Source organism: Rutilus rutilus (genome assembly GCF_951802725.1).
Source record: "Rutilus rutilus genome assembly, chromosome: 3".
Lineage (NCBI taxonomy): Eukaryota > Metazoa > Chordata > Actinopteri > Cypriniformes > Leuciscidae > Rutilus > Rutilus rutilus.
The window spans coordinates 48,442,253-48,514,341 of NC_140211.1; the positions used below are offsets into that span (position 1 = coordinate 48,442,253).

At 38.5% G+C, this 72,089-nt stretch overlaps 1 protein-coding gene and 1 long non-coding RNA gene across 2 annotated transcripts; one reads left to right on the top strand and one right to left on the bottom strand.

The window, feature by feature from the left end:
• Window positions 1–383: 383 nt before the first annotated feature.
• Window positions 384–35,437, bottom strand: LOC311287472 (uncharacterized protein). Its single transcript, XM_084404338.1, has 14 exons — window positions 35,346–35,437; window positions 31,807–32,447; window positions 31,279–31,374; window positions 26,253–26,486; window positions 25,274–25,421; window positions 25,138–25,164; window positions 14,294–14,833; window positions 12,254–12,328; window positions 8,999–9,651; window positions 8,105–8,200; window positions 7,113–7,346; window positions 6,456–6,603; window positions 1,413–1,439; window positions 384–1,289 (listed from the first exon to the last, which is right to left on the bottom strand). Exons 1-14 carry the CDS (start codon window positions 35,350–35,352, stop codon window positions 736–738), a joined length of 3,480 nt encoding a protein of 1,159 aa, XP_084260464.1. The 5' UTR covers window positions 35,353–35,437; the 3' UTR covers window positions 384–735.
• Window positions 35,438–70,275: 34,838 nt separating this feature from the next.
• On the top strand, window positions 70,276–70,867 carry LOC311288504. The gene is made up of 3 exons (XR_014626941.1): window positions 70,276–70,400; window positions 70,662–70,703; window positions 70,779–70,867. It is a non-coding gene; the product is annotated as an uncharacterized lncRNA (long non-coding RNA).
• The last annotated feature ends 1,222 nt before the right edge of the window (window positions 70,868–72,089 follow it).

Consider the following 72,089-nt stretch of genomic DNA (forward strand, 5'->3'; position numbering starts at 1 on the left):
ACCCCTTTGCCACCTTATAAATAATTTTCTAGATCCGCCCCTGCCAAGGTTGGTCATATTAGTTTAGCAGTCTATATTGCCTGTCCCCTAAACAGGAAAAACTAATTGGTGTAAAAACAATTTTCACTCATAAATTACAATTTCAAGTAACACACTGAATTAAGTATGAATGTTTTTTTTAAGTAGAAAAAAATTCAATAGTATTTACTGCTTCGAAATATTTTTTTGCAATGTGTTTTTAATTTGAATGAAGTCCATGTAAACAGTAAAAATGTAAACAAATTTCCCAAAAGGCTGGCCAAAAGTTATATCAAAAATGTATATTTTAATTAAGATGCTTTTAATATTGTACACCATTTTCCAATAACACACTAACAAAAAATAATGGTGAAGCTTGCAGTGGTATTTTAATAGTTTGATATGTGAAAATAAGTCTAATAAATACACTTACACTGATTTACATGTTTATTTCAACATTCAGTTATTCAATCATACACATAATGCATAAGTAAAAATGTGTAAACATGGATTATACTTATTAATTTGTTTTGTATGCTTTGGTTCTTTGTCATAATTGGCCATGCAATAAAACTGATTACTTTTTTGTAGAAATATCCATATAACAGTCAGGAAATAAAGGCAAAGAAAGCAGTTCTCAAACAGACATAGTAACAGGATAGAAACAGCAGTACTGCACGTCATGTCACCAGACCAAGTCATTGTGGAGCTTATGTTTCAGCACTGTTTAGTATGAGACGTCTCTTGCATGGGACAGATCATCATAGTGTCAGAGGCCTTATCGCAGCAGTAGAGGTAGAAGAACGGGAAGAGTTTCTCTTTAAACGAATCCACAAAGGTGTAGATGTGACTTTTGTTTTGTACATCATAGAATGACAACTGTCCTTCTTCGTAGTCCACATATACACCCACTCTCTTCAGCTTGGGCTCGATGGAAAGCAGGAGGGGTGGAGAGGAAGAAGCACGATATTCTCGTCCTTTTCTCATAGCTAAAGCCCAATAACCGTGAGCCGTACTCACCGAAATCCTCCCTTTTCGGTTAACAGATGCCCGGGCGACACCTAGGTACCAGTCGTCCTTCTCGCCCACCTGAACTTCCCAGTAACGTCGTCCGGAGGACAATCCTTCACGGCCGAGTGCAATAACCACCGTATCAAAGCGCTCTGGTGTATCGGGCAGGTCCTGCCATGCTCCGAGATGACGCATCTGACGCCTGTCCTCGGATAGCTGCAGCCACGGGTTAGCCGTGTCCGGATCAAAGGTTACATCCACTTCACGGGGACATACAACAGAGACATGAGTAGATTATCAAACAGACCAGGCAGAGATAAACCCACTTGAATGCAAAGTGGTCTAGTGATATATGACCGATTAAATGAACAAGGAAACATTACCTGAGTACTTCTGAACTCTCCTCAGCTCTGTTTAAGATGACAAAAATAAATAAATTAATAAATAAATAAAGTAATTGTTTTATAGGTTGGAGTGTACTTGAGAGGTTTTGATCATTATTTTACTTTATTAGAACTCCAGAAAAACCTTTTATGTCATGTCATATATTTGCACAATTACAATATATTTAATGATGAAGTTGCAATTTGATACATTGAAAATATGTTTAAAATATACATACATTAAATATAACATTGAATAATAATCTGTTTGTGCATTTGTTTGTTAGTCAACACATAAAAAGTGTACTTTAAAGCACAACAAAAGATTATTAACACTTTCAGCTTATCCTGTAGCCTACTACGTTTACCACACCTCTAATTGTTAGAGAAAACAATCTAAATTGTTCAGATGATGTATTTCAAGACATTTGTAATTTCTTATAGCAGACTAATGCAGTTATTAGAGAGAGAGAGAGAGAGAGAGAGAGAGAGAGAGAGAGAGAGAGAGAGAGAGAGAGATGAATCTACCTGAATCTGTGTGTCTCTCAAAAGTGTTCGGCAGCAGCATCTCTACTTATAGCGAAACTTGTAGCTTTTAAATTGCTAAACTATTTTACTGATAAAATCGTCAGAGTAGCGCTTACAATATGTTTCTGTGCGAGTGTGTGTCCCTGCTGTATGTGTGTGCGTTTGAGTGAGAGAGAGAGCGGGAGAAAGAGAGTATGCTTTCCGTATATAATAAAACGTAATTTTGTCGCAAAAAACATGGAAATAATTTGTCGTTTTTAACCTATTGTTTACTATAGTTACTTGCTTGGTCAGTGTCGTTTTGGGTTTTTGTTCTTTTGCTATTTTGTTGTTGTTGGCTATAAGTACCTTTGAAATATCTGAAATCATTTGGCGAGGTATAAACTCTAGTGTGTGTGTGCATGCTTGCGTGCATGTTTGTATTTATCCTTAGTCCAAGTAATCCATGTATCTTTTTTGAAACACAACATTAATCAGAAGTTAAACCTGCCTCTTGGTAGGTTAAATTTAAGCCTCAATTTAGTCCTGAAAAAGCTCTGATCTTCCTCCAAGAGATATTAAACTCTAGACTAGACTAAGTCTAGGATTATTTAAAACCATGACAGAGAAAACAGATTCCCTATTGATGGGGATATATGGGCATATACAGTATTACCTCATTCATGTTCGACGTTACGTCCGAACTGAACTGACGAATTGGGATCTTGCCCAAGATCCCAATCACCCTCGAGTGTAAACTAAACTAGCCAATACACATTGGCAAGCGAGATTTGCAAGGAAGCGCGCTTGCATCGTACATTCAACTTTCACAGCCAAGCGTTTCGTCGATTCTGCTCTGCAATCACTGGTACGAGTGTTCTACGAACCTGGAAGAAGCTCTCCAGAGAATGCTGGTGTGACACACCGCTGCAGCGGTGGCCGCCATTTAAAGGGACATTGCACTCTAAAAGAGCATTTTCTCAGCATTCATTGCTGTTGAACTAAAAGAGTTTCTGTGCACACTAGACTTTCAATAATCTATAGAGCTTGTTTTCCCTAAAAGAGCAAGCAAGGGTGTGACATTGTTGTTGTTTTTTTAAAGATGTCATTCCACCCGTGTTTCTGGATGTGGTCGTTTCCTGGCTCCGTCTGACAGTCACGATCGCTGCCTCACATGTCTGGGCTTAAAGCACGCTGAGGTGCTTTTGTGGACGAGTCATGTACCCATTGCGGGAAGATGACCATCGCCGTGTTGCAAGACTCGAGTACCTCAAATGAGGTGAAGTCCCCTCTGCTATGCTCCGATCTAGTTATTCTGCCTAGCAGAGGGCTACTTCGGTGTATACACAGGGTGACCAGAGGATCACAGTGGAGCTCTCCCAGCGAGTACATCTCCGTAGGCCCCCCACTCCTCAAGCTGTGGAGCTTCTGGGTGAGATTGCTGTGAGGGCTCCGGAGGAGGATCAGACGTCGATCGCTGCATCAGCTCCCGTTTAAAATATTGACACAGAGACACATTTTTGGATGCATTCAACCCCAAGATTGTTTTTTTTTTACCTGAAGGATGCATCCTTTCATGTCTCGATTCTCCCTCAACACAGATCGTTCCTGTGCTTTGCGTTCGAGGATCGAGCATATCAGTTCAAAGTCCTCCCCTTCGGGCTGTCCCTGTTGCCTCGTGTCTTCACGAAAGTCGTGGAGGCGGCCCTTGTTCCTATGAGAGAACACAGCGTTCAAATTTTCGTCTATCTCCACAACTGGCTCCTACTGGCCCACTCGCTAGAGCAGTTGTGCAAACACAGGGACCTGGTGCTCCAGCACCTCAGCCATCTGGGGCTTTGGGTCAACTGGGAAAAGAGCAAACTCTCCCCTTGCAGAGAATCTCTTTTCTCTGTGTGCAGTTGGACTCGGTCAGAGGACTCTCAGAGGAACATGTTCACTTGGTGTTGAACTGCTTGAATTCGGCCCCATTGAAACTTTTTCAGAGGCTCCTGGAACATATATCATCCGCAGCTGCAGGCACGCCACTCGGGTTGCTTCATATGAGACTGCTTCAGCTCTGGCTTCACAACCGAGTCCCTAGATGGGTATGGCAACGCGGCACGCACCGGGTGGCAATCTCCCTAGCCTGTCGCCAAACCTTCAGCCCGTGGTCAGACCTTGCATTTCTATGGGCATGAGTTACCCTATAACAAGTGTCCAGGGATGTTGTTGTCTCAACAGATGCCTCCACCACCAGCTGGGGTGCCATGTGCTATGGGCATGCAGCATCGGGCTCCTGGACAGGACCTCGGCTGCACTGGCATATCCACTGCCATGAGTTGCTAGCAGTATGGCTTGCTGGGAGATCACCACCATCTATCACTTCGGCGAGAGCAACCTCTACGACAGTGTTTCTCAACCCTGTCCTGGATGACCCCCAACACTGCACATTTTGAAAGTCTCCTCTTTCTGACACACCGATTTCAGGTCCTGGAGTTTCTTCTAATGAGCTGATGAGTTGAATCAGGTGTGTTTGTTTAGGGAGACAAAGAAAATGTGCAGTGTTGGGGGTGCTTCAGGAGCAGGGTTGAAAAACACTGCTCTTCGAGACGCGTAGAAACACACGCCTACGCTTTGAAGAGGAACCTGTTCGTTGAGTGGTCTCAACGCACTTCCTTATATACCTCAAGACACTTTCGCGTTTTATTCTACGACATAAAAGTCAGTCTTAAAAAATAAATACTGACAAATACTGTAATACTGACATAAATATCAGTATTACCCCAAGTGTGATTTTTTTGAAGGTGTTATGTGTCTTTAAAAAGGCAGTTGCTAACAAGTGGCTAAATGGGACTACAGAGGCTGTCAGGGAGATTAAACGTCATCACGGCGAACAGGTCAGCTCAGTCTGCTTTTACAGCCTTGTTATCTTTATAATCATGCTCTAATAAACTATTCTAACTCAAACATTCTGGGAAAATGTGGTAACACTTTATAATAACGTTCAGTTGTAAGTCATTTATAAGTGGTTAGTTAATGATGAACTAATCATTTACAAAACATTCATAAATGATTAGCAAGTGATATACTAACATTTTATGTATGTTTTGTAAATTCCGTTACAAGTCATTTACAAGTGATTAGTAAATGATTAACGAATTATTTACGAAACATGACTATGCGTTCATAAATGCTTAATAAGTGATATGTTAATTATTGTATGTATGTTTTGTAGATTCAGTTATAAGTAATTTACAATTGATTAGTTAATTATTAACTAATCATTTACAAAACATGAATATGCGTTTCATAAATGTTTAATAAAAAAATTTTTATTATTTTTTTTTATGTATGTAGCAATTAGAGGGTGCAGAATGTGTTGTAAATGCCTTGTATACACGTACAGATCATTTGTAACAGGTAAGTAACAGTGTTCAACACAATGATGTGTAAACGCATGAATAAATCATTTACAACACTTTCTGCATCCCCTAATCTAAAGTGTAAACTATTCATCACTTGTAAATGTGTTACACATCATTCGTAGATTAACACTTCAAGAATCAGTAAGGCATAAGATCAACGAATCTTATCTACGAATGATGTGTAACACATTTACAAGTGATGAATAGTTTACACTAGATTAGGGGATGCAGAGAGTGTTGTAAATGATTTATTCATGCGTTTACACATCTATAACAGGTGTTGTACACTGTAGTGTGTACTGCAGTGTAAGTGCTGACTGGTGAGGGTATAGACAGCTGTCTTCTCTGAAACACATGGAGTCTTTAACCACTGTGCACCTGATGTGAGCAAAACATACAAAAAAAGTAACAATTTATTAAACATTCATGAAACGTATATTCATGTTTTGTAAATGATTAGTTAATCATTAACTAATCAAATGTAAATGACTTATAACTGAATCTACAAAACATACATAACATAATGAACATATCACTTATTAATCATTTATAAATGCATAGTCATGTTTCGTAAATTATTAGTTAATCATTTACTAATCACTTGTAAATGACTCGTAACGGAATTTACAAAACATAAAATGTTAGTATATCACTTGCTAATTTATGAATGTTTTGTAAATGATTAGTTCATCATTAACAAACCATTTATAAATGACTTACAAATTAACGTTATTATAAAGTGTTACCACATTGGGTACATCTGGGAAAATTATCTTGATGGACAAAACGTGTAAGTATCATAAACTTTTGTTGATCACAAAGCTTGTTTTTTTGCAATAATCCAAAAGCCTATGGGGAAATCCTATTGGGTTTTTGTCAAGGGAACCAGTGTGATGCTGACTGCTAGTTGGCCTTCAAAGTGACTTCATACCTGCACCACTCTATACAAGTATGCACTACTTCACAAGGGCAGGAAGACCTTTAGGTAGACCTAAGGAAGAGAGTTAATTCTTCATGGTTACAGCCAATCTGCCTTAAAACTGTGCCACTTGTTGAGGTGAATATAAAGTATAGGGGCAGAAGAAGAGTGATGTGTATTAGTAAAATACTGTAACAGTTAAGTTCTTACCCATTTCTACAAGTTTGTCTACTTCTTCTGTAAGTGTATCTTCTAGTTTGAGCACTGCTTTTCTGGTGGTACCAACACACTGATCCGCATGCACATAGGTCTCAGACCAGTCTTTAGTGTTTGGATGAGCCATTAATGATGTAAAGTTCTGGAGGAGAAGACAGTGGACATTTTAAATAAGCTGTGTGGCATACAACAAAGATTAGCAGAAAATTCCCTGTTCACTCGCCGTCCATTTTTGCAATATTCCGGTAGCATCCGGAGCTTCTAATGGCAGCTGCAGTAATGCAATGACTTTACTAATCAGCAATTGGCTCTTTTATTTAGAAGGTGGGACTTATTACACCATATTGGGCACTGCAGTTTCTCCCATTCATAAGTAATATGAGTGTGCCATCTTTGTATATCTAAACTAAACCTTTGAATGTTTGTTGCCATCATTGATCACAAAACACATTGGAGGTCATTTTTAGCACTGTACAAGTATGCAAGTTGCTTATGAGTTTTTAAATAGTCATGGGTCTCTAGATTTGTTTAATCATTCTTAAATTTGAATCAAATAATCCACATCAACAAAACTGACAGTGAAGACTTTTTACATTAGTAAAAATTAAGAACAGATTACATGAAAAAAATGATAGGGTAAAAATGCTTCACCTGCAGGAAGTGAATGTGGTCTTCAGTGTGTGAGAGATACCCTAACTCTGTGTTTCTCAGTTTCAGAACATCTATTTCCTGCTCCAGTTCTTGTATTTGTTTGTTGGCCCAGCTCTCTGTCTTCTTCTGTTTCTCCTCGATGTCCAGCACCAGCTCGGCCTGGACCTTCTGGACTGCTCGGATCAGATCCGAGAATACCTGCATGCTGTCCTCAATTTCTCTCTGAGTGCTGCTCTGTGTTTGGGAGGAGATACACACTAATCAGTTCAAACATAAATAAAAAGAGCAGCATTCAAATATTGGGGGGAATTTGGACATTTCTAATTATTGGGGGGTGTTGTGTATTGATTTGACATCATCGTGAATTGTCCCCCTCATTGTCTATGGTGGTTACGACCCTGCTACACTGACAGCTTTACCTCAAACCATCATATTTATTTGCGCTGAATAGTTGGCTGTAATTTATTATGTAATTTATTATAAGTAATTAATTACTGCGCGTGTGCTATAATGTACTGTATGTGCTATATAGTACGAATATGTGTAGAATGGATGTAATCCGGACGTACTACATTCACCATGTTGTCATAATCAAATGACCTACCAGCGTCAGTTGTCTCTCATCACTGCCATTCACAAATCCTCTCCCGTGGCCTCATGGATAGTAAAGTGCCCATCATATGCACACTTCGGAACCTCTGGGTACTTTTTGCATACTCTTTAATGAGCACTGTGAATTTGCACATACTACTCTTGTCGCATACTGTTTTCACCAACTATATACTAGGGAAGTATACAATTTTGGATGCAGCCAATGTTCCTTGCGGGTAACTTGCAGTTTTAAGCATCAACCACTAGTTGCAAAAGTTGCAAAGTGTACCTTTAAGTCACACCAGCCCGAGGATCTCTGTGGATTAGGCTATAGCATCTGCCCATGTTAACTAATCTGAAACTAATCTGATAGACATACATACACACACACTTAAACTTACTTTGTTCAACTCTATGGAGTGTTTGATATCATCAACTTTCTTCAGTCGTTCCTGAATCATCTGCTGAACTTCAGTTTCAGTTTTCCTCAACAAGGCCTGTCAATCACAATATATTGTGTTAAACTTTTTAAACCTGCTCTGGTATAGCTCTTTTTAGTGACGTAGTCTATCTATATCCTAGTAAATCCTTGTAAAGCACAATTACAAAGTGAAGCATCCTTGGTTCCTGAAGTATTTTTCCAATTCATTTTGGTTATTAAGCCATTTATTTCCATAAAATACTGCAAAATTGTACAATAGAATTAATCTTTTTTTATGTATTTACTTTTTTAGGAAATATTACTGCTTTTGTATACTAATGCTACAAAATCACACATTCGCTAACATTAGCAACCCTGTAGCTTTCTTAATCCTGAAGACATTGGTTAGCTTGTTCAGGTGTGTTTGATTAGGGTTGGAGCTAAACTCTGTAGGATAGTGGCCCTGCAGGACTGAAGTTGGCCATCCATTATTTACATGATCTGATTTCTTTATTCAGCTAGTAACAAGTAATGAGTAAAGCAATGTTTACTTTTTCAAATAAGTAAACTTCTAATCTGTTTTCTGACAATTTATTTTTTACTCGAATACTGCTTTTTCCCCTATGTTGAGAGAAATGTGGGTTTGTGTAGAGGTGTGCCAGCACTGGAATAATTGTAGCATTTATGAGCATGATGGGTATTGCAGTGTTTATCATGCTTATCAGTGACATACAGAGTGTGTAGCTTCCTTTCCAGTCCACTGCAATATTTTTAGTAAATCGAAGCGTTTCACTGTCATGATCCAGTTGTTCGTTATTTATAGTGGACAAAACAATAGAATTGGCCCTTTACCAATGAGAAGTGGCACTTTTACCTTTTTCTCTGTCCACTCTCGTTCGACAGGAACAGTGTAATGTGCCCTGTGGTCCATCTCAGTGCACAGCACACACACAATGGTCTGATCCTTCTTACAGAACAGCTCCAGCAACCTCTCGTGCTTCTTACACATACGGTCCTCAAGGTTCTGCACAGGTTCGATCAGCTTGTGTTTGGTAAAGCGGGCAGTGTGCGTCTTCAGATGCTCCTCACAGTAAGACGTTAAACAAACCAAGCAGGACTTCACCGCCCGTCGCTGAGGCCCAGTGCACACGTCGCAGGACACCTCCTGGGCCCACGGTCCATTAGGAGGAATCAGTTCAGGCATTTCTGTAGGGAGCTCCTCATGGGTCCTGATTCCTGGGTCCAGCTGCATTGTCTTCTGAAAGTCCGCGACTGGATTGGATTTCATTGCCTTAAATTTATCAGCGATTTCCCTCAGCACTGTGTTGATGCTGATGTCGGGCTGCTTGAAGAATGTCTTTTTGCACATCGGACACATAAAGAGGGCACTGGACTTCCAGTAGCTGCCGATGCAGGCCATGCAGAAGTTGTGTCCACAAGGGATGGAGACAGGGTTTGTAAACACATCCAGACAGATGGAACAGTGCACCTGCTCCTCGGCTAACATGCTGGTGGGAGATGCCATTCCTATAGAGACAGAAGGAGAAGCATGTGCCCTCAAAAAAGCTGTAGTCTTCCAACTTTGATCAAAAGAAACTTTAAAATGGATAGAAATAGAGACAACTTCTCTCTAAACTTGTCAATATTGTTTTCCCTGAACCAATAAGCTTTTTGAAGTTTATATACCGTCACTGTCGGGCTGACTACTTTTGAAGGGGAAAAACTGAATTTTTTTAATAATTAAGCGCTGTGTTGTGGCTTTTTATATGATCAGGCACTTGCACATGTTGTTATATTATTAACATTTTATCAGAATCAAGCTTAAATGGAGTTTTTGGACCAGTGATGTAGGAGATATGTTTTGTCCATCATTAGACCGGCCGCATCTGAGAAAGTGTATTGTATTATGTTTTCATCATACAGGTTACAAAGTTAATAGCATCTTAAAGAGTCTTAGATTATTAAAGTCAACATGAAATACCATTCACAGCCCATTTTACTTCCATAATGTAATGTGTTTTATGAGAAAAACATTCTGTAGCAGAATGGATCAGGACCTAAATGCAAATGTCATGCTCTAGAGAGCTAATCTTAACAGATGTGACCCGGGATCACAAAACCAGCCACAAGTCGCACGGGTATATTTGCGGCAATAGCCAACAATACATTGTGCGGGTCAAAATTATGGATTTTTCTTTTATGCCAAAAATCATTAGGATATTAAGTAAATATCATATTCCATGAAGATATATTTTTTAATTTCCTACTGTAAATATATAAAACATTTATTTTTGTGAGTGAATGCAGCATAGTCGCGAACATAAATGGACAACTTTAAAGGTGATTTTTTCAATGTTTCGATTTTTTTGCACCCTCAGTGTAACGATGCAGTTGAAACATAGGAGGAAGCAGGATCCACATGCAGTAGTCTTTTATTAAATAAATTCAAAACTTGACAAATTCAGACTCAGACTAGGGAACATGACTGGGGAACAACCAACATACAACATCAAGAACTCACAAAGACTGAACTAGACACAGTGCTTAAATACATAGGCAAACAAGATAACAAGGGGGCGTGGTTAATCAGAAACACCTGGGAAGACTAATAAACAAGAAAAACTACAAAGGACTACAAAACATGGCAGAGGACAGGAAATGACAAAAAGTCCACACAAGACAAGGGGAACACAAGACAGGAATTATGACACTCAGATTCCAGATTTTCAAATAATTGTATCTTGACCAAATATTGTTCCCTGGAAATCCAGAGTTCTCGCGAGAGCACAAGTTGAATTTGCTCAGCGAGTTACTCTGGTGTCGAGTGATGATGCTCATTAAATATGCCCTTGTATCCGAGCTGCACCAATCACATCGGGTTATCTGATATAGGTGGACCAGAGGCGAGCTAAACAGATGACGACAGCGCTGTGACGTCGAAGTCATTAGTAAACATTGCAAGATGGCTATGGATGTTTGAAACGGCTTTGGCCGCTACAATGAACGAGTTAGACTTGGCTTTTTATCTAAAAGAGGAACAGAAGACGGCGCTCGAATCATTCCTTTGCAAGAAGGGCGTTTTTGCTGTTTTGCCGACCGGTGCCGTCCCTCGAGCTGCCCGATTTTCATTAGTCGATGTCAGACCATTAATCTTTCAGATTTAGGTCTGGATTTCCAGGCTACAAATATTGTACTATCCTAACAAACCATACATCAATGGAAAGCTTATTTATTCAGCTTTCAGATGATGTATAAATCTCAATTTAAAAAAATGTACCCATGTTTTGTGGTCCAGGGTCACATATTTCAATGGAAAACAATTATTTTCATTACTTTTTCATTATTTGCTAAGATTTTAGAAAGGTTGCATTACATATACCCTAAAACTTAGATATGCCTATTAAATCAGATGAAAAGGAAAGTCGTTTCAGAGCATTACAAAGATTGCCATGGAATAGCGTTGATGATGAATGGTGGACATTAAGACCAGGAATGTGTATTATTAAGAAACTCACAGTAATAATCAATTTTGAACTCACATTGACTTTAAACTGTTGAAATGTCATCCTATAAAACTAGAACAAAACTAGCACAAACAGATAAATTACCAGTCTTTTTTAAACTGACTCGGTGGCATTATTGACAGCTATGCTGTGTGCTAAATATACAGAGTCATTTGGATTTGATTAGCAATCCGGCTGTTGGCTTTTGCTCTTAGCAACATGCAGTGGTCTTTGACACAGAAAGACCTCAGGAATTTGTAAAGCCTGGCTATTCATAGAAGATTATCATCACTCCAAAAATACTAGGCTTCCCAGACTCTTGCTTCTGGTCCTATCTCATAAACAACACCTGCATGCAATTTTGGATCTATATCACCATTTTGTCTATAGTTTTTAATAGCTGTTTATCAAACACATTTTTGCAGATCAATTATTATTCATTATTAGTAGTTGGAAGAGTTCCAAGTTGATTTTAGCATGCTTTCATTAGCAAATGTGTCCTTTTCTATACATCTTGGCTATGTATTTGCTGAAATGACATGCAGAACATGCAGTTTCCTCAATCATCTTCATTCATCCAAGCATTTTTGACTTGAAGAGTCACAGTGTTTTTAGAGGAGACTCACCGGCTGTCTGTTGCAGCTGAATGCCACTGACCACAATGACCGCCCTGGACTGGACAGCAGTGACATGCGGCACAGCTGACAGCCCGTTACCCTGAAATATCCCCCCTTACCCCTCCCCCTTAGCCCAGTTTCACTTTTACACCGTAGACTACATGGGATCTCTTCTAGCCTCAGGAAATATTAACCATTCACTGTCCGTAGTTTTTTGTCTTGTTTAGCAATTAGGGTAGAGTGGGTGAAAGGACCCCCCCTTAAGGACTGTGTAATGTTTTTTGTTAAACAAAAGTTGTGTCTAGATGTTTTACAGCATTTACATATAACATTTACCTTTGTGTAAAATATTGTTAGCTGATGCTAACTGGCTAGCTAAAAAGCTAGATGATCCTAACTTGAGGTAATTTTTGAATTAAGTCAAGTCACGTTTATTTATATAGCGCTTTTTACAATACAGATTGTTTCAAAGCAGCTTTACAGAGATAACAGGAAAATAGTGCAAAAAAAAGTTTGTTTCCTGAAGAAAATAGCGTCACAGCAGTCCAGCTTAAGTAAGTTTTGTTTTTAAAAGAAATGTCCCATAAAATTTAAAACACATTAAGTCCAAATATTTTTATTCAACCTCCTAGTTAGATTACAGTTGATGGAATAACAAAAGATGTGTTGTTCAGACCATGGCAACTACAGTAATTATGAAAGTGGGAAGCGATGCCTCCTGGGGGCGTTTTACCCCACAGACTGGGTTTGAAAAAAATTGTCATTCTAAAAATATAATTATACTTTCCTTAAATAACACGTACTCCCTCACTACAGGCCTTACTCTTTTCATCTATAACTGTGATGTTCTGCAAAACAACAAGCTTTAAAACAAGACAAAAGAAATCTGTTTTCTTAGGTAGGTAACCAGTGTACGCTTCATAGTGAATACTTCTACATCACTCTGATTCACATAGTGAATGTATAACTACTATCTATTAGTTAAAGACATGACAAATGAATGTTATTAATTCATTTTATTCAAAAGTTCTGGAAAACTCATAGAAAACTTGTATCCAAACATTATGACACCCCGTTATAAAGATTAACACAGGAAAATACAAGTGATCTGATCTATAAAGTTGATATATTCTCCATTTAGCTTATGTAAATTGTAATATTATCCATCCATTTTAAAGTAAAACAAATCTAGATGTGTAAACATTTCGGATATAATCTGGATTGTAGCAAGTTACTACAATTAATAACTATTCAAAAGTGGAATGGTCACATAGCCATGGAACCAAACATGAACCTAAGAACAGTTTGGGGTAAGTAAGAATTTATTTATTTTTTATGTTTTTTTTTCAATGTTTTTAATGTTTTGAAGTTTCTAATGCTCACCAAGCTGCATTGATTTGAGGAAAAATACAGTAAAAACTTTAATATTGTGAAATAATATTACATTTATAAAAAAATGTATTTTAATATTTTAAAGTGTAATTTATTCCTGTGATGTCAAAGTCAAAACCATTACTCCAGTCTTCAGTGTCACATGAATCTTCAGAAACCATTCTAATATGCTGAATTGTTGCTCAAGAAACATTTCTTATTATCAATGTTGAAACTTTAAATTTTTGTGGAAACTGTTTTTTCAGGATTCACTGATCAATAGAACGTTCAAAATAACAACATTTATTTGAAATAGAAATATTTTGTAATATTTACATTCAGAACTGATATTACAATATTTGGTTTAATTGAATGTGTCCTTGAGAAATAAGACTGTTTACTGACCTGAAACTTTTGAAGTATATTTAGTATTTTTGTTTTTTGTAACTTGTTGTTTTTATGCATCTTTGAAAAGTAACGTACAGTCTTTTTACACAAAATGCATGTGCTCTAAGATCACACTCCTCTGCCTAAATTTACAAAGTGGACTCTTATAAAAAAAAGAAAAAAGTGTATTATTTGTCCAGGAAAGTCTTCATTCTTGTGAAAATAAGCAATGTATTCTGTCCAACCCTGAAACCCATGATAAAGGCCCTGAAGTGAGTATGCTGTCTCAGCTGTGTTTGATGGCGGTGATGACCATTGCTTCTGGGTTCTTTCCGTCCTGGTTGATGCAAGGGCTGAAGATAGGGTAGACACTCTCAGTGAAAGCATCGCTAAACGTGTAGAGATGAGAGCGCATCTTGACGTCATAGAAGGACACCTGGCCAGCTTCATAGTCCAGAAAGATGCCCAACTTCTGAGGCAGAGTGGTGATATGGAGTGGAACTCTGTGTCCAGCAAGGGCTTTCACTTCTCCGTTTTTCAGCCATAAACACCAGAAGCCGCCCTCTGGACTGAGACGGATCTCTCCTTTGCGTCGTGCCGACCCCCGGGCTACTCCTACGGTCCAGGCTGTCTTATGTCCCATGTCTACCTCCCAGTAGTGTCTTCCGGTGGAAAGACCCTCGCGTGCCAGGACAAACAGTGCTGGGCTGAAGCGTCGCGGCGTGTCGGAATGCGTGGAGCTCTTGCGATGCTCTTCATAGTGCACCTGCCTTCCGTCCTCGGAAAGACAAAGATCACGCTGAGCTGTGGCAGGATCCAAGATCACCTCACCTACAGAGAAAACCAAAATCATGTGTATTGAACACAAAAATAGACACACAGAAGTGTTTCAGTTGATTTGATTCAGCTATAGATCCACAAATACATAAATTATCATAAATGACATGTTTTTCAACTCTCATGTTCTTCAAAGTTCTTTAACCCTTCGATGCATACCTCGGGTTTTTAGTGACTCGTGACATCATTCACTACCCTCCTCCTCATTGTTTTTTTTTTAAAATTCTCTCTCTCTCTCTCTCTCTCTCTCTCTCTCTCTCTCTCTCTCTCTCTCTCTATATATATATATATATATATAATTGTTATTATTTTCTCTTTTTTTTGTGTGTGTGTAACAATGTAAGTATATATTTTTTTCTGCACAACAATAATTGAATCTTAGATGATTGAATAATTGCATTTCACCTTTATTCCACAAGGTGGCAATGTCTGATACACAATAATGAAGTGACGTTTCACTCATACTTACCACAGGAAGCAAACAAAAGAACAGGAAAACTTGAAATGGATCAGTGCTAGTACTAAACTGCAGAGCAAGTACTAAACACAATCAAATATTAGTATCACTGTCACTTGTATGGTGGATCTGGTGAAGAAGCTGATCAAAATATTGCTTTTGAAGATTCTGAAAATGATAGTTTTGAGAATATGTTTGAGATCGCAAATTTGAGCCAGATGCCAAATGTACTGGGAAAAGAGCTCTGACGAGGACAGTGATGATGGTATAAAACAACTGTTGAAACTGGACCCTTCCAAGCTCCAAAAGGTAAAAAAAAAGTGCTTTATTTTAATCTTCTGTAATTGTTACTCTAATACCAGAATACTTTTATAATATCACGACAGGCAGAGATCCATCCATGCTAGATATAGATCCGGGTTGCTAAAGACCCGAATATGTAGCAATGAATGGCAACACTTTCAAGGGTTAATTAGTTTTTGCCCAGAAAAATAATAAAATCATTGAATCTTTATTTCTCTTGCCTCTTATTTACATCTGGCCGGAGTATTTCATCAACATCACAGCATAGCCTATATTTTTACATGTCCAAAGATCCATCCTTGTCATTCTCGTGGCTCAACTTCTCCACAGGCCTCTTCCATTGCTTGAAGAAGAGTTACTTGGTTGTAAGGGTTGCGAACGATTATAGGGTAGAATGGGGCTAAAGGCACACCGTGATAAAAGGCACCTTTGATTTTATTTTCCGCTGAACCACTAGATGGCACAAACACTTTCCAAAACATCCACTTTTCAATATGCACGTGGAAATTTGGCTGATCCTTGTTGCGATCACGGCCGTCAAAGTTGATTCTGTGCTATTTTGATCTAATATTTGATGTTTTTTTAAAACGTTGTAGATTTAAGTACCAAATGAGAATCACTAAAATTATTGAATATATTTTGAACAGGACTTTTTAATGATTTTCAGCAAGAATTTTTCAATAACGGAAGAAGTATCTGGGGTAAAAGGTGCCCCTGCTGTTTGGGCTAAAGGCGCAATAATTAACATGATAATAAATAGCTGGCTGACTTGTCCATTTGTTGACATGACATGGTTAGATTCAGATAGTAAATATCATAATGTTATTAATATTAGGAAAGAATACTATTAAGTTGGGTGTCCATCTTAGAGAGAATCACCATATTTATAATTAAACCATCATATTTAAAATGAATCATATCATATAATAAAATATAATTTATTGTTACTACTGTAAATCTATATTAAATTATTATGGGATCTCCTTCAATACTTTCAGAATATTTAGGCTATTTTTTTAAATAATTATATTTCTGTATTTTTAAAATATATATATTTTTATTTTTAAATGAATTTAAATTTTTCGTTTTTTATTTTATTTATCAAAATAAAAGAACTTTTATTTATATAAAATAAAAGTAACTTTTATTTATCAAAATAAACAGAAAATAGTACAAACTTTGCTAAACTGATTGTTTTGAACAAGTATCAACTTAGACATTATTAAAACATTATTTTAGCTAAAATATTTGTAACAATACTTTGTGCCCCATACTGTCACATTTCACTTATACATTCTTCCAGGGTAAATCAAGAAAAAAAGTATTCTAAAAATTATTCTAAGCAGCCGTGTGCACAAGGTTAGTCGTTTGCATCAATAAGCGCTCTAAAGCGATCTTCTTTCGTTCTCGTTCTACGTCAGTGGTTCTCAAAGCATACTGGGGGGGGGGGGGGGTCGCTGCAGTATGGAAGCATATGAGTAGCAATATTCAATTTGAAATTTAATATGCAAAATGACAATGCAATATGTAAAATTACAATGCATTTCTGTATTTAAATTTACATTTTCCATTACATTTGTGCAACGTTTGGTGCAAAATTAAATGAAAATTAAGTGATATAATTTACATTTGCCATTTTATACACTAGTTTTAATATGTAAATTGATACATATTTTAACGCTTTATAAGTTGCAAAATGAAAATGAAAATGTTTAACATCTTCAAGCAAAAACTGTAGCAAAATTATCATACTCACACTCACACTCACACTCACAGTTAAGACACTTGCGATTGCGAAGTGTTCCGCAATGAATGTAGCAAAATTCAATGTGCAATTTGAAAGTGCATTCTGAGCCGATCACGTGCCCGTCCCGCCCTGTCAATCACTGCATCAAGGCAGGGCTCGGCAACAGGTAAACAGGCTATGTTACATATTTTGAGTTGTTTGAAGGAAACATCAACATGGCGGCGGCAGAGATGATACGAGCATTAAATTCACTGACAGAAGAAGTGGAGCGTGAACAGAGAAATGGTAGTATGCTTCCGAAGATTATTACACGTCTGCAGGAGAACCAATATGTTGTTGGAACGTCTGGGAGAATGTTCCTTATCAGGCGTCGACAGCCGTTTGGTTGTAACATTATCCTGCGCTGTGTTTTGGGTGCTCGAGCCCCTGCCCTTTTTCAAAATGAATCAAAAGTGCCCCTCTCAAACAAATATCAATGATAATATTGTGGTCAAAAAAACAAAATGCATTTGATTATAATTCCCATGAAAACGTGTACAAAACTAAAGTAGCCTAAATTCACGTTTATTTTTACATATCTGTCAGTCTGAGGTGTCGTTGCCATAACGCGTTGCTATGGGTTGCGTCATTTGCGTGTATCTTGCTCATCTTGCTTCAGACTTGACTGAAGTGGTGAGTCTCCGTTTTCGAGGGTCTACAACCAAGGGGGTAATGTTTCAGAAAAAACTGAAGCTTCCCCAGGGGCCGCCATTGATTAGCAGACCCTCACCTGCTGTTAGCATTCCATTGACTCCCATTCATTTTGGCGTCACTTTGACAGCGAATAACTTTACATCTGAGGCGTTTAAAGACTCCATTTGTCCATTATTTATTTCTAAAGAAACACGAAAATGTATAAAAGGCTCCATTACCTTGTATCTTACGTTATGGCCCCATAGAAGCAGTTTTTGTAAAAATAGGCTAACGATTGCGTCATAACCACGCGACTCACTGTCGCACAGTAGAGAAATTACCGTATGGACAGGAGGAGAAGCTTGCAGGCAATCGGGGGGACGTGGAGGCAAAATGACAAAATAATTAATCAGAATACTTAGCAAAAGTTGCTCCTGCTCCTAGCTCATGGACACCTCCTACTCACACTCTCCGTCTCTGCAAGTTTCGGAAGGGAATGATTCAGATTTCTCTTGACACAGCTACTAGAAGACAGACAGGTTGCTCACGTCACATCTACGTCGTCAAGCTCAGTTTGAGTCTGCGCAGTACGCTCAACCATCAGGAAGTGAGTGCTTCTAATTGACTTCACTTTTCTCCGTTGAATCCAATAGGGTCGCTGTGTCCATTTCTTTTACTGTCTACGCCTACAACCCCGGAGTAGTGTGTGTGGATGGCAGGCGTAACCGTAGCTAAAGTTATGCGTTTTAAAACGAAAATGCACTAAACATTAGAAAATGCACTAAAAAAATAAACTAAACAATTTTTTAACTTTTTTTTTCAATAATCAACGGTAGTATGTCGATTCAATTAAAAATCCACGTATTAAATATTTTTTAATATTTCATAATTCATTGATGCCTGTTTTTCATGTATAATACACTGACCAATCATCATCTGGCACAACAAGTTCAAATTGTATTGGACAATGTGAAGTGTAAGTCCTTTGAAAATTACATGTACAGACGAATTTACATTTATGAAGCGATCTGAATCTGCGTCGTTGAAACAATGGATGTTAATTGACTACAAAGCACTGCACAAAACCAGCACCAAAAGTCGCATTAATGGTAAGTAGTATTCAAGTCACTTGTATTTAGTCTATGTATGTTGATACACCGTTTACAATTGATCAAACTACCATTGTTGGTTAAATGAAGCCCAGCCTACCTACAGTCCTATTATGTGAAGTGTCTGACAAAAACAAGCGAATGGTGACGTGAAAGGATGTTATTATTTTAACATTTTTGATAATTATGCAGCAATAGTAGGCTAGTAGTAAGTACAGTACCGGTCATAAATTTGGACACATTAAAAAAATTTTCCCCAGAAATACAGAAAAATGTATACAATTTTTTAAATAATGGTTTTCTATTTTAATATACTTTAAAATATAATTTATTTCTGTGATGCAAAGCTGAATTTTCAGTATGTACACAAATGTACATAAAACTAATCAATGTTATATAGCTCAACATGATGAAATGTTAGAATATGATCAGTATGTTATTCTAATGTTGATGTAGCTTACTGCTAGTCTCATACAGATAAGCTAACACATAGAATAACATTATAACTTTCAACACACTCAAATGCAGTTTAGTATGATAGTGTAGACCATGTGAAACAGCGCTGCGTTACCTCACAAGTTTCATTTGTCTAATAAACTGACCTGTGTGAGTATTATTCAGCACTTGTGGGTAAGTTAGTTCGGTAGAATGAAATGTCCTTAGCAATCGCGACCTGCTTCATAGTTCATACCACAGTCATGTTAAAAACATCAATGTATTCACTCATCCATAAACATTATTAGATCCTTCAGCATGACGGGCAAGTTCCATAATTCCGCTTATGCATCATCAACATACACCTTTGTTATTGTAAGAGGTTAAGCGACCCCTAGCGGCGCAAAAAATTGCATACTGTAGCTTTAATGTTTTTTTAGGGATGCACCGAAACCCTACGGTACCCGAACGGTATCAGTATCGGTATCGGCCCGATACTGAGCTCATGTACTGGTACTAGTAAAAATGCTCCGATACCAACAACCGATTCCAGGCAGCATGTAAACAGTGTTTGTGTGCAGACACAAGAAACACTGACAACAGAGGGTCAAGAAGTTTCATGAACGAAACATCCAAAGCGACCACTCCGAAAACCAACGTCTTGATAGACAGCACGCGAATACTGAATTGAATAGTCTTTCACGTCTTGCGCTTGTACGGACGAATTCACACAAGTTTATGTAAAAACGCACGTCTTGGCGAGTATCCCAGTAAACAAATTTGATTACTGACTGTTTACTTGTCTTTAATAATGTTTTAAATTCACATTAATTAGGCTGGTATAGTTTTTGTAGTATCAAAATTGGCATAAAGAATTGATATTTCACTGGTGTCTAAACATTTGTACCACTGACCCAATCCTCAGCACAGAACCCTTCTGGAGCCGCTCTAAGTATGTGATGTGCTATTAAATGAAAGATAAAATATGATAGAGCAATAGAATGAACAGTGAAAGTAACAGAAGCTCATACAATGCATTTTAGCAAGCTTAATTAAGCATGAAAATAACTGAAGGAAATATATATTTGATGAACAAATTAAGCCAACTAATATGATTTATATTCTTTTGGTTTATCTTCTAATACATTTAAAAATTAGAAATGCTGTGAAAATACAGGTATCAGTTTTCGGTATCGGTGGTATCGGTGCATACCTAGTTTTTTTTGAACCTGTAATACTTTTTTCAGGATTCATTGACATTAAAAAGTAAAAAAGAACAGTATTTAATTAAAATAGGAATTTTTACTATCTTTAGTCTTTAGTCTTTACTATCACTTCTTATCAATTTAACAAATCCTTGCTGAATAAAAGTATTAATTTATAAAAAAATTAAAAAAAGTAAGAAAGAAAATGATTGACCCCAAACTTTTTAACGTTGTGTATATTGGTAAAAAAGATTTCTACTTTAAATAAATGCTGTTCTTTTTTTTTTACTTTTTAAACTTAGAATCCTGAAAAAGTATCAAAGGTTATAAGTAGCCTATATTAAAATAGAAATGTTTTAATTGTTGTAATATTTCACAATATTACCGTTTTTTCTGTATTTTTGATCAAATAAATGCTTATCGAGGTTGCATTTATTTGATCAAAAATACAGAAAAAACGGTAATGTAAAATGTAAAAGGGAGCATATATATATGCCCCTTTTTACATTTGAGCCCCTGCCCCTGAGGAACACTATGCACGTCCCTGGTGTTCTTGATATCAAGGATGCGGCTTTTGTAGCTGTTGAGACGCCCTTCATTTTACACTGCAAAGGATTTCATTGACTGGCCTAAATAAAACTGAATTAATTAGAAATGAGAGCGTGACTTGTTTTGTTAGCTGGGTATAATGGGAACCGATATTGATCATGATGACCTGTGAAATCTGTTATTATGACCGCCGCTAGCGTAGCTAGCGAAAGCGGTCATATAGGGATTGTCAAAGTTTTTTTTTTTTTTTTTTTTCGTCACCTTACTGAATTTTTCGTCAACGATACCAGGGACACCGAAGCACCGGGGAACATGAAATTTGGTGGGCATGTAGCCCCACTAGACTTCTAAGGAAAAATTTCGTTTGGTCCCCGGGGGCCACTCCCCCCCCGCGCTGGGCCCCCCCAAACCCCAAAAAATGCAGTTTTTCCTAAATAACTACCTGAACCGTGGCACCGAGGATGAAGACATTTTTATGGTATGTTGGTCTACTAGACTTTTACGGAAAAATTTCATTTGGTCCCCGGGGGCCACTCCCCCCCCCGCGCTGGGGCCCCCTTAAATTTTTCGTCAACGATACCAGGGACACCGAAACACCGGGGAACATGAAATTTGGTGGGCATGTAGCCCCACTAGACTTCTAAGGAAAAATTTCGTTTGGTCCCCGGGGGCCACTCCCCCCCCGCGCTGGGCCCCCCCAAACCCAAAAAAATGCAGTTTTTCCTAAATAACTACCTGAACCGTGGCACCGAGGATGAATAAATTTTTATGGTATGTTGGTCTACTAGACTTTTACGGAAAAATTTCGTTTGGTCCCCGGGGGCCACTTCCCCCCCCGCGCTGGGGCCCCCTTAAATTTTTCGTCAACGATACCAGGGACACCGAAACACCGGGGAACATGAAATTTGGTGGGCATGTAGCCCCACTAGACTTCTAAGGAAAAATTTCGTTTGGTCCCTGGGGGCCACTCCCCCCCCGCGCTGGGCCCCCCCAAACCCCAAAAAATGCAGTTTTTCCTAAATAACTACCTGAACCGTGGCACCGAGGATGAAGAAATTTTTATGGTATGTTGGTCTACTAGACTTTTACGGAAAAATTTCGTTTGGTCCCCGGGGGCCACTTCCCCCCCCGCGCTGGGGCCCCCTTAAATTTTTCGTCAACGATACCAGGGACACCGAAACACCGGGGAACATGAAATTTGGTGGGCATGTAGCCCCACTAGACTTCTAAGGAAAAATTTCGTTTGGTCCCCGGGGGCCACTCCCCCCCCGCGCTGGGCCCCCCCAAACCCCAAAAAATGCAGTTTTTCCTAAATAACTACCTGAACCGTGGCACCGAGGATGAAGAAATTTTTGTGGTATGTTGGTCTACTAGACTTTTACGGAAAAATTTCATTTGGTCCCCGGGGGCCACTTCCCCCCCCCGCGCTGGGGCCCCCGTAAATTTTTCGTCAACCATACCAGGGACACCGAAACACCGGGGAACATGAAATTTGGTGGGCATGTAGCCCCACTAGACTTCTAAGGAAAAATTTAGTTTGGTCCCCGGGGGCCACTCCCCCCCCGCGCTGGGCCCCCCCAAACCCAAAAAAATGCAGTTTTTCCTAAATAACTACCTGAACCGTGGCACCGAGGATGAAGAAATTTTTATGGTATGTTGGTCTACTAGACTTTTACGGAAAAATTTCGTTTGGTCCCCGGGGGCCACTTCCCCCCCCTAGCTGGGGCCCCCGTAAATTTTTCGTCAACGATACCAGGGACACCGAAGCACCGGGGAACATGAAATTTGGTGGGCATGTAGCCCCACTAGACTTCTACGGAAAAATTTCGTTTGGTCCCCGGGGGCCACTCCCCCCCCCCGCGCTGGGCCCCCCCAAACCCAAAAAAATGCAGTTTTTCCTAAATAACTACCTGAACCGTGGCACCGAGGATGAAGAAATTTTTATGGTATGTTGGTCTACTAGACTTTCACGGAAAAATTTAGTTTGGTCCCCGGGGGCCACTTCCCCCCCCCCGCGCTGGGGCCCCCGTAAATTTTTCGTCAACCATACCAGGGACACCGAAACACCGGGGAACATGAAATTTGGTGGGCATGTAGCCCCACTAGACTTCTAAGGAAAAATTTTGTTTGGTCCCCGGGGGCCACTCCCCCCCGCGCTGGGCCCCCCCAAACCCAAAAAAATGCAGTTTTTCCTAAATAACTACCTGAACCGTGGCACCGAGGATGAAGAAATTTTTATGGTATGTTGGTCTACTAGACTTTTACGGAAAAATTTCGTTTGGTCCCCGGGGGCCACTTCCCCCCCCCGCGCTGGGGCCCCCGTAAATTTTTCGTCAACGATACCAGGGACACCGAAGCACCGGGGAACATGAAATTTGGTGGGCATGTAGCCCCACTAGACTTCTACGGAAAAATTTCGTTTGGTCCCCGGGGGCCACTCCCCCCCCCCGCGCTGGGCCCCCCCAAACCCAAAAAAATGCAGTTTTTCCTAAATAACTACCTGAACCGTGGCACCGAGGATGAAGACATTTTTATGGTATGTTGGTCTACTAGACTTTTACGGAAAAATTTCGTTTGGTCCCCGGAGGCCACTTCCCCCCCCCCGCGCTGGGGCCCCTGTAAATTTTTCGTCAACGATACCAGGGACACCGAAACACCGGGGAACATGAAATTTGGTGGGCATGTAGCCCCACTAGACTTCTACGGAAAAATTTCGTTTGGTCCCCGGGGGCCACTCCCCCCCCCGCGCTGGGCCCCCCAAACCCCCAAAAAATGCAGTTTTTCCTAAATAACTACCTGAACCGTGGCACCGAGGATGAAGAAATTTTTATGGTATGTTCGTCTACTAGACTTTTACGGAAAAATTTCGTTTGGTCCCCGGGGGCCACTTCCCCCCCCGCGCTGGGGCCCCCGTAAATTTTTCGTCAACGATACCAGGGACACCGAAACACCGGGGAACATGAGATTTGGTGGGCATGTAGCCCCACTAGACTTCTAAGGAAAAATTTCGTTTGGTCCCCGGGGGCCACTCATATTTCATGTGTATGATTAACTTGACATCCTCTGGGGGTATCCTCTGCTAAGTTTTGTAGAATTTCATCCATGGGGGGTATAAAATAAATTCATTTATGTGCACATTTAGTGACTGTACACTCATCGGCCTGTAGATGGTGCTGTTGAGCGAAGGGTTGCTGGTTTAGGATGATACTGTCACACACACACATGCAGGAATACAAACAAACGCAAGCATGCACACACACTGACATCCACACGCACAGACACACACCCATACACACACATACAAATCCACATGCACAGACACACACACACAAACACACACGCGCACACATGTACGCACACATACATACACGCACAGACACACACACACACACACAGACACACACATACACAAACACACACACATACACACACACACACACAGACAGACATGCACATACTATTACTTTTTTTAGGTATATACATAAACACGCAATACAGCCAAATTACTCCACGTCATTTATTTTTGTGGAAAGCCAGTGCAGGCCTGAGCGGCGGTCATATTTTGTACCGCGATGCGGTACATCTAGTTTGTAAAGAAAATGTGAGCTCTTCTTGTTAATGAATAGTTCCTATTGTGCTGGTATGGGTTTGCTTAGTATTTCTGAATGTTTTTAATGCATTGTTTTGCAGATGTTGGAGTGTTTTGGGTAGTAGCTTTCTGGACAAAAACCTTTTGATATTCTGATTTGGAGATATGGCTCGACTGCATATTTGTCAAAAAAAATAACTTAAAATCTAATGCTTTTATAAATAGCACTTACTTGCATAGTTTTGCAGCTTCCTGAGCTCTGCAAGGGGAAATAAACACTGCATGATTACAAAGATCATGTAAATTAGCAGTTGATGCATGTTTAGGCTATAGTACAGTGCATGGAAGAACTAGACATGGTTCTTCACCTTTCCCATAAAGCTGTTTGACCTCTTGTTGGAATTTGTCAACCAGAGAGCAGACTGACTTCCTGATGGTGTTGAGGTACAGATCTGTGTTCACAGACACCACTGACCAATCAGATGGCTCCGGTGGAGGAGGGAGAGATGGGAGGAACTATGAGGAATGAAATATTAGGTGAAATATTAGAGAAGACAGCTCAAATGCACACACTTGTTTGTGTCATGCTAGGGACCTTATCTTCATGCTATTAAAGGCACACTATGCAGTTTCTGTTTTTCTCAAAAAGTCGCTGTGGAGTACTTGTATTTAACGTTACTGTCGTAAATACCACTCACGCAGAGCCGTCTCTCCACTCCTCCGTCCGCGCTTTCTATGTTTTCTTCGTCGACTCTGCCATGATTCACGTCTGAAATGCACGCTAGTGTCATCCATAGAGGCTGCTTCATATGCTGTTGATGTATGTGAGTGACGTTGTGCCGTAAAGCAAGTTGTGATTCTCACGAGATTTGGCGGGGCGCCACCTCTCAAACTTGCATTGCTGATTTTGCCAGCGGCGGGATGATTCGCCCTACTAGTTCGTTTGCCATCGAAATTATTTCGAAGCTGTTATATTAAGGTACAAATCTTGCATAGTGTGCCTTTAATAATATTACATAACACTACCATTCAAAAATTTGGGGTCAGGAAGATTTTGTAATGTTTTTTTTTTATCAAATCTCTTTACTAAATAAAACCAAGGCTACATTCATTTGATCAAAAATACAGTAAAACCATCTATTTTTACTGACAAGCTTCCAAAAGGATTATTTGATGAATAGGAAGTTCAAAAGAACAGCAATTATTTGAAATAGAAATCTTTAGTAACATTACAAATGCATTTGCTCTCACTTTAAATCAATTTCATGCATTCTTACTGAATAAAAAAGTATTAATTTCTTTCAAAGATAACAAATCAAAGACTTTTGAATGGTAGTGTATACTGACCTGTAGAAAGAGCACCCTGTCCTGTGTTTGAGCCAGTGCGTCCAGCTCGCTGCTCCTCTTCCTTAGTGTGCTGAGCTCATGCTCCAGGCCACTGGCGAGATCTCTGGCCTGCTGCTCCACTTGTTTCTGCCGCGCCGTGATGTGCTCCAGCAGCTCAGCCTGCGACTGCTCTAACAGCCGCTGCAAATCTGCGTAAACAGCCCAGCTCTCCTCGATCTCCTTCTGACTGTTCTCCTGAATGCAGACAGGATGCCATGCTTTATGTATTATCATACAGCAATTAATTCTGATTGCATTTGACTGACTGTAACAAGCTACCACACTCAAATAATCTACCAATTATTTAATAATCTTGATAAAAAATCATGTAAGCCACCCCCTGGCAGTACAAAGCCTCTCCATCACCAAGACTGCTGTTGTGCCTCTACATAGAAACCGGACATCCTGCTGCTCCAGGCTAAATAACAGTGGATCTCGAAGCTGCTTGGCCCCCAGAGGTGAACAGTGCAGGCTGTCCACTCAACAACCAAGCCCCAGCTATGGGTTAAATAGCTGGACAGATGAAGTTCAAAATCCTGTTCGGGCGTTCCTTTCTACGGGAGTGAACCCAAAAAGAAAATCTGAAGTGGAGCCCCAAAAGGCAGTATGGTGCCATTACTATTGCCGTACCGGCAGCTCCTACAGCCAAACTTATGTAAAATATAGTGCACTGCATAACTTTGGATCACACCAGTGCGGCCGAGAGGGGGGATCTTGATGTCTAGGCAGCTCAAGATCTCCATAAATTGTTGCCCAGGTCTCTGCCCTGGAGAGGTTACTTCTGTACCGTTGAAAAGCAGTAAAACCAACATGGGAGGCAGCAACTACAGGTTGCCTCCGTCGGTAGGAGAGGTCATTATATTTCTCTGATCAGCTACTGCCCACCCTAAACCATGCAGCCCCCTGGTCAGTAGTGTGATGATCCACCACTGTCTGCCTGCTCCACTGGGTGCTTGGAGCTTAGATTTGGATAAAAAAAGCAGGCGGTTAAACATACAGCAGGCAAAACAAAGAGAAATAAGAAAACAACTACTAAGTATCTGGCTACATGGAATGTCAGGTCAATGTGTCCTGGCCAAACAAACGACCCACAACAAATCAGTGACAGCAAGAAAGCAACCATCGTTGATCTCGAGCTAAGCAAGCTGGACATTGATATCACAGCACTGCAAGAGTCCAGACTGGCTGAAGATGGCATGTGGCAGGCGAAAATCTACACGTTCTTCTGGCAAGACCACACAGAGAGCCCTGGTTATACGATGTATGCTTTGCAGTTAGAAACAGTTTGTTGTATATGGATATACCGAAACTTGCTGGCCCAGAAAATGTATTAAAGAGATCGTTAATATAGTCCAAGTGACTACAGTGGCTCAATCTTAAGTATATCAAGCGACGAGAATACTTTTTGTGCGCAAAAAACAACAAAAATAACGACTTTATTCCACTATTCATTTCCTTCTATCTGGGCCTCGAGTTAATTCACATAGTGTTTTTGCGCAGAGCGTCTGTGTTGCACGTCACCACGTAGGCTCACTATTGGCCAACGCTGGTCATGTGTGTGATGCGTGTGACGCGCTGCGCAAAAACACTATGTAAACTAACTCGAGGCCCAGATAGAAGGAAATGAATAGTGGAATAAAGTCGTTATTTTTGTTGTTTTTTGCGCACAAAAAGTATTCTCGTCGCTTGATATACTTAAGATTGAGCCACTGTAGTCACTTGGACTATATTAACGATCTCTTTAATACATTTTCTGGGCCAGCAAGTTTCGGTCACCTAGAAGTCTATGGAGGAGTGAGCCAGCTCTCAGATTTCATCAAAAATATCTTAATTTGTGTTCCGAAGATGAACGAAGGTCTTACGGGGTTGGAACAACATGAGGGTGAGTAATTACTGACAGAATTTTCATTTTTGGGTGAACTAACCCTTTAATATTTGCTTTATAAGTACTAATAAACAGCCAAGATCCAAGTAATATGCATGCTAATAAACAACTAGTTAATAGCGAGAATTGAAAGCTAAAATAAAGTGTTACCAAATTTTCTAGCAATGCATCTTTGATTTTCTTTCTCTCACTCTCATGCTACAGGTGATATTTGCAGGGTCATCCATTCAGAAACACACACACACACAGGACGGTGACTGATTTTGAGACCAGTATGGGGAAGAATTTTCCATAAAAAAAAAAAAAAAAATTGTGGAAATGCACAGAACACTTTCAGGACAGAGACCAGAGAGGAGCCCTGACACAAACACATGCAGTATAACATGTTAACAGCAGCATGCAGAATGTCACTGTGTGTTTTAACAGGACAGACCGGTTGAACCGGTTGACCCGCTTAAACTTATACTGAGGAACTGTGTTGTTTCACCACCAGTTTAGCTCATCTGCCATCATATAATGCCAATCACCTACTATCTGCTCGGACATCTTTATCTCTGTATAAACTGTAATGATTAAGGTTCTAATAAGTCTAATCTGAGTTATTTCTGCCTGCAGATATTTGTATTGTCTCTTTCTCTCTCTCTCCAACCACTATGTAATTGGACCCATTTGTATTTTTAAATGTGACTCATGGTGGCCCTGTGCTCTATTTACATTTATTGAACACTGGCACACTGATATACTGTATATACAGTTCCAGGACAGAAACCAGAGAGGAGCCGTGAGTTTGTTTCATTTTATCCTGAAGTGCTTGTGCTGTTCAGCATTTGCTAGAAAGTTGTCTCAGTTAAAGTGAGGTAGTGCTTGTGTTGTTCAGCATTTGCTGGAAAGTTGTCTCAGTTAAAGAGGGGTGTGACAACATGTGCAAATGTTTGCAGTGTTTTTACTGGTTTTGTCAGATTTAACAAATGGTAAACAGATATTCTCAACAAAACAAGCTAAAGTAGTAGCAGTTACCAGCATGAGCCTTTACTGGGAATTTTCCAGTTGTTAGGTTACTGGATAAAGATTAAAAAAAAAAAGAGCAAAGCATAACTGTAAAAAAAAACAACTAAAACCTGAGCCCTGCTGAACTCATTAAGTTGCCACAGCCTGTACCCTTACAGGGGACTGAGATTAAGGTGTAAAGATTGGTCTGCAGATGGAGGCACAAACACGAAAGGTTCCAATGTACAGTGCTGGTCAGAATTATTTGCACCCTTGGTTAATATAATCAAAGATGGCTGTAAAAAATAAATCTGCATTGTTAATCCTTTTGATATTTTATTTTAAAAATTAGCACAAATCTAACCTTTCATTGAAGTAAAAGAATTGAAAGTGGGTGGAAAATCACATTATGAAATAAATGTTTTTCTCCAAAACACGTTGGGAACAATTTTGCCCCCTTTTATTAAATACTTTTTGCGACCTCCTTTTCCCAATATAACAGCTCTGAGTCTTCTCCTATAATGCCTGATGAGTTTGGAGAACACCTGACAAGAGATCAGAGGCCATTCATCCATATAGAATCTCTCAAGATACTTCAGATTCCCAGATTTATGTTGGCGCTTCTTCTCTTCAGTTCAGCCCACTCATTTTCTATAGGGTTCAGGTCTGGGGACTGGGATGGCCATTGCAGATGCTTGGTTTTGTGCTCAGTGACCCATTTTTGTTTTGATTTTGATGTTTGTTTTTGGATCACTGTCCTGTTGGAAGATCCAAACATGGCCCATTATAAGATTTCTAGCAGAGGTTGTCATGTTTTGATTTTTAATACGGTTTTGAAACACTTAATATGGGTTTGGTTCATACAGGGATAAAAAAGTACCCCATATGTAAAATTAAATACCTAATTTTCTGCCAGAGGTCCTGGACATCTTGTTCTGATACATGGCATCATGGATTTGATCAAATACCAACAGATAAAAAATCTGAACCTGTGCTAGAAATCTTATGACAGGCCATGTTTGGATTTTCCAACAGGACAGTGATCCAAAAACAAACATCAAAACAAAAATGGGTCACTGAGCACAAAACCAAGCATCTGCAATGGCCATCCCATTCCCCAAACCTGAACCCTATAGAAAATGAGTGGGCTGAACTGAAGAGAAGAAGCACCAACATGGATCTGGGAATCTGAAGGATCTGGAGAGATTCTGTATGGAGGAATGGTCTCTGATCTCTTGTCAGGTGTTCTGCAAACTCATCAGGCATTATAGGAGAAGAATATCTTGGAATCTTGGGAAAAGTTTTTTTTATAAAATCTGTTTTGGAGAAAAACATTTATTTCATAATGTGATTCCGCAATGTGATTAATTTACAGCTGCAATGTCACACTTACCCTGTAACAACACAGAACAAGAGGGTAACAAGCATTATTTTAATTTGCAGCCCGCAGATGTCATGCTTACCCTGTAACTTCATAGAACAAGAGTATATTTCCCCAGTATTTAAACAAAAGTTGCAATAGTTTTAGTTTTACTTGCCTTAAAACACAGAAGAACAAACTTAATCAGTGCACTTTTGTTAACAAAAAAAATGACTGTATAAATACACAGATATGTACCTATGTATAACCTTGGTATGTTATTATTACAAAAAGGTACACAGTGTATGTTCTCGCTAAATTGCTCCCAAATGTAAGATTGTTGCCTATTATAATAGTAGAATGAGTACCCCTTGGTTCTAAAATACTTACAGTATAAATAATTTGTTAATTTTCCTGGTTGTTACCTCTTTATCCCCAAACCTTTACATAATGTTCCCTTATACTTACACGTACATACTTTATAGGTGCACAATAATTATTGAAAGTTACACTGTAAGTTCGTTTTCATTAAGCAGTACTTTGTGGGCTGTAGCCTACTCTAAAGCGTTGCCAATTACTTTTCAATAGAATGGTTTCAAGATTTTCTGACTGAAATTTGAAGACTTTGAAAAAGTGGCCTTTTAGCTAAATTCAAAATGGCCTTCCATATAGAACTGAAAAAAATAAATAAATAAAATACGATCAAAGATCACTCCTTCAAGAAAAGAAGCATCACAAAGTATAAATAGACTTACTTTCAGGACTTTGATAGACTGCTTGATCTCCTCGAGTTTCTTTTCTCGCTCCTTAATCAGATGTTTTAATTCGGACCTTTTCTTTCCCAGTTGACTCTGTGAACCAAACAACAACACTTTTTTTAGTTCACACATTCCCTCCTTGGTATTTCTAGTTCTATTCTCTACAGTTTGAGCTAAGGTTTATGAAAAAAATAAATAATAATAATTATATATATTTAAATAAAATAGCTTTGGTGCAATTTTTACAAGCAAGTGGTGCATTTACAAAATTCTTAGTATATCACAAAAAATCTTCAAAAGTGCACTTTTTTTCAAACATTCAGCATATTTTATATTGAGAAAAATAACTATTATTGAGAAATGTGTCCTAGAAAAAAATAAAATAAAAAATAACAGGAAGAGTTTACTGTTTTACCTGATTCTTTCATAGTCTGACTTTTGGTGAATTGTACTGAATCCAGTTATGGTCAGTACCATAAAGAACGTATGCATTTTTAAAAAAACATAATACTAGTGTTAACTCACCGTTTTTTTCTTCCACTCTCGTTCGGTGGAGACAACATCATGCGCTTTGTGTGAGGTCTCTGCGCACTCCTTACACACGCACACGTGTTCGTTTCGGCAGTAGGCATCCAGTAGACGTTTGTGTACCTTGCACATCTTGTCCTCCAGGTTGTGAATGGGCTCCACCAGCTTGTGAGAGGTCATCGCCTTTCCCTTCTTATGGTGCCGCAGGTGAGCTTCACAAAATGAACCAGGGCAATTCAGGCATGACTTCTTGGCCTTCATCTTCCTGCCAATGCAGGCGTCACAGGGCACCTCTCCCGCTTTAGCAAAGTCTCCCCAGTCGTCTTCTTTCTGTAAGCTTGGGGAATGTGTTAACTCAACGTTGCCCATGTCACCTCTGTTGGAGGACAGTGTGGATAGACCCTGGAACTGCTCGGCTATCTCAGCTAGCACACAGTTGATGCTGAGCTCTGGTTTTCTGGAAAAAACTTTCTTGCACATGGGGCACACAAACTTCTTGCTGTGATTCCAGAAGCCCTGCAGACATGCCTTGCAGAAAGTATGGCCACAAGGAGTTGAGACGGGCTCGACGAAGACCTCCAGACAGATGGAGCAGGAGAACTGCTCCTCTGACAGGATTCGTCCCGGAGATTGTGGGCCTGCAAAGGTTAGCGTGAAGGAGATGGAATTAGATGGGTGGCAGTAAAAAGTGGAAGAGGAAAGAGTAGGACGATGGAAGGCCATGGTTTCAAGACACAATTATGTCTTAATACAGTAGGCATGCACTAATTTTCCTCGATTGGAATAAATCGATTTCTTATTCTGAAGGTTCTGTTTATGTGAACCCTAAACATTGCACTCTGATTCATATTAGTTTACATGTGCATTACATGTATTCCAAACAAAACCTTGCGCATTGCTCAGTCAGAACAGGAGAAAGTGACACTATAATGTCGCTGCAAATATAATAGTTGTTTTTGATGACATGTCTAAAAAGAAAACATGCACATTACAGCACTGCTCATGTATGCAAGGTTGTTTTTTTTTCTTCGATTGAAAAGATAGTCAGATTGAAGCATTTACATGCTTCATTATTTTCCTGTTGATCAGATTATTTCAGATATACACCACCCCTTGCAAATCCTTTCAAACTGAATTCAGATCCAGCTCATTTAGATCAGTGTTTACATGAAGGCTTTTCAGTCCAATCGAGCCATAATTCTGATTACTAACGGATTATTTAGATGCATGTAAACGTATCGCTACTCAATACTTTCCCATGAATCCCATCGCTATTGAAATACATGCTGTTAGCAAATTTGGGATTACCTAGGATTTTGAAACTTGCAGGAAAACAAAATGAATTTAATCTAGGTATTTTGTAATTCGATTGAGAAGATAGTCTAACTCAAGCGTTTACATGCTTAATTTTTTTTCTGTTGATGCTTAATTTCATTCGCATCACATGTAAACACCTCTGTCGGATTAATTGAGGTGTTTACATGAAGCCTTTTCAGTCTTTCTGAGCCATTGATCTGTTTACTAACGTATTATTTGGGGGCATGTTTCCGTTACATGCTTTCAGTTACATATGCACATTTAGACATTACCTTTGATTTTGAAACTTCCAGGTAAACAAAATGATTTGTCTAATTTCCACTTGCTTTTACAACATCTCTATTAAACGATTAACTATGTTTCCATCTGAAGGTGTGAATGAAACAGGAAATCTGAAAATTGCATACAAAAAAATTGGAAATAAAGCACTGTTTCCATCCCATGGGTTCAGGAGAACAAAATCTAGACTTTATGGCAAACTGGCTTAAATTATCAGTAATAAAATACTTAAAAAGTTGCTGCAAAAAAATAAATAAATTGCGGTTCTGGTAGGTAAGTATAATGGCAGACTTTTGATCAGGCATTTCAGAAAGACTAAAACATAATTTGAGATGGTGTGAATTGATATTGTCCAATCACAGGATCTGTTGAGGCAAAGGCATGAGGTTTTTTTTTTGAGCATCTGGGAATTTATTCAGTAAGTGTGTTTCCATCATAGTTTATGTGCATGTTTTCTTATACCAAATAAAACAAATATCTGCCTCAATTAAGTGCACATTTTATTTGCATTTTAAAGTTTCTACCCAGTGGGGTTTTTTTGTCTCTTTTTTTTCATAAAAATACGTGGATGGAAACCGCTATTGAACCCAAGACTTTCAGGTCCCCCCTCCTATTTAAAGGACTTTCGGGAACACCCATATTGATGAAAGCAAACAAAATGCAAGACACAGATACTAAAAAATAAAAAATAAAAATAGCAGTAAATTATTATAAAATTCACAAAAACAAACAAAGATATACATAATACTGACTATTAAATAAAGTGAATAGAAACAGCTCTCTAGGCAGTTTCGACAGTATCAGAGGAAAGGCCTGGCATTAAACTGGGAGTGTTAGTGTAGGCGTTAAGCATGTGAGCTATTAACACAAAGGTCACAGGTTTAGTTTCAGGTTAAAGTGGCCCATTATTCGAAGAGTTGCTGAAGCCCTTGGTCGCTATTGTGTCCTTGAGCAAATTACTTCAGCTTTCAAATGGTGAGAAGATTTTTGCAATTGCTGTGTATTAATAAAGACTGAAACAAAGTTGAGGTTCATTTGAGAGTTATAGTCTTTAATGGAAGGGGAAATGCAACATTTTAGGAACCAGCCACTGAAAACCCCATATTGTTCTACCAATGAAAGGAATATTGGAAAGCGATGTGTTTACATCCCTGCTTAGCCCTAAAGTATTATTAAACAAGGTACTCAGCTCTTATTTCAAGCACTTTATAATACACAAAACTGCAACAGATTTACAAGCCCAATGGATTCAACAGCCAGTCACTAACAGCAACAAGTGAGAGACCAGATTTACGGCTTATATAAGCACAAACTCAGTCACAGATTCTTATCAGACGTGTGAAGGACGTGCAAATAGCAAAGCTCAGACGTCACAGTGTCATCCCAGGAATGTTGTACAACTGGGTTTTCAACTTCAACAACATTCAAATCCAAACAAATGTCTGTTCCTGTTTGCTCTTTTACTTGTGTCCAAATAAATATAAAAACTAAAACTGTTGATATAATTTAGTAGGACTTAAGTACATCTTCATGTCTTTATAAGCATTTATAATCAACAAAAATGTTATGTTCTATTGCAAACTTGCATGTCATGTATTTATATATATTTTTTATTTCACATTTGTAATGTTTTTTATTATTACGAATTGCATATTTCGAAAAAGTGTACTTAAGTGTGTTAAGAAACATAGTCATGCAAGTGTAATTTAAGTGTAATTTTATTTTATAATTATAGCCTATTATCAGCAAGTCGTTTTTTAAAATGCTTTTAAGATTTGAAGTACACAACAAGAGCATTTGGCTTCATCAAAGTAAGCAACAAACAATAGCAGAATCATACATTAACTGTTTTGATTTGCTTACTTTTCAGTCATTTAAAATAGAATGATAAACCAAGAATAGACTATCCATATGTTGAATAAACAGAGATTGTGACTTACACTGCATGATGAAGGATCTTCTTGTATTTTCTTTCAATGCTCTCCTGGCTTGTGAAGGGTGCGTGAGAATGAAACCTGAATAAAACCTGTTCTCTCACTCATTCTCTCTCATCTGTTTGCTGTGTGGGTGTGTCTTCAGAGCACCTGTGACTGGAGGTTTAGGAATCAACAGTTTGAATTGCTGACTTGAAAATGAACCTTGTATTTTGAATTCACATTTTGTTTTTAAAAGGTCTTAACATCTTTGATGAAATCTGTAATCAGCACAGAACACTTTGTGCAAGTTATTATGATTATTGATAGTATATGATTATACTGGTAATTGAAATGACATGTGTCATGATGTAAGATTGTTTTTATGATTATGGGTTGAGGTTCATGCAGGGTGTGAAATGCAAACAGTCGCATCAGAGGTTTGGCGTTTGGGCCGCCTAGTGGTGTAAATTGGTACCACAAGCAGTGTTTTTTTCTTTGGAGAATGAGGGTAAGTGAGAGGAACTTAAGAAATAATGTTTGTTACACAAAGCAGAGAAATTCTAACAATTTTGTACAAATACTCAGGAAGGTCAAAGCAGTACTATTGGCCGAAGGATCTTTTAATGGCTGCTCTATTCAGTGCCTAATTATACAAAATACAAACCATCACAGCATTACAACTGTCCCACTCTGATCACTGTGGCTTATTTCCAGAGTACAACTGCATATTTGGGTTTACTGTAGAACAAAAAAATATCAGTGATCACTAATAGTAGTAGTCAGATAAACACACAAAGACAACCCACCTGCAGCACATAGCATTATAAAGCCCTAAAACACCAAGGGCACTAAGTCGAGAGTACACTGTTGCAAACTACCTGAGCACAGTGACTGATGTGAAACTCAGGAAAACATAGACTCAGCAAGCACAGTCTGGCCGGTGCAGACAGACCTGGCTCTCCTGTGAGGACAGACTCTGCTTCCAGTGCTGTCTGGGAGTGACGGAAACTAAATTTCTAAATCACATGATTATCACCCAGATAATACTAATCCAGTGCGAATAGGGCTTAAGCTGCACTTCCTCACAGAATGCCCAGAATATCAAATCACAGAGACTTTAGAGAGACACAGAGACCAAAATTAATCCAATATTTCCCCCAATTTAACATTTGTAGCCCAACCGAAAAAAGCCAAATGTGCAAATATAGCCGCAATAATTGAAGCATGCATCTCCTAATTTTGTCCAATTGTGATATATATATTTTTTTTAATTAATGTCCAATTTTGTTTAAATATCAGTTTATTTTAATTTAGTCGGAAGCAACAGAAGATACTATGGAAGCTTGTTTCCGCCACTGAATAATAAATAAATAATAATAATTGCGACTTTTTATCTCACAATTGCAACTTTATTTCACGCAATTCTGACTTTATTTCACACAATTCTGACTTTATATCTCGCAATTCTGACTTTATTTCTCAGAATTGCGAGATATAAAGTCAGAATTGTGTGAAATAAAGTCAGAATTGCGTGAAATAAAGTCAGAATTGCGTGAAATAAAGTCAGAATTGCGTGATATAAAGTCGCAATTGCAAGAAAAAAAGTCCGAATTCTGACTTTATAACACGCAATTCTGACTTTATATCTCGCAATTCTGACTTTATAACACGCAATTCTGACTTTATATCTCGCAATTCTGACTTTATATCTCGCAATTCTGACTTTATATCTCGCAATTCTGAATTTCTCAGTTGACAGCTCATAATGAGGCCTTAACGTGCTCCGGCCCGAGAACGCAAACCTTGAAATAGCTTCCAAGGTGCAAGCCTTGAAGAAAAAAAATAAAAATAAATATTTTTTATATATATATATATATATATAGTACAGGCCAAAAGTTTGGAAACATTACTATTTTTAATGTTTTTGAAAGAAGTTTCTTCTGCTCATCAAGCCTGAATTTATTTGATCAAAAATACAGAATTTTTTTTAATATTGTGATATATTATTACAATTTAAAATAATTGGTTTTCAATTTATTATACTTTAAGTTATCATTTATTTCTGTGATGCAAAGCTGAATTTTCAGGATCATAAAATAAAAAAATCACTCCCCAGCTCTTCTAAATGCATTGTGAAGACTTTGCAGGACCTGAAGGATTTTTCTGAAGAACATTGGCCAGTTTAACTGCTCAGTACAAACAAGGGACTAAAGAACAACCATCACAAAACAACAAAACAGTCGTGGATCATCCAGGTCATCAAGGACACATTATTAAAGTCCCTGTAAAGTCAAAATTAAGTAGGCCTATGTGTTCTGAGTTTGTCACACCACAGAAAAATGTGTTATTAGCCCACCCAGCCAAATTTGAATGATAAAAAAGCAGCCAAGTAAATAAAATAAGCTATTAAAATCTTGACAAAATTAGCAGTGGCAACCACTGAAACCATGCCCACTCGCGGGAAAGTTGACTCGTGGGCATGCACTGCCTATGATGGCACCAGTTGTCGGCGCGACGGGAGGATGAAGGCCGAGGCGGGAGATAGTTGGTTTCGGCCCCATTCACCAGTAACAGCGGATTATCAGTGAATTCCAGTTGTCTCCGACGAAAGTTTATAAAACTATCCTGTGTAAAATGATCACTACAGAGGCGGGTGTTGGTGGTGATCCTCAGCTCTCCATCAAGGTGGCTCTTCACAAAATGAATCCACCTCTTGTTGATATGATCGTTGTTCGGAAATTTAAATAAGGACACCGATCTGTTTTGTAAGTGATCGAGGAGCAAATAGCATTTCAGTTTGCGCTGTGAAGGGGCATGTAAATTGGTTGGTTGGATCTACTGAACGAATACGCCCATCACTGACCCAGATCGCTCTGTTTTGAGTCTGAACGAGAGAGAAAGATCTTGTTCGTGAACGAATTGAACAAACTGGTACATTTCTTTCGTGAATGAAATGAATGAGAGTACTGGGTAGATCGGTCATTTAGCATGTGATTCAATCTCATTCAAAGTGCAGTTAGGTGTGCATATACAGTGGGTACGGAAAGTCTTCAGACCCCCTTAAATTTTTCACTCTTTGTTATATTGCAGCCATTTGCTAAAATCATTTAAGTTCTTTTTTTTTTTCTCATTATTGTACACACAGCACCCCATATTGACAGAAAAACACAGAATTGTTGACATTTTTGCACATTTATTAAAAGAGAAAAACTGAAATATCACATGGTCCTAAGAATTCAGACCCTTTGCTGTGACACTCATATATTTAACTCAGGTGCTGTCCATTTCTTCTGATCATCCTTGAGATGGTTCTACACATAGATATCATATAAAGGCTAGATGTCTTAAGGCGGAGTCACTTCCGGCATCACCGGCGGCCATCTTAGGACAGGGCTCTGTGAATTAAGGTGAGTGAGCAGCACGCACACAAATCCTCTTATCTCGCTGAAATCTGGACGGATTTACAAACGGTTTGGTTTCTTACAAACGTTATTAACGTGGCTATAATTCTGAATGCTTAAACATTTTGAACATAATTATTCATATGTATGCAGTATAATAGCTACATCTCTGACGTTTATAACAAACCAAACCGTTTGAAAATCGGTAGAAAATTGAGCAAGTTATGGTTATTTAAAAGTACATGCACCATGTTATGAGTGAGTGAGCACCCTGACTTAAGATGGCCGCCGTGTGCGGATGTCGAGCTCCATTGGCCAGCAGCGCGGACGAGACATCTAGCCTTTATATGATATCTATGGTTCTACACCTTCATTTGAGTCCAGCTGTGTTTGATTATACTGATTGGACTTGATTAGGAAAGCCACACACCTGTCTATATAAGACCTTACAGCTCACAGTGCATGTCAGAGCAAATGAGAATCATGAGGTCAAAGGATCTGCCTGAAGAGCTCAGAGACAGAATTGTGGCAAGGCACAGATCTGGCCAAGGTTACAAAAAAATTTCTGCTGCACTTAAGATTCCTAAGAGCACAGTGGCCTCCATAATCCTTAAATGGAAGACGTTTGGGACGACCAGAACCCTTCCTAGAGCTGGCCGTCTGGCCAAACTGAGCTATCGGGGGAGAAGAGCCTTGGTGAGAGAGGTAAAGAAGAACCCAAAGATCACTGTGGCTGAGCTCCAGAGATGCAGTCGGGAGATGGGAGAAAGTTGTAGTAAGTCAACCATCACTGCAGCCATCCACCAGTCGGGGCTTTATGGCAGAGTGGCTCGACGGAAGCCTCTCCTCAGTGCAAGACACATGAAAGCACACCTGAAGGACTCCAAGATGGTGATAAATAAGATTCTCTGGTCTGATGAGACCAAGATAGAACTTTTTGGCCTTAATTCTAAGCGGTATGTGTGGAGAAAACCAGGCACTGCTCATCACCTGTCCACTACAGTCTCAACAGTGAAGCATGGTGGTGGCAGCATCATGCTGTGGGGGTGTTTTTCAGCTGCAGGGACAGGACGACTGGTTGCAATCGAGGGAAAGATGAATGCGGCCAAGTACAGGGATATCCTGGACGAAAACCTTCTCCAGAGTGCTCTGGACCTCAGACTGGGCCGAAGGTTCACCTTCCAACAAGACAATGACCCTAAGCACACAGCTAAAATAACGAAGGAGTGGCTTCACAACAATTCCGTGACTGTTCTTGAATGGCCCAGCCAGAGCCCTGACTTAAACCCAATTGAGCATCTCTGGAGAGACCTGAAAATGGCTGTCCACCAACGTTTACCATCCAACCTGACAGAACTGGAGAGGATCTGCAAGGAGGAATGGCAGAGGATACCCAAATCCAGGTGTGAAAAACTTGTTGCATCTTTCCCAAAAAGACTCATGGCTGTATTAGATCAAAAGGGTGCTTCTACTAAATACTGAGCAAAGGGTCTGAATACTTATGTGATATTTCAGTTTTTCTTTTTTAATAAATGTGCAAAAATGTCAACAATTCTGTGTTTTTCTGTCAATATGGGGTGCTGTGTGTACAATAATGAGGAAAAAAAAAATGAACTTAAATGATTTTAGCAAATGGCTGCAATATAACAAAGAGTGAAAAATGTAAGGGGGTCTGAATACTTTCCGTACCCACTGTACAATTGTATAGCCTAGGCTATATATTTAACATACAGAACATAACTCAACGTTTAATATAATCCCAGATTTATGAATGTGTATGTCTGACCAAACAATTAAAATGTTAATTATGCAAGAAAACTTTGCTTTGGCCATCTGAACCACTTATTTAGGCTTATTTTTATTAATTTAGTAAATAATGCACACATTTTAACAAAGCCAAATCAGTTTTTTTGTAACAAGTAAATGCAGTATTTATGTAATATGAAGAAATTGTCAATGAACGAATCAGTGAACGAATCTGAACGAATCATTTTGGTGAACGAACTGAAAATGATTGAGTCTCTGGAAAGAATAAAAATTTCCACCAACTTGCAATTGAGCGGCGAACTGATAGGGGAGGGGGCAGCCTCGGTGGCTCCAGTGCGTCATCGACAGTAGGGGCTCCAGTGCGTCATCGACAGTAGGGGCTCCAGTGCGTCATCGACAGTAGGGGCTCCAGTGCGTCATCGACAGTAGGGGCTCCAGTGCGTCATCGAGCCACCGTTTTAGCCCCGCCCAAAAAATCCTGAACACAGCAACGGTGAAAAACTGTTTAACAGTCTAACTCCACAATTCAGTTCACAGTTCACAGTCTTTGTAATGTGTTTTAGCAATACATTTCTAACATTTATAATGTGTTTAGATTTTTATAGATATATTTTGAATTGCCTTACAGGGACTTTAAGAATCAAAGGTACATACATTTTTGAAGGGGGTATATGGAAGTAAAATAATGTCAAATGTTTTTGAAACAAAAAGCCTGTTGAATTGCACTACTTGAAAAATATATGCATTGCATTAACCGTGCTTGCATTTTAATGCATTGTATTTTTAGGGCTTGCATTTTTATGGGCTGAAATATTTTATTCAGCATGGTTGAATATTTAAGCAGTGAATATTTCAATTCAAAACATCTCAAACACTTCATTATTAAAAATTCAATAATCCATATTCACCTTTCATATTTCACTTCCAAAATATTCAAACTGTTTGAAAATACAACCTATAATATTCAACAGGCAATTTTCTTTCTCTTTGCAAATTCGCTTCCACAAATTCAGTGGTTCAAATTCGACAGAAAATTCTACGTTGACATCCAGGAAAAGCAGTAGATTGCCGAGCATACTCTCCATCTGCTGTTAGTCGACCTCACCAGCAGGAGGTGCAAAAGCGAAGACCAGCAACAGTTAGAGCAAGCCATTCATTCATAAAACTCATTTACAGCAATGTAAGTGTATTTGTGATTATTATGAAGGCTGTTTTATGTTAAATTCAGTGTCTTCACGGTTACTTTTCCTGTGTAGCCTGCATGCATCTTTCTCTACCGTGAACAAAATTATAATGTTATTCCCCCGATGCGGATGTACATTGTTACATTTTAGGTTGACATATATTTCTCTTGGTTGTTTAGTGGCCTTAACTTTATATTGCGGCCATGTGCTGCATGCAGGCTATTAGGGTTTCCCTCAATACTTCAGGATTCCCCTTCTGGACATATAAAACCCTTAACGTTGCTTAATGGACTAATACAGTGATAAAAGACCAAACTCGCATTGGACATTCGCACATTTAGGGATCGTCTCTAAAGTTACATACGACATTGGTATACACGTTTCTAACTTAAATAGCATTTGAAGAGAACGACTTACAGTCATACTGTAAAGTGTTCATGTAGTGTCAGGCATAATGCGCACCCTTTAGATTTTTTATATTTATTCAAATAAATTAAAGTTTGCTATTGAAGTTAGAAACGTGTATGCTAATGTTGTATGCAGCATATTTATATTTATATATATATAGGCTATCTAGAGAGAGAGAGAGAGAGAGAGAGAATAGAAAGTGTTAGTATTAATTGATCAAGTGTTGATTTTATGCCAGTATGTCACTGGGAAACGCTCAGCATTAAACTTTGCGCGTTAAGTTCATATTCTGCTTGCCTGTAGCCTATAGTAGCCTACTTCCCAAATAAGGTGCGAGTTTGGTCTTTTATATCACTGTATTAGTCCATTAAGCTATATTAAGCGTTAAGGGGAATCCTTGAGTATGAGGTATTGAGGGAAACCGATTATAATCCCGTTCATGGTAGAGAAAGCTGATAACATGTAGGCAACACAGGAAAAGTAACAATGAAGTTATTGAATGAAACATAAACACAACTTTTGTGTCTTTATCATCTTTTCCGCATATACTGACCCAGACAATCATTTTCTTTTTATGAATGAATGGCTTGTTCTAACTGTTGCTGGTCTTCGTCAACAACACGCGCTTTTGCACCTCCTGCTGGTGGGGTTGACTAACAGCAGATGAAGAGTATGCTCTGCAATCTACTGCTTTTCCTGTAGTTCCTGGATGTCAATGTTGAATTTACTGTCACATTTTACCCACTGAATTTGTGGAAGCGAATTTGCAAAGCAAAATAAAATGGACCTTAAATTGCCTGTTGAATATTATAGGTTGTATTTTTAAACAGTTTGAATATTTTGGAAGTGAAATATGAAAGGTGAATATGGATTATTGAATTTTTAATAATGAAAATGTGTTTGAGATGTTTTGAATTGAAATATTCACTGCTTAAATATTCAACCATGCTGAATTTCAGCCCATAAAAATGCAATTCCTTAAAATACAATGCATTAAAATGCAAGCATGGTTAATGCAATGCATATTTTTTTCAAGTAGTGCAATTCAACAGGCTTTTTGTTTCAAAAACATTTGACATTATTTTACTTACATAGGGGTCATTTTTATAAATTCAGCTACTTTTTTGTCTTGTGAACTGTTAACATCTTTTATGTAAAATAAAATAATTCACATTTTGCAGATTCTGCAAGGTGTATGTAAACTTCTGAGCACGACTGCATATAATATTCGAATTCTAAGTACAGTAGCTATTATATGACTTTTGTGTTATAATACATTCTTTAACTATATCTATGTATATATATAACATTTTATTTTTTATTGATTTAGTTTTTATATTATTATTATTATTATTATCTTTAAATAGGCTACTTGCTAAATATTCAGATATTCTAAACCATTTTCTATGTTGTTTTAATGCTTTGGCAATACAAAATGTATTATTCCAATAAAGTTATCTGAATTTAATTATTCCTATTTAATGTTCCATCTGCACCCCGTATTAATGTATTTAAATGCACAGTAGTATTTGTGAAACATTAGCACATTAATCAGTCAACTGTATGTATTTGTAGTTGAAAAATCAAGAGAAAAAGCAATGCATAAACACACTGCCATTCAAAAGGTTGAGTTGGTCTCTTATGCTCACCAAGCTGCATTTATACAAAAATACAGTAAGAACAGCAAGGCAAGGCAAGTTTATTTATATAGCACATTTCATACACAATGGTAATTTAAAGTGATTTACAAAAAACGATTTACAAAAAATGCATAAGAAATAAAAATAACATTAAATAAAATGCAAACAAATTATTATAAATGTATTTACAAAAGCAGTAATAAAACGAATAAAAGAAGGATACATGATTGAAATCAGTCAGACATAGCACAGTGCTCATTCATTAAATGCACAGCTAAACAGATGTGTTTGTCTGGATTTGAATGTGGTTGGAGCACATCTGTTGGAGCACATCTTTTCTTCTGGAAGCTGATTCCAGCTGATTGAAAACAGTTGTGCTACTTCATATTTTTGTGGAAACCATGTTATTTTTTGTTCAGGATTCTTTGATGAATAGAAAGAATTGCATTTATTTTAAATTATAAGTGTCTTTACTGCCACTTTTGATAAATTAAACGTATTATTGATGAAGAAAAAGTATTAGTTATTGACACTAAACTTTTGAATGGCAGTATATTGTGTCTTACTACTAACTTATTTGATCTTTACTTTTGTTTTATTATTTTTATCTTTAGGCTATTTCAAATATGACCAAAGTATGATTTTTTTTAGGGATTAGTTTTACATTCAATTGAACAGGGTACACAACATTCAGCTGCAGATGTATGTCGCATACATTCATATGCATTTCAGGCGTTCCTGGCAGTCTTGAGAGGAATATTATTTTACCTTCATCACACCAGAGGAGGGCAGCACTCAGCCATCTTTATTCCTGTCACAGCATTGCCCGCAATCCTGTATGTTTTAGTGCCCTGACGCAAACACCTGACCAGTGTTCACATCCTCATCTGGAGTCATTTCATTTCAGTCTTTAATCATTGCACATACACATAAAGTGTTGATGGTCAAATACAGCATTGAACTGTATTTGCTAGAAATGAGAGGCTACTGTGGGGATGTGAACATGAACAGAACAGCTCTGAAATACACATTTGTGCCTTACAGATGTTTCAAAAACATAATTCCACATCTAATCCTCTTTCCTTGATTTTTCCTCATCAGCGATATTTCATTCTGTTTAAATTTCAAGTCACTCTCGAGCTGCACCAGTCTGTGTTTCATTTGACTGTTTCTATCAGTCTTTTTCTCTTCTCTCCGTGTGCTCTGTGCCTCAATCATTGTGTTCCCTCTCAGGGTTATTATTAGAAGCACTGTTCTCTCTCTCTCTCTCTCTCTCTCTCTCTCTCTCTCTCTCTCTCTCTCTCTCTCTCTCTCTCTCTCTCTCTCTCTTATTTTCTACCTCTGTTTCTCCACCCCCGCGTAACAGCGCTTTTACGCCGCTGCTGCGAGCGCGGGCTCAATTTCTTCCCCTCAGATCCGTGTCGATGTATTCTTTAAGTGTACACTTACACACAACCCATTATGTCACCTCATTTTCCTCCCCCTCGCTCTTTCCCTATTTCGTTTTCACTCCCACCCACTATGACCCCAGAAAAGAACATACAGAATAGATTTCTCATTACATCATGTTGAATCAAACAGTTGCTTTAAACTTTACAGAAAACCTGCAGGTAAAAAGAGGGATTCGAACATAATACGGACAAAATGTATTCAGTTTTATTATGAAACCGTAAGGCCAAAATCAGGTTCTCATAAGAAAATGTAACTATTTTAAGAGTATGACAGGTATAGGCTATAAAAAAATTACACTGTTATATATGTATAATTAAGTAGAATTCACACAAAATTGTTCATTTACATATATCTGATGTAGCTGCCTGATTGAAATGCAAGAGCTTTCCCCTTTGATTATTGCCATGTCATGAGCCAACATAACTTCCTGTTCTGTCTCCTCCTCTTCCCTTCGGCATTGTAACTGAAAGGGAGAAGTAGATTCCTTTCGACTTCTGATAATCTTATTTAATCTTTATTGTAATTATTGCTTTTATATTTATATATTCACTCCCGATTCAAGTGTATAATGTTATTTTACTTACCTGTGTGATTATTTTTGTTATTTTACCTTTTTTTTTTGTTATATTTTTGTCTTCTGCTTAAATAGGTGGTAATGAGAGCACATGGGGACAAGTGCACATCATAGAGATGAACAGCGTGTGACATCATGGTAGAAATTGTTGAGTCTTAAAGGAATGGTAAAGAGTTTAATTGACTTCTTAGGCAACTTTTTTTTTTTCTCCGGAGTAAATGTTTTTCTTTTGTTCATTGTTGGTGCATATTAAACGAGAGAGATTTTGAGATAAGCACTTTTAAGTACCAACATTTTTGGCATTTTTGGGAACAGGGTCACATTTACTTACTGAGTAGGATTTTTGTCCATCTCTGGTAAGATAGCAATCATGATAAGTGTTTTTGTTAATTATAAGGGGTGCAACTGATCGCAGTTGATCCGTATGGACCATGCTCCATGGTTTGTCTTGTTCTTGCCAATTTACAGATTCAAATGATTTTAAAAGCGGAAGAAGAGGCGAAAATCGGGGCTTGCGCACTGTTTTTCTGTGTGCACATCCACACACACTCAAAGCATGTACACTCAGAGAGAAAGAGAGGCATATTTCAGACAGCGCTCGAACACCGAATTTATTCCTCTTTCGTGTTTACTTGCACTTGAACGGACACATACAAACAAAATTATGTCAAAATACCTGTCTCGTCGACTATTCTCACGGTTATGTCATACGTGAACAGTTGTGAAAGAAACCATATGTGTGTCAGACTATTCGGATTTTGATTAAGAAAATAAAAAAAATTTGTCAAGAAAAGTGGAGTGTTTAGTAAAAAAAAAAAAAAAAAAATGCAAATCTTCATTCTGATATTGAACTGTTTTGAGTTGATTTGATTTCATATATTTTCCTGCACATATGAAGTTTACCTGAACGTGTCAACTGGTTAAGGTTTTGCTGTTTGGCGTATAATTTTCAGTAATTTAACATATTTTATGTTTTCACTTTACATTTGGGACATGTTTGAGGTTACTAGCAAATAATGTTAGCCCTGTGAAACAATCTAATGTCACTTTTCCGTTGGGCAGGGGTGGGCAGTACAGCCTAATCCACCTTTCCAGTCTGAGCACTTAGCTTATGCACCGTATCCCCCAGAGTTAGATAAGTCCATACATACCTTTTCATCTCTGTTCATCCCAGTAACTCTGTTTCACCACTAGCCTAGCACAAAGACTGGAGGTAAACGGCTCCAGCTAGCATACTGCTCCCAATAAGTGACAAAATAATGCCAACATTTTCCTATTTACATGTTGTGATTTGTATAGTGCAAATAACAAGGTCACATGAGACACAGCCATCTTCTAACCGTTTACATACTGGGAACTATATTCTCAGAAGTCGAAGCACTGCTACTTCTGCGGAGTGATTTACTCCTCTGAGCGAACTCTCTGCTCCTCACCACAGGGCTTCTCAGGTGCTGCGAGCATTCTGAGAATATAGTTCCCAGTATGTATACGGTTAGAAGATGGCTGTGTCTCATCTGTTATTTGTACACACTGTGACTACAAATCACAACATGTAAATAGGAAAATGTTGGCATTATTTTGTCACTTGCAGTATGCTAGCTGGAGCCGTTTACCTCCAGTCTTTGTGCTAAGCTAGGCTAGCGGTCGGTGCATCAGACAGAGTCACGGTACGCACGGAGATGAAAAGGATATGTTTGGACTTATCTAACTCTGGGGATACGGTGAATAAGCTAAAATCCCAAAAAGTCGGCGTGTTCCTTTAAAGTCCCTGTAAAGGCAATTCTAAAAAAAAATTCTAAACACATTATAAATGTTAGAAATGTATTACTAAAACATATTACAAAGACTGTGAACTGTGAAGTACTGAATTGTCGAGTTAGACCGTTAAACAGTTTTTCACCATTGCTGTGTTCCGGATTTTTTGGGCGGGGCTAAAACAGGGGCTCGATGACGCACTGAAGCCCCTGAGCTCCTGGACACGCCCCTACTTGATGACGCACTGGAGCCCCTGACGCTGCCCCTCCCCTAACAATATAGCACATTCATTCACATCAGTTTGCCGATCGCGAGTTACTGTCAGTACTATTAGTTACTACAGCCTACAGTTTGCTAGCTAGCTATGCCTTCGTCACGGAAATGAGTACTACCTGGATGCGATCATGTACAAAACAGATCGGTGTCCTTATTTAAATTTACGAAAAACGATCACATCAAGAAGAGGTGGATTAATTTGTGAAGAGCCACCTTGATGGACAGCTGAGGATCACCGCCAAAACCCGCCTCTGTAGTGATCATTTTACACGGGATAGTTTTATAAACTTTCGTCGGAGACAACTGGGATTCACTGATAATCCGCTGTTACTGGTGAATGGGGCCGAACCGATTATCTCCCGCCTCGGCCTTCATCCTCCCGTCGCGCCGACAACTGGTGCCATCGTCGGCAGAGCGAGCCCACCAATGAGTGTAAGTTGCCTTGTGTGCTTATGTTATAATTATAGTAGGTAACGTTAGTCCAGGCTCGAACATGGCTTTGTAAAACCAAGGAGCATCCATTCCGGCTGTAGTGGTGACAGTTGAGTGTGGCGACGGCAGCTTTCCCGTGAGTGGGCGTGGTTTCAGCGCAGCCAGCGGTTGAGAGCAGAGACTACTGCTCATTTTTTCAAGATTTTGATAGCTTATTTTATGTACTTGCCGGCTTTTTTTATCATTCAAATTTGGCTGGGTGGCTAATAACACATGTTTCTGTGGTGTGACAAACTCAGAACACATACTTAATTTTGACTTTACAGGGACTTTAAAGGTGGGGTAAGCAATATTTGAAAAACGCTGTTTGGAAGTTAGTCGGATCGACACACAAGCAAACAACAACAACAAACGTGTGTAGCCAATCAGCATTAGGGGGGCGTATGACGGTGGAGGAGAGAGAACGAGCAAGAGGGAGATTTGAAGAAAAACTGCAGAAATAGAGATTAGACACACAATACAAAAGAGAAAAGCTAATAAGTAAATAAAGGGTTATGATCAGGAAAGAACTTTAGGACTTTTTGTTAATATTAGAAAAGCTTAAAGAGAGAGCTAAGCAGAAAGGCCTGATAACAGACACGGAGGTTGCTTTGATTGGCAACTAACAACGAAGTTTGTTTGTAATTACTATTGTGTAATGTACGTTCATTTTTTTGTGCTTCCTTGTCATTCGTTCATCATCTGCGCTTTATTTTTCATGAAGCATTATTTTGTTGCGCTTCTGCTATAACAAACAGACATCCACTTTTGGATTGTGCAACAGAGTCCAGCTAGTGAGAGTCGCGATGATGACTTTTACAGAATGGGGTGTTTAGCGTCATTGTTAGTGCACTCGCCTCGCATGCCGGCAATCAGGGTTTGAAACCGACTTGGAGCAGGGCGGTTAGGATTGAGTTTTGGAGGCGGAGCAATGAAGAGAGGGTAGTGGTTGATTTCTAATATCAACAATGTCCAACAGCATTTTTGAAACAACGCTTACCCAACCTTTAAGGTGTCCCTGCGAAGCAGCCCTGAACTGAGTGTCAGTGAGCTTCCAAGTGCAGTGTTTGACATACTGAAATGCACCTTCATTGAGTTGGCTTACTCAAATGCAATGGTAGTGACAATGGCACTGCCAAAATGCAATGGCAGACTTCTATATACTGTCCCAAGAGCAGATGAAAGTCCCATGGATTACTGGATACTGCTTAACAAGACCATAGATGTTGCTGATGAGTACTTGCGCAGACGTAATAAGTGCACAGGATCCTGCTGAAGTAGCTGTCAAGATGTTTATTACACATTGTCCAGACCCAAGTCTTGCTATGTCTTTTCAGTTTAAGCCAGCTGTGAAGTGGAGCGTCGCTGAGGTCCAGGAGCGTTTGGATAGTCTTCAGAGGGATCTAAAGAGAGTCTCTTTGAGGACGCAGCACACAATGTCTTTGTCAGCTTGCAACCAGTGCAATGTTATAGCATGCCCCAGTTCTGTGCCCAGTTCTGTGCCCAGTTCTGTGCCCAGTTCTCCTCAGCAGACTGCTTCCATGCCAGCCCAGTCGCTCCCTCCTGTAAGTCATATTAATCCTAATGCTGTTCCATTCTCTCCAGACACCAGTCTTCAGCACATGGATATTGGCATATTGGCATGATGGATAGAGTCCTGACATTGTGCACTGCCTCTTTAACTTCATCCAGTCAGGTTAATGCAGGCAAATGCAGCTGGCATGTAGGGTCTGTAGATCCAAGGAACACACTACGTACACACATTTTGACGTCAGAGGCTATGTCGTTACTGTCTCAGTCCTGTCCACTTTAAGAGTGACTGTCCTAAAGCAGGACTGTCCTAAATGCTAAATGACTGTCCAAATTTAACAAAACCATCATCACAGAAGCAGCACATGTGAAAAATGTTTTTGTTAACAGCTGCAAGCTATTGCCAGAAGACAAAACTGTGTTATGTGTGGTGTCTCAGAGAGTAGATAGGGCAACTGAGTTGTTTTATGCTCCTGTGACAGTTTGTGACCATTACACATTAAAGGGGTTATTGGATTCTGGTAGTATGGCCTGCACACCTAGTGGAGAGGGTGAGTCCAATGCTGCAAGCTAATGGTCTTCTTCCACATCCTTAAACGATTCCAAGTAATGTGGTTCTGGTTGGCTGGGGTGGCCTTACAATTCAGCCAAAGTGTACATACGACTTGGAGATTTAAGTCTATGGATTTAAGTTTGTCGTTCCAACTCTTGTGGTGCCTGGATTAAGAGACGAGTTCATAATTGAAAGTAATGTGATCAAATGTGTTCTGCAGAAGATGAAATCACATGGAAGGTACTTGGAGCTTGTTTCCTGCAATAGAAGCAAACTTGAGTGTGAGGAATTCCTTGAGCTTCTGATCTGCATCTCCTGATGATCTGGGCCTCAGCAGCCTGATAAACTTGGTACTATGAAACTCTCAGACAATAACTCTACTTCCCAAATGTGAGTATCTTGTTTGTGGCAAATTGCCAAGTAATGTACCTGTTTCTCCAGGAAGCACTATCATTGTTGAGCCAACCACTGCACATTCAGCACCTAGAACATCCTTGTCGGACGAGTAGTAACACCATTGTGGGGCAATTGATGGGTACCAATGAAGAGGTGTGGAAGAGGAACTTGACGGCCATATATTGTGTCCTACCATGTGGTTTCCAATCACAGGATAAGCTGGATTGTGGAGAGGCAAAGGATTTTGTGCACAGGATCCATCTTTATGACGAGCACCCATTCCATCTGCCCTATCGCCGCATCCCTCCTGCACTACAACAAATTGAGAGAAGTGTTGTAGGAGATGGAGGAGAAAGGAATTATCAGCGAATCTGTCAGTGAGTATGCATCACCCTTAGTGATGGTCAGGAAAAAAGATTCTCGCTGGCTCAAAGCCAAAACCATCAAAGATGCCTACCCTCTACCCCTTCAAGATGACTGTCTCGCAGACTTGGGAAGAAATGCCCTTTTCAGAACCCTGGACTTAACTTCAGGATTTTACAACATCCCCATCCATGTGTCTGACCGACGATACACTACCTTCACAAAACCAATGGGTAGTCTTCTCTGCTATCTTGATAACTTGTTGGTCTTTGCAACTTCTAAAGAGGGAGAATTTAAGTGCTTGGAGATCATGTTCTCTCAATTGATAAACAGCAACCTGAAGCTAGCACCTACAAAGTGTCACTTCTTGGGGACACTTATTATTCTTTATGTGTTTTATCTGCCTGCTTTGACAACATTGTATGAAAACTGAACTGAGCTAGATGATAACATCAATGTATTCTCCAGAGCTGATGTATCGATAAATGAACTAAGGGTACTTTTACATGACAACAATGTACTAAAAATGATTTTTCCTCTGTACAGATGACAACATTTTCAAAATGATTCCTGTTCACACGGAGCCATGAAAACGACTAAAACGCTGTATCATGCATGCCAGATGAGTAGTTGGCAATGTCACTTTTTAAAGAAAGACTACACACCTGCGCACATACGAATTCAAACTTGCATCCCTATAGACTAAACAAGTAATACGCATGCGCATGCCATCACCATTTTCACAGATTCACATTTTTTAAGTTTACATGGAGATAAATAATAATAATAATAATAATAATAATATTATGTTTAATTTGTATAGCATCTTTCCCAAGCTCAAGGATGCTTCACAATAACAGTAAGGAACAGACAGTCATTTCAAACACAATTAGTTAAATGGACAATAGACATTTGCTCAGTGCATAGTGCAAACAGTCGGTTACTAACAGAAACCATAACATTGTAATTACAGACAGCAAAGAAATGTGGGCAGTTGAAGCATAAGTCAGGTGCATATGACTAATGGTACCTAAGGAAGCATTATGACTGGTATACAGAGTTACGGAAAATGTTTAAGAAGAAAACATATTATGGCTGGTAATATTGATTAAACAAATAGGTTTTGAGTTTAGACTTAAATTCACGCAGTGTGGTTATTGTCGTAAGAGCCAGGTGCAGAGAGTTCCATAGCCTTAAGAGCTATAATGTTGCCTGAATCATAATCATACACTGTTCGTTCATTGGCCAGATGAGAACTGGTCCCCGACTGTGCCTGGGTTCTCCCAAGGTTTTTTTCTCCATTCTGCCATCTGATGTAGTTTTGGTTCCTTGCCACTGTCGCCATTTTCCACCTTTGTTGCCATTGGCTTGGCTTGCTTAGTTGGGGACATTAAATTTAGCATTTAATTTAATATTGAACAATAATATTGATCTGCCTGCATTGACACTATTATACAAGAACTGAACTGAGCTGGACGATGACATAACGGTTTACTCCAGAGCAGCAATATATATAAATTAACTATATTAATAATAATGACTATAATTTTTTTTATTAATAATAAAACTATAATAATAACAAAAATGAAACATCACTGAACTTAATTAAGCTGAACTGTTTTTGCATTATTTTCCTGTTATCTCTGTAAAGCTGCTTTTAAACAATCTGTATTGTAAAAAGCACTATATATATAAATGTGACTTGACTTGACTATAATGGAAAAAGACATGCCATCCATAGACAATAGACGAAATCTCGGTACACAAAGAAGTTCACAGCCAGAATAAAAGGGAATATAAGGAGAAAGTAAGTCAGAGAGGTAGGAAGGAGCAAGACCATTGAGTGACTTAAAGGTAAGCAGAATCAATTTGTAAGTTAAGCCAAGCAGGTAGCCAGTGGAGGTTAAATAGAATAGGAGTGATATGAGCAGAGCATTTAGTGTAAGTTAACATTCTTGCGGCAGAGTTCTGAATATATTGCAAGCGGAAGATAGAGTGTGCTGGTAGTCCAGAAAAAGAGCATTACAGTAATCGAGGTGAGATGTGATAAACGCATGTACTAATGATTCAGCATCTATTGGGTTGACATAGGGACAGAGTTTGGCAATACGGCAAAGTTGAAAGAATGCAGCTTTACAGAGTTGACTAATATAAGCATCGAATGCCAGTGAAGAGTCAAGAATGATACCCAAGTTTTTGACGGTGGCAGATGGAATAATTGATGTAGCTTCAAGGTCAAGTCTGGGAGCATTAGTTAGAGTTGGGGGACCGATAATTAAAATGTGGGTAATTTTAGTCAGATTCAAACTGGAGGTCTTTAACTCATTGATTCATGATGATAGTGATGCAGTCTGGTGAATAGAGTCTGGTCGGCAAGCAGTTTATATCTGAATATCATCGGCATAACAGTGGTATTAAAAACCATGGCGGCAAATCATTTGTCCAAGAGGCATAATGTAAATAATAAATAGTAGTGGGCTGAGAACTGAGCCCTCTGTGGAACACCCTGTTTGAGGAAGACAGTGGAAAATGTATAATTGTGTATGGTGATATAGTATTGTCTGTCTGTCAGATATATCCAAACCAGGATAACACAGCTCATAAGATACCATTGAGAGTTAGTAATGAAAGCAATTGAGTTGCAACAACCTTTCCATGATTTTAAACAAACGGTAGATTGGAGATTGGGCGATGAATAGCAAAGTCAGTTGGGTCCAGATTCGTTTTTTTTTTTTTAAGAACAGGAGTAACAGCAGCCGTCTTTAGTGAAACTGGAACTGAGGTAGAGATAAGAGACATATTTACAAGATGTATGAAAGGAGCAGAAATTACAGTTTCAAAAGTAAAGTTGGTGCAGGATCTAACCGGCATGGAGAATAATTGGATTTCTGTATCATTTCACTAATTACGATGGGGTTGGTCAAAGTAAAGCTATTAAGCGTTTGGATAGACTGAGCTTGCTCATAGGTAGAAGTGGTCAGTTCATCACCAAAAGTCCCACATAAAGCATCCAGCTTTCCCTGAAAGTGGTGCAAAAAAGAACATCATAAATCATCAGATTCTTGTTGACTGGCATTATGCATTGGTGCCTGGATTAGCTTGTTTTCTATGTTAAATAGTGATTTAGGCCTGTTGTTGCATTATTAATGATTTTAGAAATATAGGAAAGGTGAACTGCATTCAAGGCTGTTTTACAATGCTTAACATGGTCTGAAAATGCTTGAAAATGTACAGTTAAACCGGTTTTCTTAAAGATGTGTAAGTTGTCTGCCTCTTGGTTTCATAGCACATAGCTCAGCATTAAACCACGTAGTAGAGGATTAGGACAAGTGAACAAATCTAGTCCTATTTGGAGCATGCTCATCTAAAACGTCAGCAATAGCAGAGTGATACAAATCAAATATCTTAGATGGACAGGTGAAATCAAAAACATCCGAAATAGCAGACAAAGCAATAGAAGCAGTAAACTATTCAGCGTTGATAGCACTGATCTTATGACAAGAGATGGTTACATTGTCAGTGCATTTAGTTGGACAAGTTAATGTAAAACCAGACCACTGATGGAGATATCATTCAAACCAGACGTACAAACTAAGTCAAGCGTATGAGCATGAGTATGAGTTGGAAAAGTAACATTCTGAAAAAGTCAGAGCAGTCTAAAACAGTCTTTAATTGAGTACTATTAGAACAGGGAGTGTCGATGTGGATGTTAAAGTCACAGAGCAAGATGTCCTGGGACAATGGAGCACAATCTAATGTTAGCAGTTCACTGAGTTCTGAGGACATTTTTTTTTGCTGCTTGGGTGGTCTATAAATTAGGATAATTGTGAGGGGACAGTTCAAGGCAACCTTCAAAACATGTATTCAAAAGTCTTAGTATTATGAAAATCGAGTTGAGTAAGTGTTTTGGAGTTGCGATAGGTGACCGTAAGGCCACCCCCTTTATCAGATAAACGCAGCTTAGACAAGCACTGATATCCATTCGGTGTAAGCAGATTAAGATGCATGAAATCGTTAGGCGTTTGCCAGGTATCAGTAAAAAAGATCATATCCAGGTTGGTGTTAGCAATTAGTTCATTTAGATTGGGGCCCTTGTCCAAGATCGAAGTGCAAAGTGGTTTTGCAATACACCTGTATTTTTTATGCAGACAAGCAATCGCGGTGGACGACAGTTTCTTAGTAGGTGTTTCAGTTTGACCAAAGCTCTGTTACTTGACCAAACTCATGGAATAACAGTAGGTGTTGGCTGCTGAATGTTAAAAATCCTTCAGATTGAACAAAGCAGGTAATGCGGACGCTGGATGATCCCGAGCCAGCGGCAGTGCTTGTACGTTGCAGAGTCAAGGCGTGGGTGCCCGTTAAGCGTCCTGAGTTTGCATGTTTGGAATCCAATTTCCATGTTGGAAGGTAATCCAATAATAATAAACACAAGTGCTGAGGCCTTTGACGTGTTGGAAATAGCCATTAGAAAGCCAGCTATCAGCAAAGTCACGTTAGCCAGGACCACAACCATCGCAACATCTATAAAAAGCTTAATGAGATGAAAGATACCTGACCAGACAGTAAGCTAGTAGAATGACTGGTAAGAAGAGTGTTAACTCACCTCACATTCAGTCCAACAGATGGAGGAGGATAGAAGGGTGAGAGGGCTTGCAGCAGGCCGACAACAGAGAGTTCCCATCGTTACAGAAGAATAGGCCAAGCCAGGCAGAAAAAGTAAAGACCAGTTTTCCAAAGTCCATCAAGCCAAGCAGAGAAAGTGAATCCAGTTTGTAGAGGAAAGCAGAGTATGATCCAAAAAAAACCCACACGGGTTCATTGCAGGCCAAAGAGCAGACCGAACATACAGTATACGTACTCAAACAACAAACAACACAGCGTGGAGAGGGAGCCATTCGCGCACAGCATTCCCACATCGGAAGTGAATGAAGGAGATGATAACAGTATTGTTTTCAAAACTCGTTTTCAAAAAGTTGCACTTTGAAACCTGTCTCAAAGTTTGCGTTTTCAGGCAACCAAAACGCTGTTGTCGTGTAAATAAACGGTCAGAATTTTTTTCTGTTTTAAGTTGAAAACGGTGTTGTGTAAACGGCCCCTACATTTTAACAACGGTTATCACTGTAAAGTTGCTTTGAAACAATCTGTATTGTAAAAAGCACTATATAAATGAAGGTGACTTGAACTCACTTGGCTTTAAAAGAAAAATCTGTAAAGTTTCTGGGCCTTGTGATAGATGGTACTGGTGTTTTAGTTGATGAGGAGAAGGTGAAAGTCATCTCTGCTTTTCAAAAGTAGGATCTAATGAAGGAATACAGAACCACACCTTCACAAAAAAAAAAAAAAAAAAAAAAATCGTATTGTTTCTTAGAATGGTTCTGTACTACCAAGCCTTTATTCCAAGTTGCACACATATTCAACTTAACAGCTGGGCAGAAACGCTCAGTGAAAGCTGCGGGTGGTCACAAGAGAGCGGGCATTTTTCAGGAGTTGACGCCCCAGGACTGGACCCCAGACTTTGATGTTGGCCTTTGAAGAGTTAAAAAGGGCCCTTGTTGACAGTGTGGTGCTGGCTCATTTAGATTTTGAGTGTCCTTTTCTTCTCTGTACCGACGCGTCATTAGATGGCTTAGGTGCAGTACTCTCTCAGATACCTGCTGGTAAGGACAAGGCGAGACCAATAAGTGTTTGTTAGCAAGGCTTTGAGCCATAGCCAAACTAAATATCCTGCACACAGATTGGAATTATTGGCTCTAAAGTGGGGGGTGTCTGACAAGTTCAGTCACTGGCTTAAAGGCCATGAGTTTACAGTGTGGAGAGATAATAAACCGCTAACATACATTAGGATCAAGCTGAAAATTGGATGAATGTGAGGCCCACACTCTTTTGAGATCAAATGCGTTCCTGGAAAACTGAATGTGGTGGCAGACGCGCTTAATAGGGACCCGTTTGTCAGGCCAGTGAGTTAGCAGCTTTTGTCAGAGCCTTATTCTGAACTGTTGAGACAAGTACACAGTGTAGACGATGGAAATGTGTAAGAGGTGTTCCGACTTACCTGCCAACAGCAAACATTGGGATCAGATCCACTTGATGTTGGGCAGGATGCATCAATGTTTTTTATAAAAACAGCAAAACAACAGTGAATGTAATGTGAATGTAGCGGTGACATTTTCTATGCTAATTTCACCCTCATGCTCCATCATGGCAATATCATAAGACCGCTTTTCACTTGACAAGAAATCTTGTCACATTTTGCAATTACACTTGGCCACAGTTTGGCTGGTTAGGTCTGGCTGACCCTGACTACACCATTATGTAGACAAAAAGCATCTTAATTCACAGTCAAACTCGATCTCATGAGAAAACGTGACTATTTAACAATGTGGCGACTTCAAATTCTTCAGGAAAAAAAAGTAAGCAATAAAGGTCTATCCTTAAACCTAACCATAAGTGGTGCATAAGTAGATTATACAAAAGCCAAAATGTAAAATAGTTACGAATTGTTATGAGAGTGTGTTGGATGCCATTTAAAATTTGCAATACATTCTGACTAAATAAATGTTTTTGGCCAAATGACATCACAATTATTATCATCAGTTCTCTGCATGTGGCCATATTTTGGAAGGTTTTTAAAAGCTTGATAGACTTTTATTAATATACTGATATGACAACACACTCCTATGGCATCTATCAAAGGGTTAGTTCACCCAAAAACAAAAATTATTTAATTAATTACTCACCCTCATGTCATTCCAAACCTGTAAGACATGTATTCATCTTCGGAACACAAATTAAAGCTGCCGTCGGCAAAAAAAAATTGATCATATTCAGTGAAATCGACACTATAATCCGACAGAACAACATAAATAAGGTGGTTTTAGAAAAAAAACCCGAGCTTCTAACTCCACCTGGAGCGTGTTATTTGTTTTGCAAAAATCCACCGCTCCCGGATCATCGTGTCCAATCAGCGCTGGGGGGTGTGAGATCTGACTGTCAATCACAGGTCGTGCACACGCCACAGATCCCACTCACCCCTCGCGCTGAGTCGCGCACGTTACAATATCACATGCACACGCCTGAAGTTCGCAGGTGTGTTGGATTGTACAAAGCGTGATGGCGGAGAGAAAATCTACTAGCAAGCTTCCAATTCCTCGGTTATTGCTATCTATGGGTAGATTAGCCAGGGCAGCCTACCTCCGAGTCCATGGTGTTAATCGATGCTGAAGAGACGGACGCGTTCACAGAAAACATGTTGCACACGCACTGACGAGCACGAACTCGATGGGAGGGTGCTCACTGGTAGTGGGGGAGGGGCATGAGAGTTGTAAACATTCAAAATTTTGGCTAAATCGACCCAATCTGCCAGACTTGCCGACTGCAGCTTTAAGATATGTTTAATGAAATCCGAGAGCTTTCTGTCCCTTCATTGACGGTCTACGCAACTAGCACTTTCAAGCCCCATAAAGGTAGTAAAGACATCATTAAAGTAATCCATGTGACTCCAATGTTATTCCAAAGCCCGTCTACGGAAAGCCTGTTCACTCCAACGCCCTATTAAGTCCTATTGGTTGTAGTTCCAATCAGAGTTCCACTGGGGGCGCTCGCCATGAGTGCAAAATGAATGGGAGTCTATGGGGCTAGACGGCTAAATTTGTCTCCCTCACCCGATTGCCGTTGAGAAATCTCAGATTTGATTGTAGGTTTTGCAAGTTCAACATGGGTTATAGATCGAAAGTTGAATGAACGAGTACTTATTTCTTTTCGATTTCTTACAGGTTGAGTTGTTGTTGCCCATAACACGCTAGCATTCTGCTAATGACGTCAGCATTGACGTCATTGACATTTTGAAAGACTTTTTAAAGCAAATAAGTGACTCTAAAAAATCTAACACCAAGCAATGTGTAATTTCTTTGCATCCCCTTTTGAAAACAACATTCAAATTACTAGACAAAAAATTATATCCTAAGAAAAGTGGATTTTGAGCGGTATAGCTCCATAGACCTCCATTCATTCTGCACTCGTCATGTGAGCGCCCTCATATGGAACGAGTGGAACTGCAACCGGAAGTTTATTGAGTGGCACTTCTCCCCTCATTAGACGTTCTCTGGTTATTCTCTAAAGTGCGTTCATGCAACAACGTCTGCTCTTGCATCAACACAACACGCATGTGTCGTGGTGCTCTCGTGAAGGCGCGCATTTGTGGTGTTGACACGAGAGCAGACGTTATGTGAACACGTGTTGGAGATTAATTTTTTGTAAATAATGTTTTTTTTTTTGTTTTTTTTTATACATAAACATAGAAAAAAGTAAAACCTAACCGTAGAGGCCTCAATACACTTTAAGCAAAGTCGAAGAACAAACTGGTGTGATGTAATTTTGAACAAAATCAGGTCAAACGTAGTTCGGTTGGAGTTTGTTTCTGGAGTTCGAAACAGCTTGTCAAAAAAAAACTCTCAGGAAAAGTTTGCTCTTGTTGGTAAACACCCTCAAACTACCATTGGGCCGTGGTGATGATGCCATAGGTGGTTGTGGCTCTGAAAGGCTCCACCTTCTTTCTGCTGTTCAGTCTGACAAGGTCGGACACGAGTAACAACTTACTGGAGAGCTGCTTTATTGTAGAAATTAAAGTTGTAATTTTAAATGAATGAGACATATAGGCTACTGTTTTTTTTTTTTTTTTTGCATTTTAATACTGCAAAGCTACTTTAAAGCAATCTATTGTATAAAGTGCTATATAATCAAACGTGATGTGACTGTAGTGCTGAATTGTAGAGCTGGTGCAAAAATATCACTATAATCAGATGCTTTCCCTCTGGTCCTCTTCGCGTGTCGGTCAAAAATGACCGAATTTCTTTATTTTATTTATATTTATATTCTATTATTTAAAAAAAAAAGTTTTTTACATTAATTGTTATGAAAAATGTGCAAAAATACTATTTTAAATGTTTATGTGACATATATCAGAACATCTGATACAGAACATCAAAAACATGTTTTACTCAAACTGTGAGAAAATCAAAGCCATAAATCTAAACAAGTTGTGTTCAAAATTTGAGCCTGATTAAGTGCACTAGAGGGTTTCTTAACTGCTGTTTTCTCACCGTTGTCATTTTTGTTGTGTTTTCTTACTGAGAGGAAATCGTGAAGCACATACTGTATTTGCATATTCATTTAAACATTGCTCTCAGCGACGTTGCAAACCATTCTAATTCAAACTTTCAGGGAAAATGTTTTTAGAATAAAGACAGAAAGAGTTAATCTTAGTGATGGTGACATTGAAGCCATGCAACCATGGTGTAATTCGTTTATTTATTAAATTAATGATCTTTACAATGGAACTGAATTAACACTGAACTGACACTTTTTTTTTTTTAGAGCTGCTTTACAGCTGAATTAAACTGTGTTTGCATCATTGCATTATAATTTTCCTGTTGTTTAATGTAAAGCTTTTTTTTAAACTAGCTGTATTGTATTTCCATACAATAATGGAATAATTGGCAAAATAATGCCAAATGTTTTTGAAACAAAAAGCCTGTTGAATTGCACTATAAATAGGCATTGCATTAACCATGCTTGCATTTTAATGCATTGTATTTTTAGGGCTTGCATTTTTATGGGCTGAAATTCAACATGGTTGGATATTTAAGATGTGAATATTTCAATTAAAAACATTTCAAACACATTTTCATTATAAAAAATTAAATAATCCATATTCACCTTTAATATTTCACTTCCAAAATATTCAAACTGTTTCAAAATACAACCTATAATATTCAACAGGCATTTTTCGGTCCATTTTATTTCGCTTTGCAAATTCGCTTCCACAAATTCAGTGGTTCAAATTCGACAGTAAATTCAACATTGACATCCAGGAACTGCAGGAAAAGCAGTAGATTGCCGAGCATACTCTCCATCTGCTGTTAGTCAACCCCACCAGCAGGTGGTGCAAAAGCGAAGACCAGCAACAGTTAGAGCAAGCCATTCATTCATAAAATGAAAATGATTATCTGTGTCAGTATGCGGAAAAGATGATAAAGACACAAAAGCTGTGTTTATGTTTCATTCAATAACTTCATTTTTACTTTCCCTGTGTAGCCTACATGTCAGCAGCTTTCTCTACCATGAACGGGATTATAATCGGTTTCCCTCAATAGCCTACCTCATACTCAAGGATTCCCCTTCCGTCGGGACAAAATGCTTAATGTAGCTTAATGGACTAATACAGTGATATAAAAGACCAAACTCGCACCTTATTGGGAATGTAGGCTGTAGGCTACTATATAGGCTACAGGCAAGCAGATGGACTATCTGAACTTAAGAGAATATGAACTTAACGCGCAAGTTTCATGCTGAGCGTTTCGTGATATACTGGCACAAAATCAACACTTCCTTTTTCTCTTCTATTCTATTCTCTCTCTCTCTCTCTCTCTCTCTCTTTCTTTATATATATATATATATATATATATATATAGAGAGAGAGAGAGAGAGAGAGAGAGTATAGTAGGCTATGCCTACGTGTATTGCATTAGCTTAAACTGGGAAGAGTTATAGCACTTGCATATTGTTGTCCTCCTATTGTTAGTTTAACTGTAAATCACTTTGGATAAAAGCGTCTGCTAAATGACTAAATGTAGCCTAATAAATGTAAAATTGGCTTGACATTAGACATTCGCACATTTAGGGACCGTCTCTAAAGTTGCATACAACATTGGCATACACGTTTCTAACTTCTGGGTCTGCCGCTTTAAATGCTCATGCTCTTTAAAGTCTAGTGGATTTTGATTGGGCATGCTTCTGAAACCTAAAATGACAAATGGGACACCCACCTAAGGTCTTGTGAACTTAACATAAACACACACGTGCATATGCACATGAAGTGTGCCTCAAGACAGGGCCATAGCAATTCGTATACTTCATCCACCTGCCATTGAGATTAACAGAAATGCCAACTGATAGCTCTTTTCAGGCCTTATAATGAAAACTCAATTGAGATTGAGTTCATTTGCACGTCTGTTTCCATTTTCTCTCCGTCACTGATCACAATACAGTAAACATGGGCAGTTCTCCACCAGAGCTTCATGTGCTAATCGTACCATATTTGTGACCTTAGATCACAAAACCAGTCACAAGTCACACGGGTATATTTTTGGTAATAGCCAACAATACATTGTATGGGTCAAAATTATCTATTTTTCTTTTATGCCAAAAATCATTTGGATATTAAAGGGATACTTCGGGATTTAGCATTAAGCTTTGTACCAGTAGAAAACCCATAGTGTTTTCGAATTACCATGCTTTCCTCCATATCCCCCTGAGACGAGAGATTTATGTATTTTTTTGTCTGGAAAAAATCCTCCGATGACGCAAAAATCGTAATTTTGCGTCATCGGAGGACTTTTTGGCCAGATGATAGAGACTACAGCCAGTAGTAGTAGTTAGTTCAGCACGTTTTCAACCCGCCCATAGAGGGTGGGATCTCACTCACAGAATGTACAAACAGTGTCAGCCATCTTTTATTTGGAAGCTAAGCTAACGGGTTCTTATTCTGTGGAGAAAGCTGAGTAGTAGGGGTTACCATACATCCTCTTTTTCTCGGACATGTCCGGCTATCGAGATCGTCCAAAATGTCCGGGATTCAGCTTTTGCTTTCTGCGGTCGCCATTCATTGTTTACATGCACACCTTTTGGTTCAATCTAACTGAATTCATTCCGATTGGTGAATCTGAACGTAGTGTTTACATGAACGCTAAACAAGTGATCGGTTGATGTGCATTTTACCATTGCTAAGAAAATACCCGCTCCTCCGTGAGAGATACGAGACCAGTGCGTCTCACAGGTGTCGTTCATCAGTAATCACGCCACCGGCCTCGCGTCATTCTCCCGCGGCCCTAGCCTCGTCCTGCTCGCCACAGTAAACATGATGAACGGCGACTGTAGAACGCAAAAGCCGAATCCCGGACATTTTGTGCGATCTCAAAAACCCGGGCAGACTTGTCACGGAGACTCATTAGTAGCTTAGCTTTGTTGTTTAACTGCTCTCTAACCGGTAGGCGTGGCTTGGGAGTGGTCTCCTAGGGCAGCGAAGCAAGTGCATTCTGGGAGTTGTTGTCTTTCATCCACATGAGCCAAAAAGACATTTTCTGGCTTTTCTCATTCTAGAAGGCTCCAAATTCAAAAATTATTTCACATTTCTACTACATAAATGATCTAATTTAAATACACATTCATCTTTCCAGAGGTGAAGTATCCCTTTAAGTAAAGATCATGTTCCATGAAGATATTTTGTAAATTTCCTACCGTAAATATATAAAACATTTATTTTTGTGAGTGAATGCAGCACAATCGCGAACATAAATGGACAACTTTAAAGGCGATTTTTCTCAATGTTTCGGGGTTTTTTTGCACCCTCAGATTCCAGATTTTCAAATAGTTGTATCTCGGCGATATCTTGCCCTATCCTATCAAACATCAATGGAAAGCTTATTTATTCAGCTTTCAGATGATGTATAAATCTCAATTTAAAAAAAATGTACCCATGTGACTGGTTTCAAGGGTCACATTTAACCTTTCAAACAGCCTGTCTCACTGCATTGACGCTGTGCTTTCTCTTCACACCGCGAGTGCTCGTTGTACGAGAGCAGCTCCGGGGATGTTTCTGAACAGAGTGTGATATGCTGTTACGGCACGTTTAATTTCAGTGTGATAGCTTGAAGGGCCGTCTGGAGGGGTCTCATGGCTCATTTTACTGCATCATCATTTTGATGCATGGTTTTCCCTTTTAGAGCAAGTCTTAAACACTATTATATGTTAAACTGAAGCTGCAGACATGTGCACTCTACTGGTATTTTTTTTTTTATCCCATTTAATCATATGTTTATGGAAGCCCAATTCTGCCGCATAAAAAAGAACATGCTTTAATACAAATGAATTATGATATAAAAAGTCATAATTATGACATACTAAGTCATGAGATGAAAACTAATTTGAGAAAATGATTATGAGATTAAAAAGTTTAAGTCATAATTTTGATTTACAAAAGCATTGTTTAATGCTGCTGAAATGGACTTTCATATATTTTCAAGGGTTCAAATCTAGTTTTTGAGAAAAGACAGACACCAGTTTAATTTTTGTTTACAGCTATCAGCTTCCAGGAAATTGTAACTGCTCTGTTTATCCCCTGCTTCATAGGTGTTGCACATCAGTTACCCTGCTCTGTCTCTTCCCGTGTGCTGCTTTTGGGAGATTACACAAAGGCTCAAGGCGGTTGCTCTTGGGCTTTTGCACTCTAGAGACAGTGGCTAATGAAGCTGAAGTCTATACTCATCAGCCGTGAAGCCAAACAGCCTGACTCAGGGGACAGAGAGACTGAAACAAGCCTCCTGTGGGAGTAACTACACGAACTGGGAGGAAGTTTTCCTTCAGCGCTGATCTTGAACCAACTTGCCCTGTTCAGATCACACACAGGTAACCATGATAGGGAACAAAACACTGGCCTCCTATCAGTAGGAAAACATTACACAGAAGGGTTATAACGGAGGGGAAAATTTTAGCACAAGGACGTCATAACATGGATTAATGAGGTCAACGTTCTAACGTGTGAGTATCATGGGTAATAATTGTATTATCCTCTAGCCTGTCATTTTTTTACAGCCACTTTAATTATCTGTAGTTGCCATGAAATCACATGAAATCATGAAATCACATACACAAAACTAACTCACACATAACAAACTCTCTATCTCTCTCGCTCTCTTTTCATCCTCTCCTCGGCCACCGAAAATTCTTATTCTTTTAATTTTTCAAAATTGAGTGTTCACTGGAATGGTACAAGAACTTTTCACTTTTGTCACACATGAAATTGGAATACACACACAAAAAAACAAATATTACTGGATTCAAGTTTTTGTGGCTATGTAGTTGACCCCTATTGGAATTAATAGAAAAAAAAATTTGTAAAAAAAACCCCACATAATCTAGAACACACACACACACACACACACACACACACACACACACACACACACACACACACACACACACACACACACACACACACATTTAAAATTAAATAGGGGTATAGGGGGACTTTTTTTTTCCTTTTTATTATTAAGTTGGCTTGGAAAAGCCAACATACTGATATTGTATTTAAGCTTATTATTATTATTCTTAGCCAAAATTTCTCCACGCTACTCTTCCTAAAGTAAACTGTTCAAGCTACAACCACTAAACTCAGACTAAACCTTCAAACTGTTCTGACTCGAGTTGCTTGCTCTTTTCAGACTGATCAGACTAACGGTTTTCCTAAAATTGCCTTTTCTTTCTTTCTTTCTTTCTTTCTTTCTTTCTTTCTTTCTTTCTAACCTATCTATCTATCTATCTATCTATCTATCTATCTTATATTTCTTTCTTTCTTTCTTTCTTTCTTTCTTTCTTTCTTTCTTTCTTTCTTTCTTTCTTTCTTTCTTTCTTTCTTTCTTTCTAACTCCAAACTAAATTCAAATTTTGACAGTTGAAGAGGCTCATAATACTCCATTAGCTGACATTCTATGTACTAATTCTAATTCATTGAGACTCATTTAAGCTTTCTTTCTTTCTTTCTTGCTCTCTTTCTTTCTTTCTTTCTTTCTTTCTTTCTTTCTTTCTTTCTTTCTTTCTTCCTTTCTTTCTTTCTTTCTTTCTTCCTAACCTATCTATCTATCTATCTATCTATCTTATATTTCTTTCTTTCTCTCTTTCTTTCTAACTCTAAACTAAATTCAAATTTTGACAGTTGGAGAGGCTCATCAGACTTCATTAGCTGCCATTCTATGTACTATTTCTAATCCATCGAGACTCATTTTCCATTCTATCTAATATTTCTAATCTATCTATCTCATAACAACCACCCAGAACACAATGGCAACCACCAAACAACCACCCAGGGGTGCGTTTCCCGCAAGCATCGTTGCCAACTATGGTCGCAAGTTCATCGCAATGTCCATTGAACTCTATTGGTAACGACGGAACTTGCGACCATAGTTGGCCAACGATGCTTTCGGGAAACGCACCCCAGAACAATTATTTGATAATTTGATCGGTTTTCATGTGACGGCAACAAAATATTTTTAATTGTTATAAAAGGATTGAGAAAGACAAAATCAAGTAATAATGTAATACTTCAAACTACTTTAAACTTCTCGTCCAAACTTTTCCAAGCCAACTTAAAGTTTGTCTCGACGAACTTTCGCATCTAGTTATTGTTATTATTCAAATAAAAATCAATCAGTGACAATGCAAACCACACACAGTTATGAATGGTAAATAATTTTTTTGGTGTTGTTTTTTTTTACAGTTTTTTTTCCTGATGTCTACCTTACTTGAATTATTGCAACATCTGACACATCAACATGTATACAAAACTACAAAAAGCTCAAAATGAAAAATTTAAATGCTCAAAAGTAAAAAAAAGAAAAAAAAAGAAAAGATTTTGTAATGTCTAAAACCACACCTGAATGCAAAAAGACACAATTGACTGACTTTAGGACCCAGCAGAACAGTTAATTTTCTCCATATAGAGCTTGAGGGCCATCTTAGTGGCCATAGTGGCAATGACATGTTATATTATTTTTTCCACAAGATGTCGGCAGAGACACCGAATGCATTATTTTTTTTATATATTATTTAAAATGTATTGCGGAGTTATTTTGTATTTAAAGCTGCAGTCCGTATAGTTTTTCCTCTTTGTCTCCATCTCTGTTTGAAATCTGCAATTGCAGTTATTCACGGAATTATCAACTTTACGTGGGTTGTGCCTCGACACGGCAAATCGCGGATGAATCCAATGTTTCGAGGAGAATGTGCGGCTGTCAGTCACCGCGCCGGTGTGGATACTGTCATTCGGAATCACAGATTCTACTTTTTGGAAGTATGACCAACATAATAATTTTCACCGGAAAATGTAATCTGAACAAGTAATTAACATCCACTTTTGTTCTGACCAACTAAGGGGAAAAAAGCATTGCAGTAAATCGCGCTGATTAAATCTAACGATCGCTTATCATATCACGTCAAACCGTGCAAATTATACTTTGTTCTCAAATTGTTAATGTTAACAGCATCAGCATTGCGTGACTACATTTAATGTGTATTAGGGGTACCTGTAGTTCAGTTTCCATTTCTGTGCAGTCTAAAATCGAATTGTCATACCAACAAATTAATGTTCCTTAGAACTGGTTCTCTTTGAAATACAAACACGCATAGCTGTAATCAGATGCATATTTACTGCATTATTCAATATTCTGATGCACGGGGGAAAAAGCCGTCTCTGCGTCCGTTTTGAACCGCTTCAAAACAGTTCACGCCACCTTTCATAAGCCCTTCCGATATTTATACTTGTTTTCGCATGGGCCCGGTTGCAGTCTGTTTTTTTCTGTAGCCACTCCGAAGTCCGAAGTCTTTTGCATTTTACAATGGGTGAATCTCCAGTTGTCACAGGTGATTGCTGTTTGAAACTTTCTGGATCCGCCATCAAATTTATACGTTTAATTATATCAAGTGCTGTGAGAAAAGGCTATAAATCTCCACCTCCAACATCCTCACACGCAATATAGCCTACTAGCTGGGAGACATTCTTTATGTGTACAGATGTGACGTAATGACGCAAAGACATGTTCGAATTTCCCGCGGAAATCCACGAGTACCACTGGAATTAAAAACATTATTACAAGCTTACCGTTTTGAATCAAGCTAAGGCAAGCAGATAGTTTTGAACACTGGCTGGTTTTGAACTTGCTCAAAAATTTATTTTGGATAATTTTTAACCCAAAAAAGTTACAGACTGCAGCTTTAAGTGAAAGAATGTGAATAATGTGCTTATTTTTATTGATATAAATTCATTATTGTTGAAATCTAGTAATTTAGAGGTAAATAAAATAATAAATAACAAAAAAATCTCCCAATAATTTAAATAAAAAAATATTATCAGAATTAAACTGATTAAATAAGCTATCTGGACCAACGCGGAAAGGATGTGTAACTCACATGCGATTATATTTATTTATATATATATATATATATATATATACTGTATATATAGCTAGTTATTTCAGTTTGTAAAGTTTTAGATATGGGTATTTTTCTCACACAAGTGCATCACTTTGCTTCAGAAGGCCTTCATTAACTCCCCGGGAGTCATGTGGAGTACTTTTATGATGGATGGATGCACTTTTTTTGGACTTCAAAATATCAACACTCATTCACTGCCATGATAAAGCTTGGAAGAGCTTGCATTTTTTAATACAACTCCGATTGTATTTGTCTGAAAGAAGAAAGTCATAAACACCAAGGATGGCTTGAGGGTGAGTTAATCATGGAGTAATTTTAATTTTTTAATAACGGCTCGGCCGTTTCTCATTCCAATCTCCATATTGCTTTAAAATATAGCAGTCTTTGCAGAATTCAAGTGGGTCTGATACGTTTTCTGGTATGCGCCGACTCACACAAAAGATCTGCTCTGTGCTATCGTGTCTTCTGGACCAGAGCAGACTGTGCGCACATTGTGGCGGTTCGTGTGACACTAGCGTGAAATGTCTCGGGTTACAAATGTAACCTTGGTTCCCTGAGAAAGGGAACGAGACACTGCGTCCTAAGACGCTAATGGGGAAACGCCTCAGCGTGACTGGTGTCTGAAGCATGTTTAATCGCGACAATTGTATTGGCCGGCAACAGCCCATGACGTCACTACTAGTGCAACCGTGAGGTATAAAAGGGCGCCTAAAGAACATGTCATCCGCTTCTTCTTCTGAAAGGACCATGTAGACACCCCAGAAGCATGGCAACGAGACACAGGGAACCAAGGGAACCACCTTCTCAGGGAACCAAGGTTACATGTAACCCGAGACATTCCCTTTCGAATAGGAACTTGCACTGCGTCCTAAGACGCTAATGGGGAACAAATGCCCATGCAGCCATGCTGAGGGGAAAGGATGCCGGAATGGCTGTGAGGGGAAATGAGGGGAGTGACACTACTTATCCCAAAAGGGGGCTCCAGGATCTACAGAGCATTGATTTTCATAGCTCTGTGGGGGCTGAGTACTCTGCATAGGGGCCCACATGATGGGAGTACCTGCCAGCTCTACTAAAGCTGTACTATCAGGGAGGCTCACCACAATCCTTCAACCTGATACCACCTCATTTCTCATAAAGGAAGCCACAGGAAGACCTACCTTCATCCAGCCCCTGGGAGCAGAGTACTCTGCAATTGACCCTCTCCAATGAGGGGAGTACTAAATAACCATAAAGACCTCCCAGGTGAAAAAGACGTAGTATTAAATGAATAAAAAATATACTTGAAATACAAATAGTATGTTTATAATACATTTGTATTACCAACATGCTTATTTGAAATGCATTAAAAATACATTGAATTGCATTTTGATATATTTCTAAAAAGTATACTAGAAGTACATTGGTAATAAATATATGCTTACTATAATACTTTAAATAAATATGCTAAACACAAGCATAATTTTAATATATTTCTAACAAATGCACTAAAGGTACATTGGTAATAAATATATGCTTAATTATACTTTTAAGAAATACGATAAACACAAGCATACTTTTAATATATTTCTAAAAAGTGCACAATAAGTACATTGGTAATAAATATATGCTTAGTTAAATTTTTGAGAAATATGCTAAACACAATCATACCATTTGTGTGAAGTTTTGTAAGAACAGCAAAATGATTAAGCTTTTAGTGTGTTTAAAGTACTTTAAACACTTAGGCCTAGTGTAATATATTTGTAATATTTATGATTTTATGATTTTAATATTTTAGATTTTTGTATAATGTACCAACTTCTAATGTATTATAAACATTTGTCAACTATTATTAAGCATTGCAATAAGCACTTAAAATTAATGTTGTTCACTTTTACTTGTTTGTAGGCTATACTTGTAAAGAGCTGTTGTCCATTACATGATATGTTTTTACTACTGAAATTCCCACAAAGATATCAACATCATATTATTTTAAATGCATCATAGATACATTTTCCAGTTTAAATGTTGTCCAAAAATATGTTGTACTTGTTTAAATTTGAAAAATACGAATAACACACGTGACTAATCCTGATTGGTTCCAGAGCCGTTGAACGGCTGTGATTGGTTCTTGTGATAATAATGAGCTCACACCTCACTCAGAGCTTGCTGTGCGTTCCTTGAATGTGATTAGATTTCTAATAATTTAGATTAGAAATCTAAATTTAAACTGGAGCGATCGTGTTTCTTTAGAGGATTTGGAGGAAACCACGCGATTCATATGGATTAGGTAATGTTTTTTGCGATTAACTTTTTCAAACGTGAACAGTTTTGGTGAATCGTTCATCAGAGGGATATAATCTCTCATGTTTCATTAGACTACGATATCTCAGTTTTTCTTTCGAAGATTAACGGAATTCTTAAATGTTTTGCAACTGCTTAAGGTTGAGTGATCATGACAGCATTTATATTTTTTTTATATATTTTTTATCTAACGTTAATAGAAAACGTAACTGTTTAGTGTTGTTTTTATTTTTTCCCCATCTTCAAGTTTGCATGACGTGTGACATTTGGAACCTCATTATGTTTCTAGGTAAGATTTGTATTACATTTACGTTTACTTTGCCAGTCGTATTTTTGACTCGGTGTAACAGCACGTCTTTTTCAGTTCAACTACATTCAGTTTGACCAATCAGAGCCAAGCTTTTCAAGTCGAAGTCGAATCAGACTCGAAGAGATGAAAATACTGCTATCAGAAGTTACAGGTAAGTTTTAGTTGCTGTTTGCATAAATAAATAGCTCACTGTTTAGTTTTTTTCATAAAAAAAAAAAAATTCCCAACATTTTTTCCTAGTGTCCTAGGCTAATTTGTGTTCATTCATGTAAAAATCTGTTTATTCAATTGTTTTTTTTGGGACAGCTGCAAGTCACTTGTCCTGGCTTACCATATTTTGCACTACTTCTAATTTCCTTAAATCTTTTTTAACAGAGGTGAAGAGTGTATGTGTTTCTGTATCACTTTTTTTTTCTTTTTTTTTGGTCTCAAAGTCAAAGGGGGCTGACTAAAACATTAATGCTACAAATAAAGATTAGCATTTGTTGTACATTATAATTATTATTCTTGTTGGCTGGGTATACTTTTTCAGTTAAACAGTTAAATTGCCCTTTTTTGCTGTGATACAGTGACATACCATGTAGACTTCACAGTTGTTCAAGAGATATTTTACAAACTCCTTTTCTGAATTACATTAACATTTTATATTGAATGTTTACTGTTAAAATATATGAACTAAGCATTACATGCCATGTTAAAGAATTCCATTTTTACCAGGTGAAAAAGACTTACTATTAAATGTATTAAATATGTACTTAAGTATGTTTTTAGTACAAAACAAATGTACTTTAATGCATTTATAATACATTTAACAGTACGTCTTTTTCACCTTGTACAACATGGGGAAATGTCAAAACATCATACTGTGTTGTAATAAAAAACGTCTAGGTTACGACTTCTGTTCCCTGAGAACAGGGAATGAGACACTGCATTGATGACGCTATGGGGAACACCCTCCATGCGAACCGGTGTTTGAAAAGCTGTACAATCACGGCAATAGAATTTAACTGTCGACAGCCTATGACACTACTAGTGCGACTCAGAAGTATTAAAGAGGCGCCTAGAGAACATCGTTCCCCAATAGCATCATCGAAGCAGCCTTTTGAAAGGGAACAGTTACCTTTTTAACAGAGGTTAATTTTGCTTTAATATAAAAATAAACTCCTCTTTTTCCCCTTTCACAGACACTGTGATCAAACAATTTCCAACATGTCTGAGGTGCGAGCACTGATTCGAAGGAAATGCAACAATGAGGCAAACTCAAAGACCAATCACTCCAATTCACTTGAAGGATGAAGATGGTTTGAGTTGTAACAGTACTGTAACTGTTTGCAGCTATTAATGACTGCACTTTATTGACTGTAG

Excerpts from the sequence above, each read along its gene's own strand:
- LOC311287472 (XM_084404338.1), bottom strand. Across the intron at positions 25,165-25,273 it reads CAAACAGCTTTATGGGAAAG|AGCTCAGGAAGCTGCAAAAC; the intron begins GTGAAGAACCAT and ends TTCCCCTTGCAG. Across the intron at positions 9,652-12,253 it reads TCAGCTGCAACAGACAGCCG|GAATGGCATCTCCCACCAGC; the intron begins GTGAGTCTCCTC and ends CTGTCTCTATAG.